Genomic DNA, 62,858 nt, shown 5'->3' with positions numbered 1-62,858 from the left:
TTTAACTTTTTAGTGAAAGTTATAATTTTATTTGAAATGATTTGATTTCATATCTTCTTGACAAAATGGCGAAGGAAATATTTGATGGATAGGTGGTGTAAAATAAAATAATATTTTTAAAATTAATTTTATTTATTATGTTTCATTATATTTTTACAATTATATTTGGTTAATTACTTTTATTTTTGGGTCAGTGGTTTAACAATGTATCCAGAAGATAACTAGATACTTTATGGTTACTATTGCATAAATAACTTATAATAACATGTAACATAATATATATTATAGTGACTAATCTGTGTATCATAATTAAATTTTCATTATAGAATCTATTATATATTTGTGCTGCAGTCAGATGGTATGAGAGTTTTACTCTACGCATTTCACTACCAACGCGCATCTTTTATTGATTGACATTGACTTATTAGGTTTGTTTTTTAGCTAACGTGGTGAATTTCACATTAGTAGTAGTATCATGTTCCGTTGAGTAACCTCATAGAGCAGATAGTAGAGCTTTATTTTGGAACTTTTGAAGGAATCTACAGGTCTGAAAATCGATTTATGTACTAATACTTAATTATTTATAGAGGAGCGCAAGCTTTTTACTTTTTAGTTTTTACTAAATAAGTGCTTCTTCCAGGTTAGGCGTCGATTCAAATATTTGTCGTCTTCTGCTTGGGCAGTTGGTTGTGCTATGTTCTCTTTTGTTTAGTTCATCGGTGTGTATGTCTTTTTCACAACTTAACCTAAATAAAACACTGTTAGAATTAACAATTTAGCAGAGTTATCTTGGCAAAGATGAGGTAAGGAATAAAGAGGCAGAGACAAGGACCTGTTAGGTTTAGACATGGAAATGAAGGTGTTCATTTTTCGCATTGAAAAGTAATAGTGTGACAGCTTTATGTCATCGTTCAGCATAAGAAGGTAGCAAAGAGTGCGATGGTGTAGAAGTTCAATTTGGGTTTGTCCATAGTTGAAGACTGTTGAAGTTCTAAAATGCTGAAGGGAATGGTGATATAACGGGCGGAAAACTGTCGAGGTTGCTATCTCTGAAGGTGTAGGAAGTAAGATGTATCTTCATTAATAGCTGATTGAAAATATGATGAAATTGTTCAGTATTTTCTTTTATAATTATCTTACATCTTCAGCGATAACAATCTTAGAATTTTCCTTAGATTATACAGAAAAAATGATGTAATTATTCTAGACTTGGTTTCAAGTAAAACCCTCACGGAGCTAATCGGAGAAGCAACTATAAAATCAGCATTTTCTAATAGCCTTTGAAAGTATGATTAGTGTTAGTTGTGTCTGTCATACTGGCACCTCATTTTTATATTAAGCATTATTTTATCTCTCAACTATAACTTAATTTTCTTAGAGCTTCAAATTTTTATTTAAAAAACACGATGATTTCATATTTTGGCATTAACAAGGCCTAAAATCTCGCCTGGAGATAAATTATAATTTCTTCCATTGTTCCATTCGTATGTCATCTCGTTTATTTTATTTTCTTAATTTCCAATTGTGTTTTCATAGTAAATTATCATAGCATAATCTCTCATCATTTACACATTTCATGAATAACCTCAAGTAACAGATTGATAAATATTAACCCAGGATTTACTAGCGTTGCGGTAATCAAACTACTCGGTGATGATATGCTCCTCTTCACCTGGACTAGTAGCTCCGAGGCCGAAAACAGAAGAGAAACTACAGGATTGCTTCCACTCACCCTTTGCTTGATCAATTTTGGTTACGGCAGTACGACATTAAGTTTAGATAAAATCTATCCCAATTTGGTCTCCATTTTCACCCAGAAGGATTAAGTCAGTATAACCGAAAACCTCATCAAGTTACGATTAGATCATTAGCTCGAAATAGGCTAGGCTGTAATTTAGCAGCTTTATTGCTCTTTTATTGGCTCTAAAATAGATTACGGCTGTTAATATCCGATTAAACTGGTGTGTCATCAGAGCCTCCTCAGTGTCTTGGAATCCAGCATCATTACATATAAGTGTAGAAAAACCGTAATCCTATAGGTGACCGAATTCCCCGTCCCGGCCTTCCTTGACACTTTTCCAAACAGTATTAATCTATTCCCAAAATCCCTGATCATCAATACTTTCTGCTCTCTGTTATTCAGAACCATTTCTTCTCCTGGTCATACGACTATGGAAACATTCTCTGCTCCATCTTGTTTGTTCATCAATTGCTCGTTTTGTTCGTAAAAGAGCGAGGATGCTCTTTCCTGAAGTATAGACGAAGGGAAGTATCAGTAGAAGAAGTAGTAAAAGTCTAGGGGTGAAATTTGGGGAAATTAACAGCTTGTAAATGAAGGGAGTTAAATGCAGCTTCGGATAGTAAGCCTGATATTATAGATGCGGTACTGAGTACACGTATAGAGGAGAAACGGTAGGAAGGACGAGGTGAAGAAGAGACTAGGTAGATAGAGGGAGCCAGTATAATCGACCTTAAATCAAATTTCACCGTGAGTTATTTTTGGCTTTAGGTGAGAAGAATGGTAGATATAAGGCTACACAAACTTATTATCGATGATCGATGATATATACCTTCGGCACCCCAAGATATTCTGAACACCGATTGTTTAATGATCTCAAGCGCCTTAAGGTAATTGTTGGAGGCAGTCTTGTAGAAGAGAGAACCATAGTCCATTTTTGATAGGTCATGATAAATAGCTTTGTGCTCAAGACGGAACTTTGAGGGACTCAAGGTTGTTGTGTAAGGGAGAGGCAGAGGAGAGGAAACCCCTCGAACAAAGTCGAGAGGATCATTTTTGATGAAGTCCCGGGCGAATATTAACACGTTGCCTCCGTATCCAAGGGAATGAAGCCTACTCGTGAGCAATTCTCTATTCATTTGATCAAAAGCATTTTGTAGATCCACAGATAGCATTATAAGATGTTGACTGTTTTATTGAACGGTCTATAGGGATAGGTGGAAAGAGTAGCGGTAATAATATAATAAAACACGTTCCTACAATTTGCTGCTATTTATTAAGACCAAACTAAACTACTTCGTTGTTGTTCTAACACTATTTCTTGTGATCGTGTTTTATTGATTCTGCTTTATGTTTTCCTATACATTTGTTAGATATATCATATAATATAGGAACATTTAAACTCGGTGCATGTAGATCAATAACTAATTAATCTTCGTTAGACGACTACATATTTTTATATATCATTTGTTTTCTGGCCATAATATTTTAGAATGTTGTTAAAAACATCATATAAGTGTAGGCTCCTTTCATTATCTAAAAAGATATATTAACGTTATTTTAATGACACTTAGAACAACTTCGGTATTAGATTTATATTATACATTTTATTATATATTATACAGTTATATTTATATGCAAATTTAACGAAAACTGTTGTTAATTTTTAAAATTTGGATTTAACTAAACAAAAACATCAAACCAACCAGTAAACCAGCACACCAAAACTTCTACGATTGGCAATGCTTATCGCTATGTAACCAACGAAGATGCACGATGGCCTCGAAATCAAATATATTCACGATTTTATCCAAGATTTTGCTATAAAACATGAAATAAGGTTGCCAAATCACAGTAACGTGGAATCAATAGAGCTGCTGGACAACACGCAGGAAATTAGAAGATTGAAGCGAACCACACTACACGAACTTGCTTGGTGTATAAGAGTATTCTTAACTTTAGCTAAAGTAGTTTAGTTTTATTTTAATTTGGAGAATACGTACTGATGTATTAATCCCGTACTCGCCTTGCTTGTGTATTAATGCAAGTACAGCAAAACTGTAGTAATAAATAAATTTGTAAATGAAGATTGTACTTAGCATATCTAATGTAAGATGTAATTAATAAAAAAAGATTCTTAATTTTTTTAGTTTCCACAATTAGGACAATATCTTATTAAAATTAAAACTATATCTGTTATTTAAAGCCTTACTTATTGGCGAAAATGCGAAAAAGTATTAGTGTAGGCAACTGTTAAATTCAATATTTTCCTACATAAAATAACCGTTATCCATTTAATATTATTGAGTTATTCCGTGTATATGAAAATCGACAGTTATTAACAGGTTAATTGAAAAGTCCCCGGCCTACCATAGTAAAACGCATTTTTTTGGCAAAATTAGTTTTTTTTATTCAACATAATTCCCTTCAAGGATGATATGCTGATTATAGCGACCTTCCAACTTTTCGGCAGTTTCGGCGATCACCTCTTCATTCGACGAAAGTTTCTTCCCAGCGAGCATTCTTTTGAGATATGAGAACAGGAAATAGTCGCTGGCTGCCAGATCTGGAGAATACGGTGGATGAGGAAGCAATTCGAAGCCAACTTAATGGATTTTTACCATTGTTCTCACTGACTTGTGACACGGTTCATTGTCTTGGTGAAGCAGACCTTTCTCTTTCTTCAAATGCGACCGTTTTTCGGCGATTTCATCCTTCAAACGGCTCAATAACGCTATGTAATAGTCGTTGGTGATGGTCCTTCCTTTTTCAAGGTAGTCAATGAAAATTATTCCAAGTACATCCCAAAATACAGACGCCATAACCTTGCCAGCCAACTGTTGCGTTTTCCCACGCTTTGGAGCGGGTTCATCGTGTGCAGTCCACTCTGGTGACTGTCGATTGGACTTCGCTGTGAAATGATGAAGCCATGTTTCATCCATTGAATCATCAACTCGTCGTTGTTTTTGGTGAAAAGTGAGCTTTCTCATACCCAAATATTCGTGAATGATACGATCAGCGTTCAGTTGATATCTTTAGAGTATCTGCTATTTCATTCAATTTCAATTTACGGTCATTCAAAATCATTTTGTGGATATTTTTAATGTTTTCGCCGGTAACAACCTCATTTGGGCGTCCACTGCGTTCACCGTCAATCCTTGATGGTTGATTTTCCTGGGGCGGTGTTCATCAAGCCAAGTATTTTTTCCCTTCAAAAAGCAATATTTTATGAGCACGCGTAATTTCTTTTTATCCATTTTTTCACAATAACAACAGTTGCTTCACTCAAAATGCTATAATTCACAAACTAATGATCCGACAGCTGTCAAATGTATACACTCATTTTTTGAGGGTTAGGGCTAATTAAAAAACATATTAAGTTTAATTCCAAAGCCAGTCAAGCGCTTTTAGAAACTTGTGGTAATGCTGCTTCGTCATTGCTATCCTAAATGCCAGTTTTGGTTTCAACGATTTAAATGCCAATGACAAAGAACGGTCTGGAGGACCGAAAGAGTTCGAAGATATTGTACTGCAAACTTGTATTGATACGAATTGACTGAAAATACCATTTGAATTATTTTAACATAGCGGTTTCAATGCTCCTGAGACAAGAAAGAAGAGTATTATGACTAGAAGTGAAAAGTAGATCTACTATGACGATCTCAAGCGCAGAAAGTTATGGATTAAGTGGAATATTCATGTCTTTAAAGTCTTGCGGTGCATATGGTAGCATCAGTAAAGTGTGGTGTATGCTGAGTAGTTAGAATTAAATGAAACTGTTACTGCCAATATATGCTGAGGTCAATTGAACAAAACGACGTATTGTTGGCAAAAAGACAATACAAAATAATAGTGAGTAACAGGCCCAAAGTCATCTTCTTGTTAGATGTAGAAAATACCCTTTTAAAGTGAAAAATGAAATCAGAGTACATACCAGCACTTAATATTAATTGATTAAATCTGACATGCAGCATTAAAGAAACGAATCAATCAAACCTCTTAAATAAATGTTTTAATTTATATCCCTAATTTTTGAATGATCCATGACTTAGCAATTTTAAAAGAAATGTAAAACAATCAATATAGCATCAGTTCTAAGATGTTGACAAACTCCCACTCTTCTCTTAAGTGAAGCTGGACAACCCCCCGATACATTAATAACGATATTCTCACTTCTATGAAAGACTAGGCATAGTAAAGCAACATTGTTTATCTTTTGCAGTAGCTGTCATTCTAGCTTTTATGGTCTATCGTTTATCATCAAAACAAATTGAAAAATACTTACGGATACGAAAGTTACCAATGATATGTCTTGGAAATCGCCCATGCTGATTGAAAGTGGTTTCTGAGTCCTGTTGACGCAAATAAAGATGTTCTTCTTTAGATCCTCCGGTAGTACGGTCCAGTCGATCTGGTACCATACCGTACCGATCATTTGGCTTTGTTCGTTGATTTTATTGGCATTCAAACAATATATAAAAAACCGTGCTGTCAGTGTTAGCAGGAATTCTCCGATCAATACCATTTGAATCATGTTAAGATTATTCTAAAAAAATAAGAAGGTTAACAAATTTCTTAAATGTATTAATACAATATTTTAATGTTTTCTAAGAGTTTCTCGGAAAAAACATATAGTGGCAAAACGCAAACATCTTGGGCTTAAACTAAACCAAATGTATTGGCTGATAGGGCGTAAATCAACATTATCATTAGATAACAAGGTTTTGCTGTATGACTGACACACTGATTCAGTGCGATGTACCCTTAGAAGTACCCACGTCCCATAACGAGTGTGATTCGAGGTGTTAGTGCTAAGTACTCTAAAAAGCCTATTAGTGCATCCCAATGCACTGGCTAAACAGTTAAATGTGCGCGATGACAGTGTAGCGATGACAAAATACCATACGAACTGATTAAATGACACATAGAGTGAGATTTAATAATCTTTAGAATACGTTAGAATAGTATCTAGAATAAGATTTAGGTTATAAGTGGTACTATAAGTATCACTTATTGAAGTTCTAAGATATTAATAAAAAAAAACATTTTCTTAAATGTATTAGTATAATATTTTTAAAATATTTGCTAAAAGTTTTGAGGAGTGAACCTCTGTATTTCCCTTTGAAGTCAGCAATACTCTAGCAGTGTGATTCATGAATTGAAAGTTTTATTTTAATAAAATTGAACAAATGAAATATATTTAAAATTGAATGTGAAAACGAAATATACGCTATAGATTTATTGTATCCACTATTCTAAGACAACTTAAACGTGTATTAACCTTGATTCTAATGAGATGGTGCAACGTGTCACACCAGCTTCGAAATAATTTATCTCTAACAGTAGTAAGGTTGGTAACTGTTTTATTAGTTTTAGTGAGAATGGACTACCAATTACCAAAGGCAGCCAATTAACTGACATTGTTTTCCATAAATAATTAATAATTGTTTTTCTCTGAATGACAATTATTTTATACCTATAAATAATTTTAGTGGCAACACTAAAATGAAACCAATAATTTACACATTTTTTATAGGCTTTATATTTTAAACTTATTTTTAACGTTAGTGGATCTGATTTCTCAAAAAGGATTTTCTTGTTAACATTCTTTATGTATATGATTTTGAACGAAGGTATTATTTTATGTCATTGGAACTAATCACTAACCCTTCGAAATAATATATAACGTGGGGCAAAAGTCCCACTACTATTTTGATTACCTATAACTTTACTCAAAGAAAAGATAAGTAAGTTTAGTTTTCATAAAAAGTCTATTTGGTCTTCACATATTTTTTTCGTTATAATTGAAAAATTATATCGGCTAAATGGTGACCACGATTCGCTATGCAATTTTCCGCTTTTTAAGGCATTTTTAATGACATCCTGCAACATCCGAGGCTGAATTTCTTCAATTTCGTGACGAATATTGTCTTTAAGACGTTGAATCGTTTGGTTCTGTTAAATCCGGAGATCTGGCTGGCCATGCTAACCCGCTAGTTCGCGAAATTAGTATACGTGGAAAAACGTCATTCAGTAATTGAATTGTTGAACGATCTGTGTGGGCTGTGGCCACATCTTGCTGACAACCACATGTCCTCTAGTCCTTCCTCTTCCATTTCAGGCACAAGAAAATTTCATATCATGTCTTGGTACCGTTTAGCAGTAACAGTAACCGCAACGCCTTGGTCATTTTCAAAAAAATAGGGACCAATGACATTTTCAGCATGAATACCACACCATACAGTTGTTTTTAGTGGATGCAATTATGTTTTATAAATTAATTGAGAATTCTGTGTTCTCCAAAACCGACTGCTCTGTTTATTGACATGGCCACTGAGAAGAAAATGGGCGTCATCGCTCATTATTAATTTAGACGAGAAATCTTCAATTTCACCAGACAGCTTTAGGATTGCATTACTGTACTCAATTCGTTGATCAGGATCTCTCGGTAGCAATTTTCGGACTAATTGAACTTTGTACGGGAATATTTTCAAATCAGTTTTTAAAATTCGCCTTAAAGTGTGTGCAGAGTTATATAACCGGGAACTATATCTTCCAGTTGATGTTTCTGGAGACTCTTCAACACCATCGGGCACCAGAGTCACATTTTCAGCGTTACGAGACGTCCATTGTCTTGTCATTGTCCAGAAAGAGGCCTGTCTGCTGTCGTGCTGTCGAAACTTCGCATGTAAAAGATAAATTGTGGTGGTTTTGTGAGGCACTGGACGATTAGAATATTTTTGAAGCAATTTCCGTTGAGTGGCAATAATGGAACGATTATTTTCAATAAATATTGTCACTATTTCTGCTCATTCTTGTTGTGTATATTTATCTATAATAAAATTTGGACGTCTACACAACACAATGGTTAAAGCGAAACTGAGCTTAAAATTGTAGCGGGACTTTTGCCCCGCCTGTTAGTAAGATGATCTGTGAAAACGGTGTTTTAAAAATATGTGGAGTGCACTAGTTGATGTACATCTATCAAATCTTGAAAAGATTTGCCTTTAAAGCTTATTTGTAAAATGTGGAATACATTACTATGAGTTGGTATAACAATGCTGCCAACTGTATTGAACCCGGGAGGAAATCCATAAGCATTATATATTTTATATGGGAGTTTAAACTATCCACAAAACTGTAACAAAAAAAAACAAAAAAAATGTTACATTTTTGTTATAACTATAGTTTGAATAAAAAATTTAACAGAATTGTTAATATAATTGACATAATGATATAAGATACTAAAACTAATTGGTTTACTTCTATTTTATCTCAATGTGTGTTTACGAATATTCAAAAGATTAGTTTCATCTTGAATTATGTAAAATTATTTTTATATTTTACATATTTGATTTTATTGTAAAGAGGAATGGAGTAATGATGGCTGAGTATTTGTATCGTATTTTCTCCAGCAATCTTAATCAATAATTTAACGTACATATCATACAACTTTTAAACAAAATAGTAATTTTATTTAATGTGTAAAAGCGAGTTTTATTTGTATATATTTTCTGGTTTTTTTTTCTTAAAACATACACAAAAGCACGGTACATTCAAGGAAATCATAAATCGTCCCGAATACCTACGGTACTTACCTATGGTAAGGGAGGGTGATACTTTTTCGTAGACCGTTATTGCCAGATGTGATATCTGAACATGCCCAAGGGACCTTAACACTTCAAGATGTTCAGAGTCTCTATTTTGTTCTTATTCAATTGATTTTACTGTATTTGGTGCTGCTCACCCTTTTATCAATTGGTGAGTTTGTTCACAGAATATTTCAGTTTTCTCGTTTTAATTCACATTGATTATTTATTAAATCTCCATTTATCTTTATGTATCTTATTATTTATTCGTATCTTCGTATTTTTCACATAATTCTTAAATTACAGTAAATTAAAAATAATAGTTTTATGGTTGCAACTATAAAGCATAAATTATAACTTAATCCAGAAACTTACGCCAAAGTGGCCAACATAACTGATGTATGGTTAAGATTTATTGATAATTTGAAGCCTACACAAATGCCACCGAAAGTGGTTTCTCCTGGCACATGGTGGTAGTGCATCTGGCGTGTGGCTTTTGACTTTTCCCTGGTGCGTATTGTACGTTCATCATGGTCAGAGTTAAGCGAATTTAGTGCTCTATAACTATTTAGTTTAATTTATTAATAATTTATTTAGTTTAGTTTTTTGCTAATCCAGTAGCAGGATCTCGTGCGACTGCTTTCCTTGATTTCGTTACATCCATTATTGTTAGCGCTAGGGTAGAAGCTGGTACGTCACGTGCTACATTTCCTTTGTACCGTGTGCCAATGTCATATTCTATCCTAGCATAGTCATAGTTTATCGTTGCTATTAGTTACCTTTATTGTCCCTTGTCTGTTATGGCTGTCCGTCATTGTTATTGACTACTATAGACTAAGATCGTTGTTAACCATCATAGTTATTCCTTCATTGCTATTGACTACCGTTGTCATTATCAGTAGCATTACTTGTCGGTACATTTATTTATCGGTATAATTATTTATTATTTATGATCCACCAGCCTAATTATACCTAGACTATTAGCTGTCAGTAAAATTAACAGCCAGTAATATTACCTGGCATTAGATGTGTCTGTCGTGATAATCACCAGTCCTTGATATATTTCATGTGCATTTATAATTTCGCCCTTGTTATTGCAAATTGGTTGCTTTTTGTGTTTAGTACCGAAGTGAAATTATATCAAGAATCCTCAACAATTCAACTCCTCAACAACCCTCTGCTATTCCTTTACTATTCCCCATTCCAAGACTAACAGTACTATATTATTTAAATATTAAATTGTGTTAACAATAATGGTGTGACAGTTACTCACCGGAAAATGTTAATTATATTTTGGTTTTCACTTTTTACCTAATTATTTCCTGGTGCATGATGATACATTCTCGTTGAAGTATTCGGTATGACTCGGTTTCATCGCAATTGAGCTGATGTCGAATTTCCTTGGCTTTCTCGAAAAAGCTCATAATAAAATACTTTAAAACTTTCAATCTGCATAAAGCGAAGATGCTGTAACTGAAGCTTACGATAAATGTAAATGTATTACTAAATTTTATGTTATATTACCCGAAACAAACTAGATCTCCAGCAACGAAGAAAAATGCCAGCTGAGCGCCGATTAGCACGCACCAAAGGTAGGTTAAAATAAATTGGGTATACTGGTTGAATGGTGACCATATTTGAAGCGGTACCTGATTAGTCTCGTATGTTATATTTGCTATCATGACGTACTGTTTAGCTGAAATATTAAATTATCAATGCTGACGGCTGAATAGTATTTGCTGACCATCTAGAAAAAACCTTCAAACAAAACGAAATTGATGTTGACTATAATTTGCCGGACATAAAATGTGAAAATCTAATTATTCAATTAGTCACAACCAAAGAAGTAACCAATGTTATCAAAGTTGACATTAATCCAAAGAAGTCACTAGGCTATGATTTAATAATATGACAATTGCTGCAAAAACTACCAAGAAAGGTAATTATAAAACTCACCTACTTGATAAATGCAGCATTTTGACTAAAACATGTCCAAGATGGGATTTCAGAAGATGGCTAAAATTATTACGACTCCAAAATCTATAAACCAAATTAAATAAAACCTATAAACCTATCTCACTGCTACTACTTATATATAATAAAAGATGTAATTCAGAAAGACTACGAAGGTAAAGAGATATGCTCAGCTATATACTTAGATGTAGCACAAGCCTTGGACAAGGTATAATATGACGGGCTTGTTCATAAGCTATAGAAAATATTACAGAAATAACACAATGAACTAGTAAAATTTTATATTACGGTACGAATGTTTAGAGTCAAACAAAAGGAAGCCTATTCTATAATAAAAGAAGCTAAAGCAGGTGTACCACATGGAAGTGTATTGGGGCTAATTCTATATCTACTCTATGCATGTGATATACTATAAATGCAAAATATCACGAAGGCTACATTTGTCGACACTGTGATACTTGCTTATGTGATGACACTGTGATACTTGTGCGGAGACAATACCGAAGAAGTCACACGAAAATTACAACAGACAAGTGACAATATAAATAATTGGACCCAGACTTTGAAATTAAGCATTTACAAAAGTAAATCTGTGCATATGCAGTTCACTTATAATCAGGCGGCTCAATCACCAATAACAATAATTAATATCATTCTATATAACAATATGTTGTATATAGTAACAACGCTAAGTATCTCAGAATGAACCTTGATGCAAAACTTCGTTGGAAGGAACATGTAAAAAAGAAAATGAAAGAACTGGAGTCAAAATATAGGAAAATGTATTGGTTAATTGAAAGAAAATCACAATTATCAATACATAATAAATTGATATTATATAAACAAATATCAAAATCTATGTAGACACACGGAATACAAATATAGGGATGTTCCGCGAAAACTAATATAGATAATACTTTTTATACTAATACTTTTCTAGAACAAAGTCCTGAGAAATATTATAAGTGTATTCAGATATTACAGGACTGATTACTTACTTCGAAATCTTCAGATACCGACTATCACAAAAGAAATCAAGAGAATTGCAAGGGACATGAGGAAAGACTCCATTCTCTTACTAATATTGAAATATTGCAACTTTTGGATAACACCAGAACAGGACACAGACTCAAAAGAATCAAACCATCCGATCTTATATAGTGTTGTGTAGTGAGGTGCACTTAACAGAAAAAGAGCAGTGTTAATAAATATTATTACACCAAAGACTAAGATAGGGCTCATGGATCCTTCATTATTAAATATTAACTTGCTGCGGTTTTATTGAAAATATATTTTAGCGTATTGCAGCTGAACTGAATATTAGTAAGAGCACTGCGACTAAAATTTTTGAAAAAGTGAAGAACAATGTAATGTTAGATTAGCCAAAGAAAAATTGTCAACGTACAAAGCCGGTGACGAATCAAGATCATCTTGAAGTTGACTCTATTCGTAATCAATTATATGAAGTGTATGGAAAAAGTGAGTAATTGTTTTCGATGTCATATTCTCGATATAATCATAGTTTAATATATTTATTTCAGAGGAATCGAGCTGGGAAATATTATCAGAAAACTCAAGAATATGACGTTTGACATTCACAGAATAAAGACGTGTTCGGAGAGACGGTCAGTGAAACGAAACAAAAGTGCAACATCTGTGTCACAAATGCGGCGTTAAAAAAAGTCTAACAATAACGTTCTACAGATTGGTGAAAAAGTGAAAGTGCGATCGGAAAAAAAGGTCAGTACCGTAGAAAATAAATGCAGAACGCCATAAAACTTTAAGGGTCGAAAACTCAACATCTGCACCACAAATGCGGCGTAGGATAATTTGAAACATAGAAATAACAGTATTATTTTAACAATATATAAAAAATATGGAGAAGAACACTGCACAAAAATCAGATAAAATGGAAACATAGGCATCAGGCGTATCACATATTGCAGTTTTGAATGTAGAGAACACAACTAGAACCCAGAACGAACAAGCACTCGACAATGCGTGGATGAACGAAAACTTGGCGCAGAAGAATCTTGAAATTGCATTAACCAATATGTAAAAACAAATAAATGCCCTCCGGCTAGAACTAAAGACACAAAGCTCTGAGGGCAAGGACAAAACTTCGATAAACCACCAAACCAACAAAAGCAGTCCAATTGTTACATACGAAACAGATGAAGCAGAATTGCAGAAAGAAGTAGGCTGGATAACGGTTAAAAATAAAAAAAGAAAAGCAAATAATTCTCCAGGATCTTCAACACAGCAAATAAAAATAAAACAAAATAATGAACAAAATAAAGAAATTAGAATGCCCAGGCCACCCCCAATTACCGTAAGTAATGTTACCGACTTTGACTTGTTATACGAAACACTGAGGTCCAACTATACAGTCCAGTATTCAAAGCAACGGTACTAAACAATGGACAAATAAAACTGAACGCCGAATGTCGTACAACATTCACAAAAATAATAAATTGTTTAGAGTTGCTGAAGCTGCAATGGCACTCTTATGAAGACAAACAAACCAAGAGACATCAAAGTTATGGCAAGAGGGCTTCCATCAACAGCTAAAAGTGAAAAAATTATCGCAGAACTAAACCAAAATGCTTAAATGCTTAAATGCGACAAATATTAAAAAAAAAGACCAAAAATAATAAAGGAGAAATTTTAGTCCACAAGAAGCCATTACCTCAATTTATGTTAGCCTTTGAACATGATACGGACATAAAAACCATTTTTGGTATTAAAAGAATTTTAGGGGTAGAAATAAAAATCCAACTTCTAAAAAAATCGAACTTAATACCGCAATGCAAAAGATGCCAATTGCATGGACACACACAGAAATTCTGCAGAAGAGAACCTAGATGTTTAAAATATTCAGGTAAACGTATCACCACAGAGTGTAGAAAACCCAAAGAAGCTAAGCCGAAATGTGCAAACTGCAATGAGGCGCATCTGGCAAGTTATAGAGGATGTGTGGTTACTAAAGCACTACAAGAGAGGAGAAATAAAGTAGCTCACATTAAACCTCAAGAAACAATGAGTGAAAAGAAACAACCGTAAAAATATAACAACGTTAATGGTGAAATGACTTATGCCTAAAGTATCAGTCAAAGTAACCAAAGAGACACCAAGGAAGATGAAGCAACAACCAACGAATTGCTACTTAAAGTAATAGGAAAGCTGAACAGACAAGAAAAAATGATCGAATCTTTTTCCGAAAGGATTGAAAAACTAGAAATGAAAAATATTAGGCCTGTGGCCCCAAAAACCGGAAATGGCAAATAAAGATATCCGAATAGCAATTTGGAATGCTAATGGAATCCAGCAACATCACGCTACCCTACAAGTATTCCTAGATATGCAAAAAATAGATATTTGCCTAATATCCGAAACCCATTTAACAAAAGAATCCTTTATAAAATTTAGAGGATATACATTCTATCATACCATACATCCAGCTAACACCGCAAGAGGAGGAAGTGCAATAATAATAAAAAAAGAACATTTCCCACCATCAAGAACCCAGGTTCAGTACAGCAGAAAATCACGTAACAGCAGTAACTATTAAATCAAGCAGATGCAAGGTTACAATAGCCGCAATTTATTGTCCTCCAAGATACAATCAAAAAAAGGAAAATTACTTGAATGTCCTAACCAACCTGGGAGAACAATTTATAATTGGAGGTGATTTTAATGCAAAAAATACGGGATGGGGATCCAGAATGACAACAACTAAAGGCAATGAACTGCATAAAGCAGCTACTGAACTAAGATGTAGTTACATGTCAACAGGAAAACCAACTTATTGGCCGACTTATCAAAAGAAAACCCCAGACCTGTTAGATTTCTTTATAGTAAGAAACATAACATCCAACTATATAAAAGTCGAAGAAAATTTTGAGTTAAGTTCAGATTATACGCCAGTGATTGTGACGTTGAGCGAAAATATAATAAGAAAAGAATGAAACCCAATGTTAGCAAACAAAAGAACAAACTGGGAAGGATTTGCTGAAGAATTGAACAAACGAATTCAACTAAATGTGCGCCTCAAGACAACTGAACAATTAAATCTTGAAGCAGAAAAATTCGTAGTAGATATTCAACAAGCTGCTTGGAATAATACTCCAGAAATTAAGAGTACAATTAAAGAATTAATTATCCAAAAGAAGTGAAGGAAATGGTAGCTGAAAAACGTAAATTACGAAAAAAATGGCAACAAAACAGGACACTTGAAAATAAAAATAGTTTAAACAATATAACCCAAAGACTGAAAAGAGAAATACTGGAAATAAAAAAACAAAACCATAAATGACTATCTCAGAAATTTAACAGATGATAAAGAAACTGATTACTCACTCTGGAAAGCCACAAAATATCTAAAGCGCTCATGTTTACACAGTCCACCAATAAGAGACCTATGTAGGAATTGGACACGTGATAATCGCCAAAAAGCAGAAGCATTTGCTGAATATCTAGAAAAAACTTTCAAACCAAACGAAACTAATATTGAACATAATTTACCGGACATAGAAGCTGAAAATTCGATAATTGAATTAGTCACGCCGAAAGAGTTAACCAAAGTTATTAAAACTGGCATTAACTCCAGGAAATCACTAGGCTACGATTTAATAACAGGAGAATTACTGCAAAAACTACCAAGAAACGGAATTATAAAACTCACCAACTTGATCAATACAGCATTTAGATTAAAACATGTCCCAGACATTTGGAAGATGGCGGAAATTATAATGATCCTAAAACCTAGAAAGACACCAAACGAAATAAAATCCTACAGACCTATATCACTGCTACCAATAATATTTAAGGTTTTTGAAAAACTCCTGTTGAAAAGAATAAAACCGGTCATAGAGAGAAAAAACCTAATACCAACACACCAGTTTGGGTTTATTAACAAACACTCAGCAATTGACCAGGTCCACAGAATAACAGATGTTATTGAAAAAGCCTACGAAAGTCAAAAAGTATGCTCAGCTATATTTTTAGATGTAGCACAAGCCTTTGATAAGGTTTGGCATGAAGGCCTTGTTCATAAACTACAGAAAATCAAAACAACACACCGAACTATTAAAATCATACACTACAACTAGAATGTTTAGAGTCAAGCAAGAAGAAGCTTACTCTACAATAAAAGAAGCTAAAGCAGGTGAACCATAAGGAAGTGTAATGGGACCAATGCTTTATCTACTTTACATTTGTGGTATACCACAAATGGAAAATATCACGATGGCTACATTTGCTGATGATACTGCGATTATAGCTGTCGGAGACAATGTATGAGAGAGTATGTGACAATGTATGAGACATGTATAAACATTATTTCACCAGAGACTGAGTTAGGGCCGATGGGTCCTCCTAGTTATATACCTAGATTTAAGTTAGCACAAGGACAAATTGTAGGTTAGACGGAAAGGACTAGTAACAATATATTAATTAAATAATAAAAAAAAATCGATAAATATAAAAATTTGCGTTTTATATCATTTCCTTTTTTATAAACACGAATGAATCTCGATGCAAAACTTCGCTGGAAGGAACATATAAAGAAGAAAAGAAAAGAACTGGAATTGAAATATAGGAAAATGTACTGGCTAATTGGAAGAAAATCACAATTATCAGTACATAATAAATTGCCTTTATGTAAGCAAATATTGAAACCTATATGGACATACGGAGTTCAATTATGGGGATGTTATGCAAAGAGTAACATTAATAAAATACAAATTTTTCAGAACAAAGTCCTGAGAGGTATTGTGGGGGCACCCAAATACTATAGGACTGATTACCTACATCGAGACCTTCAGATACCCACAGTCAGTTCAGAAATCAAGAGAATTGCAAGGGGGCATGAGGAAAGACTCCATTCTCATACTAATATTGAAATATTGCAACTTTTAGATAACACCAGAACAGGACACAGACTCAAAAGAATCAAACCATCTGATCTTGTATAGTGTTGTGTAGTGAGGTGCATATATTATTCAGCAGTGACATGTATAAACATTATTTCACCAGAGACTGAGTTAGGGCCGATGGGTCCTCCTAGTTATATACCTAGATTTAAGTTAGCACAAGGACAAATTGTAGGTTAGACGGAAAGGACTAGTAACAATATATTAATTAAATAATAAAAAAAAATCGATAAATATAAAAATTTGCGTTTTATATCATTTCCTTTTTTATAAACACACCTGAGAAAAGATACACTGAGGAATATACTGTAGATCAAATGGCAGAAAAATATGACCACAGAGTGTTACAACTTCTTCAAAGAATTATCATAATGATTAAAGGGATTCATAATGAAGAACTGTTTGGATTTGGAACGTGGAAAGAAGCATTGTCTACAATAACACCTTCGCTTTGGATGAAGTTCACCAGAGACACAGAAGAAGAGATTGTCAAATGGTGGAATCGTGAATATGTGTTTGATAGATTATAAATTAACAATTAGCTAATTCATTTGAAAGTGATTCTGGTGAAAGCGAGAGTGACTGAATGAAACTTTCCTGATGTGGACTTTTGCTGACAAATATCAAGACAGAGTGGTTTAATCAGGTCATAGAGAGGAAATCGGTAGAATTTTACAAGAAAAATGTACGCAGGTAGGAGCAGAAGAAAATAAGGAGAAATATACTCATATTAAAACCCCGACGAGGAAACCTGAGATGGAAGTATGTTATAGCAACGAAGAGAAAAAGAACTAGATGTAAAGAGGTAAATATGTTCTTCAATGAATATAAAATACATTACATGGATGCAAAATTGTTAATTATAATTCATAATGTAAATATATGTATTATAATGTTAATATGAATTATATTTGAGAACATTATTTTTATTTCATTGTTTTATTTACCTTAGAATTTTGTTATATGTCAAAGTCAAAGTTAATGCGGCAACATTACGACGTTGTGAGATCATACATTTTGATGACGTGAGCTCAATGTTATTTTGGAAGGACTATGTTTTTATCCTTGTTCCACTCACAACTACATAATACAATATCACATTGTTGAATTGTTTGTTGAACTGCTTGAACCTGGCCAATTCATTAAATCGACTATCTGTTATTAATAATTAATGTGATTGAAACAGGCGATTAAAGAAAACACTCAAAATTGAGCAATAATAATAGCGTCGATCTATTACGTCAATTCCAATCTGCATATATTTTTAGTTAGTTGGCAAAAATTGAGAGATTGGCTGGGAAGTTTTGGTGCATCCAACATATAGCGTTTTACCAGAATAGTGGCAAAAGACTATAGACCAAAACCAAAATTTATATCATAGGCACATAAATTAATTTTAAAGGATTTACAACAGATGGTGCTACTGTGTATTAAACGGCATCGGGTACATTTGTGACCAACTTCATGCCTCACTAACTCCACATTTCAGTATGTGTTATTTCGTCGAAGTGTGAACAAAACACTCTTTTAGTGCGTTGAAAATATCTGAATTTGTATTGAGTAAATTACATTTGCGAGAAGTTTTACTTGTATAAAATGAAAGAAGAATAATGTGTCGGTACATAAGAAACCATTTCTAATCGTTTGAAGAACGTGGGAATGATCCAAAAGCATTAAAAGGCGTTTAATCATGTGTGAAATGCTATTTCAATTGCAAAATCGTAAAGATCATTGTATTGTTATTGGTGATGAAATGATTCATGGGGATCACCTGGTAATGCGTCAACATCAACTACTAAGCCAAATATCCATGGTCCAGGCTAATGCTATGTAATTGATGGGATTAGCTTGGTGTGGTATACTATGAGTTACTAAAACCTAATGAAACCATCATTGGGGATCGACAGGATACATTACGTCAAAACATCTCCGAATTTGGCGCATGCGCATATTGGCGTATATACAGCTTTATTTTCTTATTTTTATCGTGATTATTATATTTAATGTCGAATATATTAAGCAGGTAAATAGGTTTAATAAAATTTTGGAAATAATACATTTTATTTAAAAAACTATTGAATAAAACTAAATGATAAAAATATAATTAATATATGTCCAGCTATTCTATTTTTATAAAAACATCATATTATACATCATCATTATTTTTTACAAATAAAAATACACAAATATGATAAATAATTGATTTAATGTTGTAACTATATATAAGGAGAGAAAGAATTTTTTTTGAAATAACACATTTTATTTAAAAAATTATTGAACAACATGAATAAAATAATATGAATATAATAAATATAATTTCTATATGCTTTCCTATTTTTATAAAAACACCATATTTAAATAAATTCATATATTTGAAAAATTAACAAGAACTCCAAGAACCATATAAATAAACATTATCATAAAAAAGAACAAAATCGTTTAGATCAAACACAGCCAATATAGTTAAAACCAAACGAAAAAGCCACCACTATATATGAAAGCAGTAAAATTTTCCTAAAAATCTCCAAATATTATCGTTACTATTCTTGATCCACAAACCCCATTAATAAATTGACTACCTCGAGCTTTCGATTAACATATTATACATTTACTAACCTACAACGAATAGATCGTAATTCACATTCTTCGACTTTTGCTCTCAACAAATTCTAGCTACATCTCAGCTATAAAATAAAATATTATGTTTAAAATAAATGTCTAATTATTACCAGATTCTACAGTTTTTGTTACTATTCTTGATGGACAAACGTCATTTTATAACTTTTAAAAATTTAACCTTACATTCTGCACTTATCCTTCTTCCATATTTTAAACCCAATGTATATTAGACCACCAAGAATAACACAACAATTTAATTATTATTACTATACAATTATTAATGTAACACAAAATCTTTTGATTTTTCTTTTGACAAAAAAAGATTTTTTTGTTGTTTTGATCTGATCGACTGTACCGATCGACTCGAAAAGAATAGACCGCCATTGGAAAAGGAAGACAATATAGTTTATTCTTTTCTATGGTTTATTCTATACAGTAGAAAGCGCATGCGCCAAAACCGGAGATGTTGTGAAACAATGTATCCTGGGATCGACTATGATTGACGCGCCTGAGCTGAGCACTGCGTGAAAAACCGTTGGGATACGAGCAAAGGCAGAGAGTGCTACCCTACCCGCCGTATTTTTCAGACCTTGCTCCTTCTGATTACAAGTAGTATTCCGACATATTAGTCGTGATCTGTCTGAGCAGAGCCTTACTTCACTTACGATGATACTAAAAAATGGTTCGATTCATGGTTACGCTGAGAAAATGGAAAGAGAAACATGGGAAATAGTAGCGGCTATCGATGGTCAATATTTGCATTACGAGTTTTCATAAAAAACTTCAAATTAAGAAAAATCTTTTAAAACTAATTTGTAGGCCAGTAAAAATTATAATTAATAATTCAATACTATAATTAATATTTTAGTATTATAATTCAAATACTTACACCTTATTAATGATGAAGAACCATAACAAACAATGACCATGAATACACCTATAAAATATCCGGCAGCGGTTTTACGAAAATCCTTGGAATTATTCTCGTATATAGTTATCAATTCTTTATTTTCGCTTACGTAGACTTTACGTTCAAAATTAACTACCTTCTGCATATATTTTGCTCCAATCTTACCTAAAATAAATATTGAGTGCTTTATTAGGTTCGACGAATCGTGTTTAAACTTATTTTATTAAAACTCCACCATAGTGATTGACCATTTAAAATTAGTGTTAGAATCTATTAACTTTATCACGTTAAAACGGAAGTTACAGAGAAAAATTGTCGCAATTGCTGGAAAAACAGTGTACCAGCCAATTCATGCTGCGGCTATCTTAATAAGTGGTAATTATGAGAGTCGAAAGAAACTGTTACTGCAGGTATGTTTCGACATCAAATGAACAAATTGGACATCTATACGATCGTATGCATTGAATATTTTATCTGCTTCGGTGTCGATGTGAATCTGATGACTAACTTTATTCTTCTGGCAAGCAATGAAATTATGATGTTAAAACGGTTTCCTATCGCAGTCTTGAAACAGTTGATTCGCCAACTGATAAGCTACTTAAAATTTATTTAAGAGTGTAACGGGTTAACCAAAACGGATAACTGGGAGCAGCAGTATGATGGATCAGCATCATCATAAGATACTAAAAAGGTTTTATGGGCATAGCATCTATATACTCCGAATAACTCGATAATCCTAAATACTTACTTATATTACTACCCTGAAAGAGTATAATCTTTCAAGAGGCTTGCTCTGTTAACATATACATAGACGACTTTAAAAAATTATTCTTCATCTTTCAGGAAGATGTTTTCCTTTTATGATAGACACATACATAAACGCAGAGTGCTATAGACTTAATACATACACTTTTAGAATTGGTTTGTAGTAACATAGAGTGCTCAGAACGCCATATTGCTGCGTTTAATTAGTTAGCTTAAATTAGAATTACAGGCATCTGTAAAGAAAATATTTTGTCATAGAGACATTTGATTGATTCAGGATACAATAGATAAATTCATAAATAAATAAATAGTTATTTTTAAAATTATATATATATATATATATATATATATATATATATATATATATATATATATATATATATATATACCAGATAAAACAATGCTGTCACATACACACGCTTAGTATAGCTAAAATCGGCATTGTGGTTTGATATTTGAAATAGAGCCGGAGAGAGCTTTCTTTTTCACTGAGATTTAAGATGCATAATAACCAAATAATGATGATTATATGATTAGTCACATAAAGAAATTGTGTGATTAAATTATTTAGTTATATATAACACAGAAAAATGCTAGACGTATTCTATGTTATAGAAATTACATGAACCAATCAAATGCCTTTCTAGGGACAGTTCAAACGCAAAAAACTGAGTGTTTGTGATGGTGATGAGACTACGCAAAACAATTCTCCGGATTTAATTATTAAGTTAGTCCTCTATATATTACTCTATGTACGTAAAAATATGTATAATATACCATATGAGCAAAACCAATTAACAATAAGCGTGACTGTTGCCCAAACAAATACTCACATTCATGCTCCAAGGGTATGTGAATACATAAATCTAAACTGTATCATTACGGCGATATTTTATTATTAGTCTTACCTTTGCTTAATGGACATTTTAATAAACCAGTTAAATGAAGCGACGCCAGCATATAATTTGTTATGGCCATCTCCAAGGTACCCTCTTTTTTACTCAGGAGGATCTGAAGTAGATTTACGAATTCGAACATATTGAACAGGCACCCGCTGTAGTACATTAAGAAGGAAAATATCTTGTAGAGCCAACCTGACTTGTTACTACCATCGGGAAGATCTGGCATGATTCCCATTAAACAGAACAGTTCCACGCATCGACCAAACAGATTGATTTTAGGACAGTTCTTAAAAAATAATTTAATTTACACAGATTATGTTATATGGTTAATTATGTGACAAGTATTGTGTGTAATGCAGACGTGATTTATTTGTACGTCACCTAGGGATTACTGTTTTGTTACAAATATAACGTATTGGAATTTTTATCATTCCATGAAATGTTATTTTTTATTATTTTTTCATTTACATTATATAACGACATTTTGGGTTAACTACTGTTATACAGGGGATGGACAAAACAATATGAACCCTGACAACATTTATTCATTAATAAGTTGTTGAGCTAGCACTTATTAAGTATTTAAAACAGCTTAAATTCTTTGCAGAATAGTGCCTGAATAGTTTTTAATGGAATGTTGTCACATTCTTGTATCAAAATATCCACTAACTGGTTCAATGCTGTTGGCGGTGGACATTAATTATGTTGAGGTCTGGTGATTGTATCAGATATGGACCAGGGAAGATATTTGAAGATATTCTGATGATACTCAAACGAATACTATATATTTTTGGTTTGGTATATTGTGTATGAGTGTATTATCATCTTGGAATATCACAGTGTTTGGCAGAAATATATTAGTTAGGAGTAAGAACTTCATCATTGAGGATGTCGCAGTAATCCGCATTCACACTAGTGTGAATGAACGGACCAGCTGAATACCATGATATTTTCACGCATTTATAACATAAAGGAACCTCCCTCATGCTTGACTCTAGGAAGCTGGCAGTTTGAATTGTATCCCTTTTTACAAAAAGTGACAGTGAATGAAACTTTCGGGATGAGAGATTATGATCTAGCTCTGACACTGGATTACGGAGAGCATATGATGAGAGTGGAAACAACTAAAAGTAAGTATATAATTAACAAAGGATAACTATATGATAACTGTCTGCAAAGATTTGTATGTAATTGTATACATGAACAATTCATTAGAATCTATGTGGAGAGAAGGAATACTAACTGTTTTGCGGATATGGCAAATGAATTGGGCCTACAATGCAGTGATTAAATCTAGTTTTATAAAGAAAAATGTATATGAGTAGTAACAGAAGAAACTAAGGAGAACTACAGCGATATCATAATGACTTGTTAAAGAAACTCTGTAACGAAAGAAACAAGAATTAAATATAAAAGGTAAATATTACCTTTAATGAAAGTAAAATATATCACTTGGATATATAATTGTTAATTAAGTGGTTTAGGCCTCCAAGGGATACCATTACATCAAAAAACGTTTACATCGAAAACCATTACATCGAAAAAAAAAAACGAACAAAAAATCACTAGAATGTAACTTTATAGGTGGCGTGGAAAAGAGTTCAATGAAAATATAAGAAAACACAACCTTAACAAGCATTGTGATTGTATAATTAACTGTAGTTTAGGTCCCCGGATAATATATGCATTAGATGTACTATAATGTTAAAATAAATTGTATTTAATAATATTATTTTTGTTTTATTATTCTATTTAGATTAGAATCTTTTTATATGTTAAAACCAAAATTAACTAAAACTCGAAGTTGATGCGGCAACATCGCGACGTTTTGATGTCATACATTTGGATAACGTGTACTATACTCTATATCCAACTCAAATAAAATTCCGATTTCCTTGAAAAACTATTCAACAATTTTGTGGATTTCAGGAAATTGGTTCTTAGTTGTTAGTAGTATATAATTCTCTAATTCTAATAAAGTGTGGATTGGTGGACTTGACGACATTTAATTAAAAAAAACATATTTCGGGGTTAGGATTACATTTATTACTATGCTTTTTGTAGACGTGTGGTGGTGAAACTTGGTATGCCACTTTAAATTATTCCGGATAATTAGAAACATCAAAGGATTAAGTTCTGATGATACTATTCAGCTATTTGTTATTCAACATCCTAAGTTTCCTTTCCTAAATTCCAAATTATTATAAATTGCTTTATATTATAGTTTCATTTATGAACACTATCCGTTTCTTGAGTTGTTTTATCAATTTTGCAGAAGTCTGGCTTCTATTCCTTTGTTATATGGCAGTAGTTATTTGAGCGACATGGGCTTGCTTTATTGACCACATTGCCACCGAAGTCCTGCATGCTGTCACGTCCAGCATCGTCTTTAAACGTGCTTTTTTTAACGTTAAATTTTCATGGGTGATTATTTGCGTCTCATTTTGTGGTAGAAAACAAGTTCAGTTAAAGGCGACTCTCGGAGGAAGGGATCTGAAGCAGAGATGGGTATGGGCATATGTTATGCCTACGTTATGATTGGTATGTTGCTTTTGTTTTGCTAAAAAAATGTTTCCAGAACAAGAAGTTGTGACTTGTACCTCCTCCCTCCTGAAGAAAATCTCCTAGGGGTTGTCCGTGGCCGTCATGATCTCGTGAACTGAAAAGTTTCTACTCAAATATCCATGGTCTTCAGCTATCGATTGGTTTCCTAAACTTTTACATTCTCAAATCTTAATAGTTCACAGTTCAGCATACGAGAACTGCAAAAACTTCAGCTTTAAGCTTCAGCAGACTAGGCTAACAAATTTTCCCGCAACTTAAGAATTTCCAAATTCGGAGTTCTTGAATCCACAGACTAGGGGTGTTCTTCAAAATTTTGATCTTTCCGGATTTCGAACGTTTGCAGGCTACGGGTGGTTTAAGTTAGTTCACAGTGATTATATTACTATAACTTCTTGCGTCGGTTCTCCGTTCGCAACTCAAATTTCAACAGATGTGAAGGGGTAATTCGCAACTTCGGAACGATTCGGTTTAACAATGGATTAAAACAACTGCCTTTTGATCTTCCCGGATAATCCTACTGACTGCACTGGCTTTGATTTATGTAGGGATGAAAACACATTTCTATTTAGAGAATAATATGGAGGATGTTGGACTCCCCTGGGCTGGGCCCACCTCTACTAAAGATCTGTCCATATTATAATCTAAACGAAATATTATAATATAAATATCTGCCGTCACCTAAAAATAAATACTTGAAATCGAACATCATCCTACTGGTTAGATGGAACGGTGTACTAGTGGTACCGCGTAGCATATTTGTAGGGAAGACAGGAAATTGTCGAAGGACAGCGGAGTGCTAGCGTTACTGGCGGTACTATCTACGCATTACGGTAGCAGTGATGAACCTCCTGCATACAGGTTTTCTTCACTGGCCAGACTATTTTTTATAATTAATTATTCGCTAAGTTCATGCCGCATGAAATATAATTAGTTGCTATAACAGAAGGAGAATTATTAATTTGAAACGTAAATTGATAAAGATTGATAATAAAAAGTAAGCAATTATTTGGAATTATATTGAAGGTGTTAAATATTTTTTAAGTTAACGCTTGTAAATTGCAACAAAAAGAAAGTATCAACATAGCATTTATTGAGGACGAAATTATACTTTTTCAATAGGATGACGCATGTTATTGATGGCACTACAAATACATAACTTTAGGAACTAATTCTAGATTCTAATCAGGATTCTATAACAGTCAAAATATTTTTTATTAATCAGGATAGTTTATAGTAAGATCAAATAATATTATCAATTAATAGTATTTCTCCTTTTAAACAAAAAATGCCTGTACATTTCTTGGAAAGTAGTACGATGCAAGATCTGGACGGTAGTAATTATAACATGACGAACATAGGAAATAAATAGCCTAATAAAAACTTTTGAAGAGATGAACAGACTTTTTCGATAATTTTCAAAAATTATAAAAAATCGCAAATTCACCAATTTGTCACATTTTAACATTTCAAGTTACAAACAAAAAGTGTTAATATCAAAATATGCGCTACTACATGACGAAACTTAATAAATAGAAAATCTTCAGATCATTTTATTACAATATGACAACTTTCTAAAATATATGATAAATTATAGAGAAACACTTAAACAAGTTCCTACCGTATGTATTTACCAGACATTGTGCATTCACCAGACAAAATCTCCATTTTCATGAAGATTGAAGACCGAAAATTAGTGTTAATGTGTAAATAAGTGTTAATATCAAAATGTACATTGCTACACGACGAAACTTAATAAAGAGAAAATCTTCAGATCATTTTATTGCAATATGACAACTTTCTAAAATATATGAAAAATTATAGAGAAACGCTTAAACAAGTTCCTACCGTATGTATTTACCAGACATTGTGCATTCACCAGACAAAATCTCCATTTTCATGAAGATTGAAGACCGAAAATTAGTGTTAATGTGTAAATAAGTGTTAATATCAAAATGTACATTGCTACACGACGAAACTTAATAAAGAGAAAATCTTCAGATCATTTTATTGCAATATGACAACTTTCTAAAATATATGCAAAATTATAGAGAAACGCTTAAACAAGCTCCTACCGTATGTATTTACCAGACATAGTGCATTCACCAGACGGAAACTCCATTTTAATGAAGATCGAAGACCGAAAATTAGTGTTAATGTGTAAATAACTGTTAATATCAAAATGTGCATTACTACATGACGAAACTTAATAAAGAGAAAATCTTCAGATCATTTTATTGCAATATGACAACTTTCTAAAATATATGAAACATTATAGAGAAACGCTTAAACAAGCTCCTAGCGTATGTATTTACCAGACATTGTGCATTCACCAGACAGAAACTCCATTTTAATGAAGATCGAAGACCGAAAATTAGTGTTAATGTGTAAATAACTGTTAATATCAAAATGTGCATTACTACATGACGAAACTTAATAAAGAGAAAATCTTCAGATCATTTTATTGCAATATGACAACTTTCTAAAATATATGAAAAATTATAGAGAAACGCTTAAACAAGTTCCTACCGTATGTATTTACCAGACATTGTGCATTCACCAGACAAAATCTCCATTTTCATGAAGATTGAAGACCGAAAATTAGTGTTAATGTGTAAATAAGTGTTAATATCAAAATGTACATTGCTACACGACGAAACTTAATAAAGAGAAAATCTTCAGATCATTATATTGCAATATGACAACTTTCTAAAATATATGAAAAATTATAGAGAAACACTTAAACAAGTTCCTACCGTATGTATTTACCAGACATTGTGCATTCACCAGACAAAATCTCCATTTTCATGAAGATTGAAGACCGAAAATTAGTGTTAATGTGTAAATAAGTGTTAATATCAAAATGTGCATTACTACATGACGAAACTTAATAAAGAGAAAATCTTCAGATCATTTTATTGCAATATGACAACTTTCTAAAATATATGAAAAATTATAGAGAAACGCTTAAACAAGTTCCTACCGTATGTATTTACCAGACATTGTGCATTCACCAGACAAAATCTCCATTTTCATGAAGATTGAAGACCGAAAATTAGTGTTAATGTGTAAATAAGTGTTAATATCAAAATGTACATTGCTACACGACGAAACTTAATAAAGAGAAAATCTTCAGATCATTATATTGCAATATGACAACTTTCTAAAATATATGAAAAATTATAGAGAAACACTTAAACAAGTTCCTACCGTATGTATTTACCAGACATTGTGCATTCACCAGACAAAATCTCCATTTTCATGAAGATTGAAGACCGAAAATTAGTGTTAATGTGTAAATAAGTGTTAATATCAAAATGTACATTGCTACACGACGAAACTTAATAAAGAGAAAATCTTCAGATCATTATATTACAATATGACAACTTTCTAAAATATATGATAAATTATAGAGAAACACTTAAACAAGTTCCTACCGTATGTATTTACCAGACATTGTGCATTCACCAGACAAAATCTCCATTTTCATGAAGATTGAAGACCGAAAATTAGTGTTAATGTGTAAATAAGTGTTAATATCAAAATGTACATTGCTACACGACATTGTGCATTCACCAGACAGAAACTCCATTTTAATGAAGATCGAAGACCGAAAATTAGTGTTAATGTGTAAATAAGTGTTAATATCAAAATGTGCATTACTACATGATGAAACTTAATAAAGAGAAAATCTTCAGATCATTTTATTGCAATATGACAACTTTCTAAAATATATGAAAAATTATAGAGAAACGCTTAAACAAGTTCCTACCGTATGTATTTACCAGACATTGTGCATTCACCAGACAGAATCTCCATTTTCATGAAGATTGAAGACCGAAAATTAGTGTTAATGTGTAAATAAGTGTTAATATCAAAATGTACATTGCTACACGACGAAACTTAATAAAGAGAAAATCTTCAGATCATTTTATTGCAATATGACAACTTTCTAAAATATATGCAAAATTATAGAGAAACGCTTAAACAAGCTCCTACCGTATGTATTTACCAGACATAGTGCATTCACCAGACGGAAACTCCATTTTAATGAAGATCGAAGACCGAAAATTAGTGTTAATGTGTAAATAACTGTTAATATCAAAATGTGCATTACTACATGACGAAACTTAATAAAGAGAAAATCTTCAGATCATTTTATTGCAATATGACAACTTTCTAAAATATATGAAAAATTATAGAGAAACGCTTAAACAAGTTCCTACCGTATGTATTTACCAGACATTGTGCATTCACCAGACAAAATCTCCATTTTCATGAAGATTGAAGACCGAAAATTAGTGTTAATGTGTAAATACGTGTTAATATCAAAATGTACATTGCTACACGACGAAACTTAATAAAGAGAAAATCTTCAGATCATTTTATTGCAATATGACAACTTTCTAAAATATATGAAAAATTATAGAGAAACGCTTAAACAAGTTCCTACCGTATGTATTTACCAGACATTGTGCATTCACCAGACAAAATCTCCATTTTCATGAAGATTGAAGACCGAAAATTAGTGTTAATGTGTAAATAAGTGTTAATATCAAAATGTACATTGCTACACGACGAAACTTAATAAAGAGAAAATCTTCAGATCATTTTATTGCAATATGACAACTTTCTAAAATATATGAAAAATTATAGAGAAACGCTTAAACAAGTTCCTACCGTATGTATTTACCAGACATTGTGCATTCACCAGACAAAATCTCCATTTTCATGAAGATTGAAGACCGAAAATTAGTGTTAATGTGTAAATAAGTGTTAATATCAAAATGTACATTGCTACACGACGAAACTTAATAAAGAGAAAATCTTCAGATCATTTTATTGCAATATGACAACTTTCTAAAATATATGCAAAATTATAGAGAAACGCTTAAACAAGCTCCTACCGTATGTATTTACCAGACATTGTGCATTCACCAGACAGAATCTCCATTTTAATGAAGATCGAAGACCCAAAATTAGTGTTAATGTGTAAATAAGTGTTAATATCAAAATGTACATTGCTACACGACGAAACTTAATAAAGAGAAAATCTTCAGATCATTTTATTGCAATATGACAACTTTCTAAAATATATGCAAAATTATAGAGGAACGCTTAAACAAGCTCCTACCGTATGTATTTACCAGACATAGTGCATTCACCAGACGGAAACTCCATTTTAATGAAGATCGAAGACCGAAAATTAGTGTTAATGTGTAAATAACTGTTAATATCAAAATGTGCATTACTACATGACGAAACTTAATAAAGAGAAAATCTTCAGATCATTATATTGCAATATGACAACTTTCTAAAATATATGCAAAATTATAGAGAAACGCTTAAACAAGCTCCTACCGTATGTATTTACCAGACATAGTGCATTCACCAGACGGAAACTCCATTTTAATGAAGATCGAAGACCGAAAATTAGTGTTAATGTGTAAATAACTGTTAATATCAAAATGTGCATTACTACATGACGAAACTTAATAAAGAGAAAATCTTCAGATCATTTTATTGCAATATGACAACTTTCTAAAATATATGAAAAATTATAGAGAAACGCTTAAACAAGTTCCTACCGTATGTATTTACCAGACATTGTGCATTCACCAGACAAAATCTCCATTTTCATGAGGATTGAAGACCGAAAATTAGTGTTAATGTGTAAATACGTGTTAATATCAAAATGTACATTGCTACACGACGAAACTTAATAAAGAGAAAATCTTCAGATCATTTTATTGCAATATGACAACTTTCTAAAATATATGAAAAATTATAGAGAAACGCTTAAACAAGTTCCTACCGTATGTATTTACCAGACATTGTGCATTCACCAGACAAAATCTCCATTTTCATGAAGATTGAAGACCGAAAATTAGTGTTAATGTGTAAATAAGTGTTAATATCAAAATGTACATTGCTACACGACGAAACTTAATAAAGAGAAAATCTTCAGATCACTTTATTGCAATATGACAACTTTCTAAAATATATGAAAAATTATAGAGAAACGCTTAAACAAGTTCCTACCGTATGTATTTACCAGACATTGTGCATTCACCAGACAAAATCTCCATTTTCATGAAGATTGAAGACCGAAAATTAGTGTTAATGTGTAAATAAGTGTTAATATCAAAATGTACATTGCTACACGACGAAACTTAATAAAGAGAAAATCTTCAGATCATTTTATTGCAATATGACAACTTTCTAAAATATATGCAAAATTATAGAGAAACGCTTAAACAAGCTCCTACCGTATGTATTTACCAGACATTGTGCATTCACCAGACAGAATCTCCATTTTAATGAAGATCGAAGACCCAAAATTAGTGTTAATGTGTAAATAAGTGTTAATATCAAAATGTACATTGCTACACGACGAAACTTAATAAAGAGAAAATCTTCAGATCATTTTATTGCAATATGACAACTTTCTAAAATATATGCAAAATTATAGAGAAACGCTTAAACAAGCTCCTACCGTATGTATTTACCAGACATAGTGCATTCACCAGACGGAAACTCCATTTTAATGAAGATCGAAGACCGAAAATTAGTGTTAATGTGTAAATAACTGTTAATATCAAAATGTGCATTACTACATGACGAAACTTAATAAAGAGAAAATCTTCAGATCATTTTATTGCAATATGACAACTTTCTAAAATATATGAAAAATTATAGAGAAACGCTTAAACAAGCTCCTAGCGTATGTATTTACCAGACATTGTGCATTCACCAGACAGAATCTCCATTTTAATGAAGATCGAAGACCCAAAATTAGTGTTAATGTGTAAATAAGTGTTAATATCAAAATGTGCATTACTACATGACGAAACTTAATAAAGAGAAAATCTTCAGATCATTTTAATGCAATATGACAACTTTCTAAAATATATGCAAAATTATAGAGAAACGCTTAAACAAGCTCCTACCGTATGTATTTACCAGACATTGTGCATTCACCAGACAGAATCTCCATTTTAATGAAGATCGAAGACCCAAAATTAGTGTTAATGTGTAAATAAGCGTTAATATCAAAATGTGCATTACTACATGACGAAACTTAATAAAGAGAAAATCTTCAGATCATTTTATTGCAATATGACAACTTTCTAAAATATATGCAAAATTATAGAGAAACGCTTAAACAAGCTCCTACCGTATGTATTTACCAGACATTGTGCATTCACCAGACAGAATCTCCATTTTAATGAAGATCGAAGACCCAAAATTAGTGTTAATGTGTAAATAAGTGTTAATATCAAAATGTGCATTACTACATGACGAAACTTAATAAAGAGAAAATCTTCAGATCATTTTATTGCAATATGACAACTTTCTAAAATATATGAAAAATTATAGAGAAACGCTTAAACAAGTTCCTACCGTATGTATTTACCAGACATTGTGCATTCACCAGACAAAATCTCCATTTTCATGAAGATTGAAGACCGAAAATTAGTGTTAATGTGTAAATAAGTGTTAATATCAAAATGTACATTGCTACACGACGAAACTTAATAAAGAGAAAATCTTCAGATCATTTTATTGCAATATGACAACTTTCTAAAATATATGCAAAATTATAGAGAAACGCTTAAACAAGCTCCTACCGTATGTATTTACCAGACATAGTGCATTCACCAGACAGAAACTCCATTTTAATGAAGATCGAAGACCGAAAATTAGTGTTAATGTGTAAATAACTGTTAATATCAAAATGTGCATTACTACATGACGAAACTTAATAAAGAGAAAATCTTCAGATCATTTTATTGCAATATGACAACTTTCTAAAATATATGAAAAATTATAGAGAAACGCTTAAACAAGCTCCTAGCGTATGTATTTACCAGACATTGTGCATTCACCAGACAGAATCTCCATTTTAATGAAGATCGAAGACCCAAAATTAGTGTTAATGTGTAAATAAGTGTTAATATCAAAATGTGCATTACTACATGACGAAACTTAATAAAGAGAAAATCTTCAGATCATTTTAATGCAATATGACAACTTTCTAAAATATATGCAAAATTATAGAGAAACGCTTAAACAAGCTCCTACCGTATGTATTTACCAGACATTGTGCATTCACCAGACAGAATCTCCATTTTAATGAAGATCGAAGACCCAAAATTAGTGTTAATGTGTAAATAAGTGTTAATATCAAAATGTGCATTACTACATGACGAAACATAATAAAGAGAAAATCTTCAGATCATTTTATTGCAATATGATAACTTTCTAAAATATATGCAAAATTATAGAGAAACGCTTAAACAAGCTCCTACCGTATGTATTTACCAGACATTGTGCATTCACCAGACAGAATCTCCATTTTAATGAAGATCGAAGACCCAAAATTAGTGTTAATGTGTAAATAAGTGTTAATATCAAAATGTACATTGCTACACGACGAAACTTAATAAAGAGAAAATCTTCAGATCATTTTATTGCAATATGACAACTTTCTAAAATATATGAAACATTATAGAGAAACGCTTAAACAAGCTCCTAGCGTATGTATTTACCAGACATTGTGCATTCACCAGACAGAAACTCCATTTTAATGAAGATCGAAGACCGAGAATTAGTGTTAATGTGTAAATAAGTGTTAATATCAAAATGTGCATTACTACATGACGAAACTTAATAAAGAGAAAATCTTCAGATCATTTTATTGCAATATGACAACTTTCTAAAATATATGCAAAATTATAGAGAAACGCTTAAACAAGCTCCTACCGTATGTATTTACCAGACATTGTGCATTCACCAGACAGAAACTCCATTTTAATGAAGATCGAAGACCGAAAATTAGTGTTAATGTGTAAATAAGTGTTAATATCAAAATGTGCATTACTACATGACGAAACTTAATAAAGAGAAAATCTTCAGATCATTTTATTGCAATATGACAACTTTCTAAAATATATGCAAAATTATAGAGAAACGCTTAAACAAGCTCCTACCGTATGTATTTACCAGACATTGTGCATTCACCAGACAGAATCTCCATTTTAATGAAGATCGAAGACCCAAAATTAGTGTTAATGTGTAAATAAGTGTTAATATCAAAATGTACATTGCTACACGACGAAACTTAATAAAGAGAAAATCTTCAGATCATTTTATTGCAATATGACAACTTTCTAAAATATATGCAAAATTATAGAGAAACGCTTAAACAGGCTCCTACCGTATGTATTTACCAGACATAGTGCATTCACCAGACAGAATCTCCATTTTAATGAAGATCGAAGACCCAAAATTAGTGTTAATGTGTAAATAAGTGTTAATATCAAAATGTACATTGCTACACGACGAAACTTAATAAAGAGAAAATCTTCAGATCATTTTATTGCAATATGACAACTTTCTAAAATATATGAAACATTATAGAGAAACGCTTAAACAAGCTCCTAGCGTATGTATTTACCAGACATTGTGCATTCACCAGACAGAAACTCCATTTTAATGAAGATCGAAGACCGAAAATTAGTGTTAATGTGTAAATAAGTGTTAATATCAAAATGTGCATTACTACATGACGAAACTTAATAAAGAGAAAATCTTCAGATCATTTTATTGCAATATGACAACTTTCTAAAATATATGCAAAATTATAGAGAAACGCTTAAACAAGCTCCTACCGTATGTATTTACCAGACATTGTGCATTCACCAGACAGAATCTCCATTTTAATGAAGATCGAAGACCCAAAATTAGTGTTAATGTGTAAATAAGTGTTAATATCAAAATGTACATTGCTACACGACGAAACTTAATAAAGAGAAAATCTTCAGATCATTTTATTGCAATATGACAACTTTCTAAAATATATGAAACATTATAGAGAAACGCTTAAACAAGCTCCTACCGTATGTATTTACCAGACATTGTGCATTCACCAGACAAAATCTCCATTTTCATGAAGATTGAAGACCGAAAATTAGTGTTAATGTGTAAATAAGTGTTAATATCAAAATGTGCATTACTACACGACGAAACTTAATAAAGAGAAAATCTTCAGATCATTTTATTGTAATATGACAACTTTCTAAAATATATGCAAAATTATAGAGAAACGCTTAAACAAGCTCCTACCGTATGTATTTACCAGACATTGTGCATTCACCAGACAGAATCTCCATTTTAATGAAGATCGAAGACCCAAAATTAGTGTTAATGTGTAAATAAGTGTTAATATCAAAATGTGCATTACTACACGACGAAACTTAATAAAGAGAAAATCTTCAGATCATTTTATTGCAATATGACAACTTTCTAAAATATATGCAAAATTATAGAGAAACGCTTAAACAAGCTCCTACCGTATGTATTTACCAGACATTGTGCATTCACCAGACAGAAACTCCATTTTAATGAAGATCGAAGACCGAAAATTAGTGTTAATGTGTTAATATCAAAATGTGCATTACTACATGACGAAACTTAATAAAGAGAAAATCTTCAGATCATTTTATTGCAATATGACAACTTTCTAAAATATATGCAAAATTATAGAGAAACGCTTAAACAAGCTCCTACCGTATGTATTTACCAGACATTGTGCATTCACCAGACAGAAACTCCATTTTAATGAAGATCGAAGACCGAAAATTAGTGTTAATGTGTAAATAAGTGTTAATATCAAAATGTGCATTACTACATGACGAAACTTAATAAAGAGAAAATCTTCAGATCATTTTATTGCAATATGACAACTTTCTAAAATATATGAAAAATTATAGAGAAACGCTTAAACAAGCTCCTACCGTATGTATTTACCAGACATTGTGCATTCACCAGACAGAAACTCCATTTTAATGACGATCGAAGACCGAAAATTAGTGTTAATGTGTAAATAAGTGTTAATATCAAAATGTGCATTACTACATGACGAAACTTAATAAAGAGAAAATCTTCAGATCATTATATTGCAATATGACAACTTTCTAAAATATATGCAAAATTATAGAGAAACGCTTAAACAAGCTCCTACCGTATGTATTTACCAGACATTGTGCATTCACCAGACAGAATCTCCATTTTAATGAAGATCGAAGACCCAAAATTAGTGTTAATGTGTAAATAAGTGTTAATATCAAAATGTGCATTACTACACGACGAAACTTAATAAAGAGAAAATCTTCAGATCATTTTATTGCAATATGACAACTTTCTAAAATATATGCAAAATTATAGAGAAACGCTTAAACAAGCTCCTACCGTATGTATTTACCAGACATTGTGCATTCACCAGACAGAAACTCCATTTTAATGAAGATCGAAGACCGAAAATTAGTGTTAATGTGTTAATATCAAAATGTGCATTACTACATGACGAAACTTAATAAAGAGAAAATCTTCAGATCATTTTAATGCAATATGACAACTTTCTAAAATATATGCAAAATTATAGAGAAACGCTTAAACAAGCTCCTACCGTATGTATTTACCAGACATTGTGCATTCACCAGACAGAAACTCCATTTTAATGAAGATCGAAGACCGAAAATTAGTGTTAATGTGTAAATAAGTGTTAATATCAAAATGTGCATTACTACATGACGAAACTTAATAAAGAGAAAATCTTCAGATCATTTTATTGCAATATGACAACTTTCTAAAATATATGAAAAATTATAGAGAAACGCTTAAACAAGCTCCTAGCGTATGTATTTACCAGACATTGTGCATTCACCGACAGAATCTCCATTTTCATGAAGATTAAAGACCCAAAATTCATACAAAAGTTTCTCAACGTGGAATTAAAAGAAAGTATGAGAAAAAGTAGATGGTCAATACTTTAAAAAATATTTCCCATAATAATAATTTCTTACAGAAAAACTTTGAATTAAAAAATGTCCGAACAGTGCGTTAAATTTAAAGTTTTTTTTTTAATGCATAGTTACTTAATATTAATAGTTGATAAGTAAAGTGATATTGAGTACATACCAACATGTTTTCTTATGTTTTCACAATCATTGTGTCTCTTCTTAGTTCTCTTAAGCTTTTTATTAATAAAGCCCCCACTACCACTGTATGGTAAGTGGGTGGATTAAGAGGGGGAGTGGATTAGCATAGCTTTATGATTGGTTGCTTTTATGTAAATCAATTGTGAATATATACAATGAGAAGTTTCAATTAGCAGTAACTATAAACTAGTTGTCTTTAGAATGTTTTTACTATATTGATTGAACTTTTTTAACACAGTTGATGCAATTTAGGAACAAGAAGAATTTCATAGAGTAACCTGGAATCCCTAATATACCTAATGAGTTTAAACCTGCACTATATAATAGCTATTATATAATAAATATATAGGTTGTGTGAGAACAACAACCAAAAAGAAAATTTTGGCTTGTTGAAAAATAATTGTTCTAGATGCTTAAATGTGTGATTACTTTTTCACTTATAAAGTCATGTATTGAGAAAAAATGTAACAGGTCAATTGAAAAGTCCTCGCTATGCCACAGAGATGGCGCTACTAGAATTAAATCCATATGTTTTAGTTAGCCCTAACCCTCAAAAGATGCGTGTATAAATGTGACAGCTGTTGGATCATTAGTTTGTGATTTATAGCATTTTGAGTGAAGAAACTTTTCTTATTATGAAAAAAATGGATAAAAAGGAATTTCGAGTGTTGATAAAATATTGCTTTTTGAAGGGAAAAAATACAGTTGAAGCACAAACTTGACTTGATGCCGAGTTTCCGGACACTCCCAAAATCAACCATCAGGGATAGGTTGCTAAATTTAGACGTGGTGAAATGAGCATCGAAGATTGTGAACGCAGTGGACGCCCAAAAGAGGTTGTTACCGACGAAAACATAAACAAATCAACAAAATGATTTTGAATGACCGTAAATTGAAAATGAATGAAATAGCAGACATTCTAAAGATTTAAACTGAACCATATCATTCACGAATATTTGGGTATGATAAAGCTCTGTGTAAAGTAGGGCTTACTTTTGACCAAAAACAACGACGACTTGATGATTCGGAGAAGTGTTTGAAGATGATTGAGCGTTATAAACCGGAGTTTTTGCGTTGATATGTGATAATGGATGAAACATGGCTTCATCATTTCACTCCGAAGTCCAATCGATAGACAGTTCATCAATTATTATACTCTCTGAAAGTTCCTTGGGAGTTTTAAGCTAAGTTTTTAAGGATTTTCTACCAATAAATCGTCTATTATGTATATAATACACCCATTAATTCAATAATGCTAAATGGAAAACAATTATTTTATGACGAGAAATATTAAAACCATGAAATTTAACTAGTAAAATACTTTAGGTTAGCTTTTCAGATACCTCATTAATTATAACAAATATATCAATAAAATTTTATACATTTATTTTTGTACATTATTGTTGTACTTGATCCATATTTCACTTGAAATATTGCCTAACAATAAATCACATTGTTTTCTTGTATAGTTTTCCAAATTGACTTGTTGTTGAGTTGTTAATCGTTGTAAAATCTAGGAAAGAGGGATACTCGTTAGGATATTTATAATTGCTTATTGCCGAAAATATAAGCACCAATTTAGCACGTCTCTCGTCATTTTCTCCAATATTTTGTAACGATGATTAGGTAACAAGATTAGCTCTTGTTTTAAAGCAAGCGTTTTGGTTGGTTTTTCAGATCAGGTTAAGATGTTCTGTCTTCAGTTAAAGGGAAAATGTTGAGAATTCTATATTTTATTACACATTTTTATTAAAGTGTTGAAGAACCAAATGTGGTAGATTGGAAATAAATAGGTAAGGGGCAAATAATAGGACCATCAGGACCTAGAATAGAGGATCTGGTTTTTGGTAAGGATTTTCTGCCAATCAAATAAGTAAAAGGGATTTAAGTGAGATAAGATATTTCCAAATTCTCTAATAGAGAACGCGATGTAATGATAATTATAGAGACAGCAAAGCAAACAGCAAATATCAGGCTGAAGATCGATAAGATATGAATCCACCGATTCGTGCACAAGAAAACAAGAGTTCCAGGTACATGTTGAGCGGTAGTTTTATCTTTTTGGAATATTTTTATATTTTTATATATTTTTTATATGTAAACTATTAGATAAATAATTTTGCAAATACCCCATTTGGAATACGAGTAGAACCCAAACCATCCCCTAAGACCTATAACTATGAAGTGAAAAATGAAAACGAAAAATTTTTGCAAATTATAATAATATATTTTATAGTATAATATATATAAATGCATAATTATAGTTTACAATAATTATATGCTTATATGTATAATAAATAATAAGAATGTATTATTTTAGATGATAAAAAATAATTTAAAAAACAACAACACTCAACATTTGTTTATATTTTTTTGCCTGCTATTACGATAGTAGTGGATTTGAATCTTGCTAGGGGTATGGTCGTAAATTTATGTTTGTGATTGTCTAATAATTGTGATTATCCTGAGTAAAAATGGCTGGGTAAGACCGGATGTCTTCTGAGATGTTCTCTAAGTTGGTCACTGACCAGTCGGTAGGCTTAGTGTCGAGAACCGTGGTTTGGACCTCTTGTTAAACTGTAGGTCCAGTCCAGATAAACCCTTGTTGGTAAAAAGGAAACTTTAAAATATACAAAAAAGAGAAATATTATATTCTCTATATTATAGTTTAAATCCTAAATAATATGGAATTGCTAGCTACTAATTTTCTTTCTATTAAAATTCACATGTATTTTTTCTTAATATTTATAGTATATTTTATTTACATGAATTTAGTATTTTCAAAAAATGTTTTTAAATTAAATTCAGTTTTTTAATTAATTTAATAAATCAATAATTAATTTACATTTTTTTATCAATTAAATCAAGAGCTTTTTACATGATTTTACATAATAAAAAGTTTTTGCGTTTTGTTGCTAATCTAGTAACCTATAATTTATAACCTATCAATAATCTTTTAGTTTCCGTATTTTTGCTAATATTTAAAATTCAAGACAACTAATGCTAATGATATGACATTAGCATAAGTAGTGAGTACAATTCTTTAGAATATCGGACACAAAAAAATACAGCTGGCTACATTTTTATCCGCATAATTGGATGTGTTGCTGAAATTTTTATTAAATTACCATTGCATTTGTTATATAGCCTGTTCTACCCATATAATCTGCGAATGGTTTCTCCGTTAATTTTTAATTAAAAAATGTCTTTATGCTTTATAGGTTGGTCAAGATCGGAACTCATCGTTGTTAATAAATGAAGAGGATTAAGAAATGTGAAAAGTTAAGTATACTGGAAAATTACCATTTTAATAAAGAACAATATGAAATAATATATTGCTTCGTACTTTAGATATATTATTTTAACGATCAAAAATTAATTAGCAGTGCCATTTCTGACTATTATTTTAATGTTACTGTAAAGTTATATGGTTTTGACACCTATTTATCAAGAATCATATTTACACTATTATATAGAATCTTGAAAACAATATCCACCAAAGGTGCTGATGTCAAGACAAATAGTTGTACGTTAAATTATAACTTCCGGGATTAGCTGATCTGAAGTTATGAAATGAGTGAATTGAATGAAGCCATAGTGTTAAAATAACATTTTTAATGGCTAAGATGTAGTTACATGTCAACTGTCATAGTTAGAAATATGACATTCAACTATATGAAAGTCGAAGAAAATTTTGACCGAAGTTCAGATCACACACCGGTTATTCAGACACTGAGTAAAAATATAATAAGAAAAGAATAAAATCCAACGTTGACAAAAAATAGAATAGACTAGAATAGATTTGCTGAAGAATTGAATAATCCAAGTCAGCTAAATGTAACCATTAAGACAGCCGAACTATTAAATATTGAAGAAAAATTAGTTGTAGATATTCAACAAGCTGCTTGGAATAATACTTCAGAAATGTAGAATACAAGAAATTAATTAGTCACGTTGAAAATAACCAACAAAGAACTACCAAGAACGGAAATTAAAAACTCACCAACTTGAGCAATGCAACACTTCGACTAAAACTTGTCGAATGATCATAAACAAAAGCCTATAGACGTATCCAGTAATATTTAACATATTTGAAAGACTCTTGACGAAAAGAATAAAAATATATAATGAAAAGATAACCCACGATATAGGTAATAGATATAAGAATACTAATAGATAATATAAGAAGACAAAGGAACTTCAAGACATTGCTTTTTAAAGAATACAGTTTTTAAAAGCATAAGAGATCAATTGAAAAGTTCCCGGTCTACCATAGTAAAACATATTTCTTTGGTAAAATTAGTTTTCTTTTATTCAACATAATTCCCTTCAAGGGTGATACACTGATCATAGCGACCATCCAAATTTTCGATACGATTTTTGTAGTACGATTTGTCCTTTGCTTCAAAATAGGCCTCAGTTTCGTCGATCACCTCTTCATTCGACAAAAATGTCTTCCCAGCGAGCATTTCTTTCAGATCTGAGAATAGGAAATAGTCGATGGCGGTCAGATCTGGAGAATACGGTGGATGAGGAAGCAACTCGAAACCCAATTCAGTCTTGGTGAAGCAGCACTCTCTTTTTCTTCAAATGCGGCCGTTTTTCGGCGATTTCGTCCTTCAAATAGCCCAATAACGCTATGTAATAGTCGCTGTTGATGATCCTTCCTTTTTCAAGGTAGCCAATGAAAATTATTCTATGCGCATCCCAAAATATAGATGCGATAACCTTGCCAGCTGACTGTTGTGCTGTGCGTTTTTTCACGCTTTGGAGCGGGTTCATCGTGTGCAGTCCACTCGGATGACTTTCAATTGGACTTTGGAGTGCAATGGTAGAGCCATGTTTTGTCCATTGTCACATATCGATGCAAAAACTGAGGTTTATTACGTTTGAACATCTTCAAACACTGCTCTGAATCATCAACTCGTCGTTGTTTTTGTCAAAAGTGGGCTCGCGCGGCATCCACTTTGCACAGAAAGCTCTCATATCCAAATATGCGTGAATGATATGATCTACACGTTCAGTTAGAGTGTCTGATATATCATTCAGTTTCAACTAATGTTCATTCAAAATCATTTTGTGGATTTTTTAAATGTTTTCTTCGATAGGAACCTCTTTTGGGCGTCCACTGCGTTCACCGTCTTCGGTGCTCATTTCAGCACGTCTAAACTTAGCATAGGAATCCTTGATGGTTGAGTTTTCTGGGGCAGTGTCCGGCTTCTTTTGATTCAACTGTATTTTTTCCCTTCAAAAAGTGATATTTTATCAACACGCGAAATTCCTTTTTATCTATTTTTTTCACAATAACAAAAGTTGCTTCACTCAAAATGTTATAATTCACAAACTAATGATCTGACAGCTATCAAATTTATACACGCATATTTTGAGGGTTAGGGCTAACTAAAAGATCTGTGGATTTAATTCTAGTAGCGCCATCTACGTGCCAGAGACTTTTCAATTGACCTGTTGTAATAAAATTAAGATAGATTTATTCCCGGAACTGATTCAGTACTTTGTTATTTGACAAATGGTGGAATAGTGAACAAGTGTTCGACGTATTAGAAATTAACAATTTGGTAATTGACTTGAGCTGTGATTTTAGTGGAGAAACTGACAGCGATTGAAGGAAACTTTGCCGACATTTTCCATTATGAAAGATTTGTGAGTAATTGTTTAGAATATATTAGGTTTATTTATTCATAGCACTAGGTTAGAATTTGTGAAGAGAGAATTAATATTATATCTATTAATACTATTTGCAAATATGGTAAATGCACTAGAGAGTATGCTAAGTGCTAGTAATTAAATCTAATTGTACGAAAGAAAATGTACACAGATATTAACAGAAGAAACTAAGGAGAATACTGCGACATCAAAATGATTTGAAACGGAAACGAAGGAACAAAAGTTAACAAGAAGTAAATGGAAAAGGTAAATAAGAACTCTAATAAAAGTAAAATACATTACTTGGATATACTCCACAGACGGTGTAGAAAAGAGTTCAATATAAATACAACAAAACAACTTTAACCTCCAAACTATGGTATCCGTATAATTTTTTATAACATCTTTATTAGATACGCTTAGTACAATCTTAATTATAAATTAATTTATTGCTATTTTTCATTTGTACTTGGATTAATTCACAAACAAGACGAGTGCGAGAAAATACATTAATATGTATTACTTAATAATAATTATAATAACTTATAGCTATAGTTCACACTAAAGGTATACACTTTATATAAGTTCGTATGGTTTGGTTCGCTTCAATGTCCTGACATCCTGTGCGCTGTCCAGCAGATGTATTGCTTCCACGTTAGTATGATTTAGTAATCATCTTTCGTGTTTCAAGGCGAAATCTTGGAGAACTTCGCAAATCCATTTGATTTTCAGGTCATTGTGCAACTATTCGTTGGTTACGTAGCGATATGCATTGGTTATCAATCGAAGAACCTTGTTTTGACAGTGTTGGATGACTAGTTAATTAAATTTTTTAGTGCAACCCCATATTTGTACCCCATAGACAGTTAGTTAGACCCATAGTCACTTCCGACTAACTAGTATAGTTTTTTATTTTGGTTCTAATGTGTTTTGCTTTTTGTCTAACATGATGTTTCCAATTTAATCTACCGTCAAGATAGATTCCGAGGTATTTAGCTGATTCTGCTTGAGGAATTGGGAATCCATTGAGTGATATAATTAAATTTATATTTTTTCGCCGCAACGCAAAATTAACGTGGAGAGATTTGGAGCTATTAAGTTGAATTTTCCAATCTTTCGTGCATTTGTAGATTTTGTTGACTGCCACTTGTGCTTTTCCTACTGACCTAGGCTAGCAGTGTTCTTTTGTTGTTGAAATGTTAGTAGTGCAGATATAGGAGAGGTCCTAAGACGCTACCTTGTGGAACTATGTTATTGGAAATATATTATTTGATTAAATAAAGAAACTAAATTTCAATAATGTATTTTTTCCACCAGTTATTGCACATTCCATTCATCAGAGGGCGCATAAGTTTGCTTAAGACTCCGAAAGGTCGAAAAATAATTAAAAAATACTTCGATTGGGTTTGACTTGTATGAATTTTTCTTAATAAATCTTACATATAAAATTCTCATGTCACAATGTTCGTTCCCACCCTCTACCGAAATGGCTTGACCGATTCTTAAGAAATTTTTTATTCATATTCAGTAGGTCTAAGAATCGGCTATTATTTATTTTTCAAAGTGATACCCCTAAGTGATAAGGTGTGTCCACCCAATTTTTTTAAAAATTTTTTGGATAATTTTTTTTATTAGGCGGAATTAAAAAATACATACAACCCCATCGCCATTATGGCGTAATATTGAAAAAGTACAGCTGAAAGTAAATATGCGCGTTCAAATGCTGCAAGATCCATCCGCTGAAATATTCTCAAACAACTCTTAGATATCGGCGATGGAAAAGTAACTATAGATGAAACTGGATCCGTAAAATTACCCACTGATTTCTACACAATCATTGAATCGCAAGATGCTCTTATTGAACAAATATTTCCCGATGTACACACGAATTACATACATTTAGAGTGGCTTGCAGAAACAGCAATTTTTATCGGCAAAAATATGAACGTTGATATTTTGAAGTTATTGTCAGGGGACTTGATATCATATAAATCTATTGATACAGTTTGCGATTCCACTGAAGCTGTAAATTTTCCAACAGAGTTTTTGAACTTACTGGATTTGCCAGGCATGCCACCCCATAACTTACAATTGAAGGTTAGATCTCCAATTATTTTGCTTCGTAATTTGAACTATCCACGGCTGTGCAACGGTACGCGATTAGTCATTAAAAAATTAATAAAAAATGTTATCGAAGCCACCATTTTAAATGGCAAGTTTCGAGATGAAAATATATTAATACCACGGATACCTATTATACCCACAGATGTGTCAATTCAATTTAAGCGTATTCAATTTCCAATTAGATTGATATTTGCAATGACTATAAGTAAATCTCCAGGCTAAACAATGTCCGTTTGTTTCTTAGATTTGAGCACACCATGTTTATAACACGGATAATTATATATAAGTTTCTTTGTATTAGCTAAAGACGGGCTAACAAAAAATATTGTACATGCTGTAGCATTAAGAGATTAATATTTTGTAATGAATTAATGATATAAAAATAATTATTACTTAAAATAAATTATAATAAATAAAAAAAAAACTGTTTGGTGTTTTGTTATTTTTATATTCCCTCATCGTTCACAGCGCTCCATGCTTTTTTTACTCATATACCACATCCTTACACACTTCCAATAGGTTAGTTTTTTTTCTACACTAGAAATTATTTACATGACAGGTCAGCTAGTATTCATGTAATGATACTTAAGTTATTTATTTTTATACTGTTAATAAGTTGTTTTAGTTCCACAATATAATCAATTCTCTACGGTGCAAGACATTTCTATGTTTTAAGTAGAATAATAATCGCTGGTTTATATAAGGTTAGAAAGTGGTTAGGAACATCATATAGGTATAAGTGCCTTTCACTATCTAAAAATCACTTAAAATTAATTTAGTTTCATTTAAGTAGTTTCTATAATTTACATTATGTGTAAAATGTATTCGGAATCTTTGAAATATACCCGTGAAAGATATTTTTCTTTCAATAAAAACTGGTTAAAAAAAATCACTGTAATTTTTAAACTGCACTTCAGATTTTAATGACATTTTGGCACGATTTGAAGGTTGCGCTAATAGATGATTTGAAGGTTAGGAAGTGGGGTCATCTATTGGTCAGGTACGATGGTTATTGAGTAATATATTGAAACGAAGTCTTGATCAGCGTATCTTGAAAATATTGTTCTTGATTAATTTTGCTTGAGATTGTTGGTTATGTTAATTTATTTAATATTACTGGAAGACTAAATTTTATTTGTAAAACTATTCTTTTGATTGAGAGGAATTATCTCTTAACCCGGGTCTTAAAATTGACGAAACTATTACTATTGAAATGTTGGGACAAAAGGACGTTTAACAGCAACTTAAAACGGCCAATCTTCTTAGCGACAGAGATATATCGGTGCCCTAGAAACCACATGTGGTTTCTCATCAGTACCAAACATTGGGATTTATTGCAAAGTTCACTAGTACGAAACCAAAAATGGTGAGTCCAAAGTTCAAGACAAAAAAACATTTAACAGCTCAATAAAAAAGCCCCCGGCCTATCATAGTAAAACACAATGCAAAATTAGTCTTTTTTATTCAACATAATTCCCTTCAAGGGTGATACACTGATTATAGCGACCCTCCAACTTTTCGATACCATTTTTGTAGTACGATTTGTCGTTTGCTTCAAAATAGGCCTCAGTTTCGGCGACCTCACTTCACGTTTAACCTATTCATTCGACAAAAATTTCTTCTTAGCGAGCATTCTTTTGAGATCTGAGAACAGGAAATAGTCGCTGGGGGCCAGATCTGGAGAATACGGTGGATGAGGAAGCAATTAGATTGTCTTGGTGAAGCAGTACTTTCTTTTTCTTCAAATGCGGCCGTATTTCGGCGATTTCGTCCTTCAAAACACCTTTCTTTTTCAAGGTAGTCAATGAAATTTATTCCATGCGCATCCAAAAATACAGGCGCGATAACCTTGCCAGCCGACTGTTGAGTATTCCAACACTTTGGAGCGGGTTCATCATGTGCAGTCTACTCGGATGACTGTTGATTGGACTTCGGAGTGCAATGATGGAGCCATGTTTTATCCATTGTCACATATCGACGCAAAAACTTGGGTTTATTACGCTTGATCATCTTCAAACACTGCTCCGAAATCAACTCGTCGTTGTTTTTGGTCAAAAGTGAGCTCGTGCGGCCCTCACTTTGCACAAAGCTTTCTTTTACCAGAGATACCCAAATATTAGTGAATGATATGATGTACACATGAATTGAATGACAGGCAACTAGAAAATCTAAAAACCGTATGTGAAATTCGACTCCAAAGGTATAAAATGAAGTTGTTTCTGCGTCGAATAGTAACATAGTAAAAAATCATGGTTATGCAGTTTACTTTTATTAAGGTCTTCTTAATGAATATATTTAAAATATCATCATCTAAGCGTTGAAATGCTCTAAAATGCTTCGCATGCCTTTCCTCTATTCTCGATTTACTGCTAGAATGAAGTATTTTTGAACCAAGGTCGTAAAATATTAAGTGATGCCTTAGCGCATTTATAAAAATTAATGAATGTATGAATGATTAACATTATAGTAATCTAAAAGCTACAGTTAAATATACAGCCACAATAATTTATAGGTAAGAGTTAAAACCTCGTATCACTATTGCTTTCAAGAATTTTGCATACGTTTGACAGCTAGTCGCCGTCCGGTTGTCAGATATACGCTAAATTATTCAAAATATTAATAATAATTACTACAAGTTATAAACTGGCAAACATTATTTTGGCCCTTTGGTTATTTTGATAAATTTTAAGTCATTCAGTAATATATCATATAACTTTGTCTGAAAATGCCGAAAACAATAGATATTCAGGGTCACAAATTGATTGCGGCTCTAACAGGTTATTTCGAAAAGGAACGAGATAATGGAGGCCCCCTTTTACCGGTAAATTCCGTTAGAGAGGTAATTATTGATGATATTAAATAATATAAGTCCCTTAAATTTTATTGAAAATGTTTTTAGCGGGTTGCTGCTGCGCTAAATATTAGTGTGAGTACTGCGAATAACATCGTTGTGAAAACCTGTCTACATACAAAGTGGGTGACGAATTTTTTTCTATTTGAAACCAAATATACGAAATGTATAAGAACACTAAGTACACAAACTATTTTATCGATATAAATATAATTTAATAAAATTATTTTAGAGAAAATTGTCTGTATGGAAAGTATAAATAAAAGAGTTAGGTTTTGCTTTTTAAGGGATGTAAGACATCCTTTCATATACTCTTACAGGACATAGGTTTTAAATGGTGTAAAGATAACCCTCGGAGAGGTTTAATGGACCTTCCAGACATTGCCTTAAAATAATTCAATTTTTAGAGGCATAAAATAAGGCAAAGGAAGATAAAATATTTGAATTTGTGTATCTTGACGAAACTGAATATTTCAAAATGGTTCATTAATGGCACTCTTGGCACGACAGTAACAAAAAAAGTGTAAAGACAACAAAAATTAATGGAAAAAGTTAAAAGTTACAATAACATTCGATTAGGTTTTGTTGGTCATTATATTTATTAATAATTAATTGCAGATATATTGCTGGTCGAGAAGGTATTCCATCAAAAACTGTTTGGATGTGTGAAAGGAAGCATTGTCAACCATAACATCTTCGGTTTGAATGAACTCGATAAGACATACCGAGGAAGTAACTGATAAATGGTGGGATCGTGAACATGTTTAAGACAGATTGGAAATTAACAGTTTAGTGATTGAAATGGACAGTGAGGCAGAAAGTGAAAGTGACTGAAGGAAACTTTCAGGATATGTGATAATGCTGTGCAATGCTGGAAATTCCTGAGACGGAGTGATGAGAGTGGAAACAACTAAAGATATGCACATAATTAATTGAATATAACTGTAGAAAATGGTACTGTGGGCGTGAAAGATTTGTGTGCACAGATATGATTGTAATTGTTCAAAATTAAACATGAGCATTAGGTTAGAACGTATGAGAAGAGAGTGAATACTAACTGTTTTGTAGATATGGTAAATGCATTAGACAGAATTCACTGATTAGTTTTATGAAGAATGGTATACACAGATAGTAGCAGAAGGAATAAAATATTCAGTGATACCAAAATGACTTGACAAGTTAACACACCATCGAAGGAAACAAGAACTAAACGTAAAATACTTTTCTCAGATATACAATTGTTAATTAGGTGGATTAGGCATCTGCCTTACCTATTACTATTAGAAACACTACCTCATGGGTGGTGTGGAAAAGAGTACAATGTAAACAAAACAAATCTAACCTACAAACTATTATACCTGTATCCTTAATTGTAGCTTTAAGTCCTACGATAATATATGTATTAGATGTACTATGTTAAGGTGTGATGAAAACTTCAAGTTAGTATTCAGAGGGTATCTAAGAAAATGTTCGCGTCAGTTTATCAGGATTTAGAAGGAATTTTGGGCGCCGATTACCTTCGAATGGGTAAAACAATGCATTCAAATGATTGTTGCAATCGGTGGATAAAAGTACAAACTTGTTTCAGTATCCAACTTATTTGCTAGATTTAGCTCTGATGCCATCATGTTCTACATTTGAAAAAAAAAATTAAAAAAGGATTTTCATCAAACAAGAAAGAAATAGTTGTAGAGGATTATTTTGCAATTATTCTCGAGAACCATAACCAGTTGAACTTATTGACCCCTCTAGTAACTGTCGTTAATTTTTCCGTATATTGTTTCACAACTCCGGATACTTTTTACACATATACTATATAATTTATTCACAATAACATACAGTGGATAGACAAAATAATATGAACGTTATATAATATGGTAAATTTTGATGCATGTTAGCATTACTACATCGTGTAAATAGTGCAATGCGTATGTATTTCTCAGTTTACATGCAAAGTTTTGTAGGTCATATTTCAGTGTATTATATACTTTCTTCTGCGATGGTTAAACCAAGCCATCGGTGTAATGTGTGATATTTTAGATGTTATTCAATTTTTCACCAGAGACATTATCTACGCTAATAACAGATAATAACAGGCAAAGAGGAGTAGTGGTGAAACCCAAAGTTAACTGACAGAGACCGACGAACATTAAAAATGATTATTGTCAGTTAACATAAAACTACTGCGGCAAAAGTGACAGCCGAACTCAATACTCATTTGAGTAATTCTACTATAAAAACGCCGAGATCTTAACAAGGCTAAGTATTGTTCTAAGTTCACAAGGGCTGCGATTACGTAACGCCGATCGATTACGTAATGACGATCAATCATAAAACAAATGATCAAATGGTTTTATGATCGACGATCATAAAACCTGAATACTTCATGATTGGAAGAATATGGTATCATCCGATGAATAGTCGTTCTTTCCTACAAAATGGATTTATGTACATCCTCTTCTTCAGACCTCTGGCCCGATTAGTTATTCAGTGACGAAGTTCTTGTTATGACTAGCATATTGCTGCCAAACGCTGCCATATTTCGCGATGATAATGCTCCCATACACACAGCCAAAAAGTTCAGTATTGGTTTGAGAAGAATGAGAATATCTTCAAGCGTTCACTGGTCAACACAATCGCCAAATCACAATATAATTGAATAGCGGATTTGCATCTCCAACATCATAGAAGTAATTGGAGGATGTTTTTTGGTACAAGAATGGAACAACATTCCGTAAACTATTCAGATACTATTCTGCAAAAAATTTTGTAAAATAAGAAGCAGTTTTAAAAGCTAAAGGTAACTTGAAACTTTATCAATAAATGACCATAGTGTATATGTCAGGTAATCATAATATTTTGTCCATCCCCTATTGTTATTTGTAATGCGATAATATGGGAATTTCATCACAAGAAATCAATAAAATACTTACAGCTACGAAAGTTACTAATGATATATTTTGAAAATCACCAATCGTGATTGAAAGCGGTTTGTGGCTTCTGTTAATACAAATGATCATATTTTTCTTTACGTCCTCTGGTAGTACCGTCCAATCTATCTGGTACCAGATTGTACCGATTAATTGGCTTTGCTCGTGGATCTTGTTGGCGTTTAAGCAATAAATCAGGAAACGCGTAACCAAGGTCAGCAGGAATTCACCGATCAGTACTACTTGAACTAGATTCAAATTTTTCTAAAATAGATAAGGAGAGTGTTAATATCTGCAAAAAAACTGGTTATTTACCATATTACCATTACTTGATACATCAATGCTGCCATTTGTATAGATCCGGGAAGAAAATCCATGAACATGATGTATTTTATGTGCGAATTCAAAATCTTCATATAACTGAAACACAAAGTTAGTTTAGTTTAATTGTTTCAATTTTTTAAAACTTGCATCGTTAACATATATTCCTGAAAAATTTATGTAAACTTGTATGTTTTGACGAATGCTTTGAGTTAATTCGGCCAGTATTTTTGGATTACTGTTGAAAACTCTATTTTTCAGATAGCCCAAGAAAAAGGAAATGCAGGAGACAGGCTCTGTTCATTCGGTCTAGGCTACGTTATTGAGCTATAATTTCAATGATGTTTTTAATGTTTTGTACCTCAAAAAACTTTTAGCGTTCAAGTGTAACGTTTCCAAAGTATAAGTGAGCTCTATAAGATAGGGAGCTGTGTTCAATACTTGATCTTCTATATACAAATTGCTAGTTAAGATAAAAACAAAAAACCAAATTCATTTTAATGGAATAGTGAAATTAATCCATGTATTTTGATTACTGATGAAAATGAGAAGTATCAATGTAAATAATTGTTAAATAATCTAGCTTAACTATTAGATTCGATAGTTTAATATTTTTCTACATAAAACGACAGTTATTCATTTAGTACTGTTAAGTTATTTAGTGACGGTAATTATGGAACGCTTAAAAAACATTTCCAATATTTATTCCTTTTTTTGTTCGATTTTAAGAAATCTGTTTGGAATCTGGAGTCATCAACATTTGAGAACCCATTCCGCAGAGGAATATCATTAAAATTTGGGTAGAAACAGTGCCATTTTGAAGATCTACCAACAATTTTACAACAACTATGAACTGTCAAGATAGGATAACGACAACGTTACCTGAAAGGTGAAAGAGTGAAATGAGTTTAGTTTGTTTTCGAATCGATAAAAATCGTCAGTGTTGTTTTATATCGCCGTTCAATTAGTCGCCTCTTCTTTCCTTGAATAAAACAATTTTTAAATCAGATTAATAGTTTTTCTGTGTTCTAGACCATTTCTCATTTTATAAGATATATTGTACCAATTTTTGTTATTTTCGAGATGAAGGCATTATCCTAATTAAGTGACTTACTAAAAATGTGAATTTTGAACCACTGTTCTCGGAATTAGTCGGTAGTCAGATTGACATGTGACTAACTTTAAGACCATCAACAGTAGAAGGACCGTCTTGGCATCTACACCACTGTAGTTGCACTTCTAGCTTACTTGTAGTACATACAATTTCGGCTATGAAATTTTCTTTATAATTATGTAAGCTTTTTGACCATGCTGTTTTCTACTGTTATCTTTCTTGTTCCATTTGATATACATTTTCACAGGGGACTACTTATAGTACATTGGAGAACCGGTATGGAGAAATATTTTGTTTCCTTAACCAGAAACAATGGTCAAAATTGGATGGAGAGACAAAGATAAAACTTATTTTAAAGTAATTTTACTCTATTTCAGATGATCCTGCTATATTTTATATTCTACTTTTATATATATATCTTAATTAGCATACGTCAAAATTCTTTATAATACCACCGTTATTTTAAAAGCGTTTCTGTTTGAATTTAATATTTGTTCGTGTTTCTTACCTAATTATGTCCTGATGCAAGATTATACATTCGCGCTGTAAAATTCGGTATGACTCAGCTTCGTCGCACTTTAAATGATTTCGAATCTCCTCAGCCTTTTTGAAAAAGTTTTCTATAAAGTGCTTCAGCATGTCTATTTTACACAAAGCAAATATAGTATACCTGAAACATTTATAACGATAGAGACAAAGTGAAAATAAGAAGTTCTTTCTTTTGATACCCAAATATTACTAGATCTCCGGCAACAAAATAAAATGCCAGTTGTGCTCCAATTGAGATTGCCCAGAGATAAGCCAACCCAAATTGGGTGAATGGATTGAACGGTGACCATATTTGAATTGGCAGTTGTTTGGCCTCGTACGTGATGTTTCCGACAGTGACATATTGTTTAGCTGCAACAAAAAATTCAGTTATTATGGTAAGTTAGTTTATAGGGGAGGCTCGGTAAGAAATTGTATCTTCATTGATATGTTGTAGTTCCAATTTAACCTACAAATGACACAGCGAGGAAAATCTTGAGGAAGTTCTTGTAATATGTGCGGTGCAATTTTCTTTAATTATTAATTAATTTAGTAATTTTCTTGTGTAAGTGTTTAATGTTGTTTATTACATCTTACATTAGATGTAAAATAGTAAATTTACTAAAAATTAATTTATTACTTTTGTTATGTGGGAGTTTAAGACGAATGTGGGATAACTACATTAGTTTGTAGTGTAAAGTTAACAATAACACTTATATACTATAAAATTTCGGACGATTTGGTTCGCTTAAGTCTTAATTATCTGCGCGTTGTACACTAGTTGTATTTCGTTCATGTTGCTGCGACTTAATAACCTTGTTTCATGTTTGTTGAACCATTTGATATCGAGATCATCGTGCAGCTCCTCGTTGATTGCGTTAGCGTTAAGGATCGGTAATTAAACGAAGAGGTTTGTTTTGGATCTTCTAGTAAAACATTATTATAGCATGGTATGTTTACATGTTACATGTTTTGGAGCTATTAATCTGTACTTTCCAGCGTGAAGTCTATTTGTAGATCTTGTTGACTGCTACTTGTACTTTTTCTACATACAGTCTGAGGCAGATATATATCTTTTGCCGTGATAAATGGCGTCAGAAAATATTACAAGTATTATTCCTTTTGTTGTTGGGATATTAGCAATGTAAAATAGAAACAGAAGTGGCCAACAAAATAAGTTTGAGTGTTGAGAATGCATCTTAATACAGCACCCCAAACCTTCTTTCAAGAAGATATGATTCGAATAGTTGACAATAGTTTCGCGGTAGTAATTTGCTCATCTTGTAGATTAGTCTCAAAGGCTTGTAAAACATCTACGAATATTGCAAGCCAGCATTTATTTTCTTCAATTTTCTTTTCAACAACCGCTATTACTTTGTGCACTTGGTCGATTGTTGACTGCTAATTTCGAAATCCAAACCGGTATATGGTATTTCTATATTTCTAATGGTTTAATATGTTTTAACGGCAGTTCCTCAAATAATTTTAATATTGCAGATAGCGGGGAAATAGGCTTGTAAGCTCCGACTTGTTCTGCGGTTTTCAAGCACAATTATTTGAGCAACCTTAAAACATTCCGGAACATGCTTTAGTCTCAAACAGGTATTAAATGTGTATGTCAACATGATGGTTGCTTTTCATGGCAGCCCTTTCAATAACCCAGGTGAAATATCATCAATTCCAGGAACCTTTTTAGGATGGACGTTGTTATCAATTTCCGTGACAATTTTCGTTGAAGAAATTAGGTTTACAACTACATTGGGCTGATAAATAGGAGTTGTATCCATTGCAGATTCTATCGGTTGAAATAATATCATTTGGTTGCTAAATGCTGTTTAAATAATTGAGCTTTGATAAGCAATATTGACATTATATTTTCTTTTTCTGTTTTTATTTGTTACTAGTGTAATTTATTCCCTTCCGCATAAACAATTACAAATTAAAAATTCATTAAAAGAGAGATTCAAATCCTAAACCATAAGAACTTGCTCGCATCACCAATAATGAAGTTATAGTAGTGGGGTTTTGAAGATGTTATAGTTTATATTATACATATAAATTTGTATATACTTACGCCTCAACAATGACGATGAACCATAACAAACAACAATCATAAAAACACATACAAAGTATCCAGCAGCTGTCGTTCTGAAAGCACTACAGTTACGTTTGTATAACACCATCAGTTTTTTGTCGTCACTTTCTTGTATTTTCTTCTCAAAATCAATAATTTTTTTCATATATTTGGCCCCTTTTTTGCCTAAAAGTGATAATTAATTTAATAATGATTAGGTGGTTTAATATACTTGATGTTCCTTCCAGTAATAATTAAACGTCAATTTAAGTTATTAAATAATATGGCGGTTTCAAAATGCTCTGAGTTGAATTTTTGATAATAAAATCGAGAAAAACTAATGCCGTGTACGAAGTTTCTTATTATCGTGATGAAAAAATTAGAGTTATTGGTCAAAATTTCGGTCTCTTGAGACGTAAACTTCACGCAAGCAACACATGACACTCAGATAATATATACTTATATTTGATAGCATTATTTTTGTTTTATTATTTTATTTACACTAGAATTTTGATATAACTCGAGTAACCGTTCTCTAGTTTTTAAACTGGAGAACGGCTACACCAATTTGGCTGATTTTTAGAAAATATGAAATGTGAGAAAATAAAATACATAGATTCGATGACGTAAAAATAAAGTGAAAATAATGACATGCATGTCAAATATGATATAACTATATTCATATGATAATCGTATTCTAATTCTTGTGGTCTAGTCAACATTTACCAAAAATAGAGTTGAACTATATAGTGATTGTTTATGGTAAAGTTTATGTATAAATGTATTTTACATTTGTTATTATTTAGTCATAAATTTAGTGCGTGAAAACTTTCTTTATATTTAGTACTGGCAAGGCCAAGGAGAAGGAGAAGACAACCTGATTTAGGTCGTCAGAGTCAATTAAATGTGTGACGAACTACCTAACACCAGCGAGAGATGGAAGATGATAATAACAGGTTAATTGAAAAGTCCCCGGCCTGACACTTAGTTGGCGCTACTAGAATTAAATCCATATGTTTTTTAGTTAGCACTAACCCTCAAACGATGCCTGTATAAATTTGACAGTTGTCGGATCATTAGTTTGTGAATTATAGCATTTTGAGTGAAGCAACTTTTGACATTGTGGAAAAATGGATAAAAAGGAATTTCGCGTGTGGATAAAATGTTACTTTTTGAAGGGAAAAAATAAAGTTGAAGCAAAAACTTGGCTTGATGCCAAGTTTCTGGACACTGCCCCAGGAAAATCAATCATCAAGGATTGGTATGCTAAGTTTAGACGTGGTGAAATGAGCACCGAAGACGGTGAACGTAGTGGACGCCCAAAAGACGTTGTTACCGATGAAAAAATTAAAAAATATCCACAAAATGATTTCGAATGACCGTAAATTGAAATTGAATGAAATAGCAGACACTATAGATATCAACTGAACGTGTACATCATATCATTCACGAATATTTGGGTATGAGAAAGCTCTGTGCAAAGTGCACTTTTGACCAAAAATAACGGATTCCTAGTGTTTGAAGATGATCAAGTGTAATAAACCCGAGTTTTTGCATCGATATGTGACAATGGATAAAACATGGTTACATTATTTCACTCCAAAGTCCAATCGACAGTCACCTGAGTGGATTGCACAACGATGAACCCGCTCCAAAGCGTGGAAAAACGCAACAGTCGGCTGGGAAGGTTATGGCATCTGTATTTTGAGATGCACATGAAATCATTTTCATTGACTACCTTGAAAAAGGAAGGACTATCAACAGCGACTACTACATAGCGTTATTGGACCGTTTGAAGGGCGAAATCGCCGAAAAACGACCGCATCTGAAGAAAAAGAAAGTGCTGCTTCACCAAGACAATGCACCGTGTCCCAGTTCAGTGAAAACGGTGACAAAAATTTATGAATTGGGTTTGGAATTGCTTCCTTATCCACCGTATTCTCCAGATCTGCCCCCCCAGCGACTATTTCCTGTTCATAGTATACGGATAAATTCACTGGGATATGTTATGACGGTGGAGACGTAAAATAAATACAATTGGTCCAACAGCAATTGGAATTTTTGATAACATTAAAATTTATATCAGAACTGTTTTTACAACATCTGAAACAATTGCAGATGAACGGACACATTTATCACTTTCTTACAAATGTATTTTATGACTGATCCCAATGAGGAAATTGATCAGCATTGTGCATATTTCAACAGTGAATCATTTCTTCATTACGACAAAGCTTTAGTCAAATTGCTCACAATTGCATGGATACGATCGTACAGAAATAATAAAGTCTTCAGGTCTGGTAAAACACCTGTCGGTGAACATGTGAGGAGGTTCAATTCACCGACAATCGACGAAGTAGCTATTGTTCTTGTCGGATTTTCTCTGATAATAACAATACCAAATTTTGCAAGATAGATGTAGAAGATAGTTGATGTGAAGTTCACAGAGTGATTTAGTCGATCACACAAATACCGTATAAAAACAAAATTTTGAATGTGATTTAAAAATTGTAAAAGAGTAAATACAGTTTAAGCAGTAACATTCTATTATAAAGTTTCTGCAGTATTTCTAATATAAAACATTATGTTTTACTTACTTTTGCATAAACCAGATTTTAGTAGGCCACTGAGATGCAGAGATGCTAACATGTAATTTGTTATCATTATCTCCAAGCTGCGTTCGTGTTTGATGATGGTTTGAATCAGATTCATGAATTCAAACATGTTAAATAAGAGGCCGCTGTAGTACATTAAAAATGCATATAGTTTGTAAATTAGGCTGGATTTGTTGCTGCCGTCAGGTAATTCTGGTATAACACCCATAACATAAAACAGTTCCATGCAGTTGCCGTACAGATCCACCTTGGGGTAATTCTTTGAATTGAAAGATGAAAAATATGCTTCATGTATACATAATTATATAAATATTTTATTTTTATTATTAAACACTGATAGACGGTTTTTGTTTTTGTTTATAAATTATAGATTTTCTGGGGAATTGTATGATATTTTTTTAAAATATATTTTAAAATCTCCTTTTATCAACCATAGGTTTATCTGGACTGGGCCTAAAGTTTAACGTGGGCTCCGAACCACGGTCCTCAGCATTAAGCCTACCGACTGGCGAGTGACCAACTTTAGAAATCATCCCAGAAGACATCCGGCCTTACCCAGCCTGGTTACTGGCGTGACTGAGATCATTTCCCTTGTAGGATTTTACAATCTTGCCTAGAACAATCACACATTTTAAACAATCACAAACATAAATTTACGACCATGCCCCAGCAGGATTCGAACCCGCGGCTATCGCAACCGTAGGAGGACCGTCCCATCGCCTTTACCACTGCCCCACCAAGCCGGCTATATGATATTTTTGATAGTATCAATATTCATAATTTTTAATAAGAAAAGTGATATCAAAATAGCCGAATTACAAAAAGTGCATTGAGATTACTCAAAAATGAAAAAGCACCGGGTTAAGATAAAATTAAAATATTGAAAAAGGAAGGACAGTGACTACTACGTAACGTTATTGGACCGTTTGAAGGACGAAATTGCCGAAAAACGGCCGCATTTGAAGAAAAAGAAAGTGCTGCTTCACCAAGATAATGCACCGTGTTACAAAGTCAGTGAAAACAATGGCAAAAATCCATGAATTGGGCTTCGAATTGCTTCCTCATCCACCGTATTCTCCATATATGGCGCCCAGTCACTATTTCCTGTTCTCGGATCTCAAAATAATGCTCGCTGGGAAGCAATTTTCATCGAATGAAGAGGTGATTGCCGAAACTGAGGCCTATTTTGAAGCAAAGAACAAATCTTACTACAAAAATGAGACAGCTCAGTCGGCGTGGACACTTATAGAATACGGAGGACACAAACAGGTAAAGAAAATCTGGGAAGGAAGAGCAAGGATTAGCAAATTTCCTTTTGCCAAATAATACGTCCGAAAATAATTAAATCTGATAAGATAAAATCCGAGTTATCCAGGTTTGCTCGATAATAGGCGACGTCATCAATAAATCTATCAAAATTAATTTACAGTTTTTTATATTATTATTGATTATTATTTAAAATTGATTAGACTTTTATATATAATAAAATAAAACTAATTAATGATATAAGGCGTTATATACTTACAAAGAGTACCATTATGTTACAAAATTGGCTGTTGTTATTAGCGCAACTGGAATTCTATTGAAGTTTCAGATTTTATTAGTTTTATATATATGAAATAAGGTCTTTTCAAATTTTTATTTCTAATGGGATGATAATAGTTTAATAACAACTCAGTGCGTATATAATTTGGTAAAGTACTTTCTCAATCGGTGTTTAATATTTCTATTCACTTAACGGTAAAATAAAAATATACAATTACCCAATTAAGAATACATTTAGCCGGACTGAGTCAATTTATCTATTTGAATAAAGAAGGTGTAAAATTATTGAATATAAATTTTCTATATATCCCAATTCAATAAAAAATACGATTATTCCGACCCTTAACTAAAGTGTTGGTTCACCGAACCTTTCTTAGTACTGGAAACATGTAGGTGAAAGAGTTCTATGTGAGGTAAGAGGATGCTTGGTAATTTTTTCTGATTTTTCGATTATATTTAAAGTATCACTGATGAGGCCTTTGGCAAAAAAGCAGACTACGCCAAAACTCTACAAGAATATCGCCTATATTGATTCGGATAAAGATACGGATTGGTATTCGTATTGGATTATCTTAATATTATTTGGCGTAGTTTCGCATTAGAAAAGTGACTACTACTTTTTTAACTATTAATTTTTTTTGGAACATGATACTAAATTTTTGGAAAATGATAATTTATTTTTTTATTTGTCGTCATTTTAATAGTGCGTTGTTTCCTGATACCATTTTTTTATATTTAAATGGGTATAATTAGTTATTTCACGTAACTGTTATCATTTATATTCATTCCAATAACTTCTTTTCCAGTAAATATTACGAGGGTAACGAGGGTAAGACGAAAAATGACACTTTATGAGATGACAGTTCAACAGGAAAGTATATGTTTGTTCAAATTTATTTACGACAAGTTTCAATTTGTCAGATGGATAAACTTGAATATCATGCAATCATGAAAATTTCCCTTTTGTAGGAAATGTATCCGAAGATGGCAAAAGTTTAACAGTTAAAAAGTCGACAGCTGAATTTAAACTTGGTTCCATATTCTTTGACCCAAGTAATAGACGACCAAAAACCTTAACTATATCGGAAACTATGATATCATGTCGCTCGATAGGTGAGCGAAGGTGAGTGTGTATGCCTGAGGCTAGGGGTTATTGGAGAAAAGGGAAACCACAAAAGCAAATAGCATATGGTTATCGCAGCAATTTTTGGAAGAATAGACTAGATGAGTATTTTTGAAAAACTACTTTATGATGTAAATTCTACATATTTATTTTACATGGAATAAAAGTTATTTCCGCAAAAAATGCATTCAGAAAAAAAATTGACGTTTGAAAAGTGATTAAAAAAATATTTTAAAGTCTCCTTTTACCAACTATGGGCTTATCTGGACTGGACTTACAGTTTAACGTGGGCTACGAACCACGGTCCTCAGCATTAAGCCTACCGACTGGCAAGTGACCAACTTTAGAAATCATCCCAGAAGACATCCGGTCTTACCCAGCCTGGTTACTGGCGTGACTGGGATCATTTTCCTTGTCGGATTTTACACTCTTGCCTAGAACAATCACAAATTTTAAACAATCACAAACATAAATTTAGGACCATGCTCTAGCAGGATTCGAACCTGCGGCTATAGCAACAGTAGGAGGACCGTCTTATCACCTTTACCATTGCGCCATCAAGCCGGCTAAACATGCGCTTGGATCACTGGACGGTTTACATGGGTACAGTCCTTATTTATACATTATTTTAACAATTTTCTGTTATAATTAGGCATTCTAATGTGTATCAACGATCAAGTTGTGTATTTTCGTTCCAAGGCAGAATAATGTGATTAAGTTTTACAAGGCTGGAGCCAGCCAGTATAGTTTGAACATCGGTAATTTATTCACTGCAACGATTGCATTGTAACGTAATTTTTTGCTATTATAAGTTCCTTTAATTAAAGTAATTGTTATTAATGTAATATCGAGGTAAATAACGCTCTTAACATTTAAAGTTAGGCCTCATTTGTTTTATTTCTTTTCCGTTAGAAAATAATATGGAAAATTATATTTAATATAATGTGACTTGTTTAGTGGTACATGAAGTCGAATGCCAACTACACAGAAGGAAATGGGCTTCCCACTGAACTTACTGAAGATTCACTGCCGTTCACGACTATATATTCTCAAAACACAAAGAAAATATTAATTATATCCAAGCCTTCAACAAGCGTCAGTCAAATCCTATCATCCTATCGATGATATATGATAAAAAAATAAACAAAAACTTTATTTAACCTATCTATTACATGTATTTTATATTCTACCATTTGCACACAATTTAGCTTAATACTGATCAGTTTGAAGTCAGTACAAATTAAATTTGTTTTCTTCGTTATTTATATTTGTGTACATGTTACAAAATCATATTATTACATTTGTATTATTTGGGCTCGGTACCGACTTCAGAGTTGATCACGCGCCAATGGGTAGGCTTAATGCCGAGAACCGTGGTTCGGAGACCACGGTAAATAGTAGTTCCAGTCCATATAAACTCTCGTTGGTAAAAAGGAGACTTTAAAATATATGCAAAAAAACATATGAACCTCCAAAATCCAATTTGCACATTTTGTGCACCCAAATATTACAAGATAATTTGATACAATACCGAATATATCTTTCTACAAAGCTGCCAAAAGTTTAAGAAAAAGAAATATTCATCGTTAAATGTTTATAATTTAAACCTTTTTTTTGTTGTAGTTACTATCAACTTTGTAAAATGAATATTTTGGTAGCCTTGAATGCATTGGATTATTCTCATAATTCCCAAGTGGGGATTGTGCTATTTTTGGGTACACTAGAGTTATTACCTACATTTATTGTAATACTGCATAATTGCATAATTGTCTTACCAAGCGTTATACCGATAGTATTTTTATTTAATGTTAGTTTAATTCAGACTGTTTTAGGTTATTTGCCTTGATTATCTTAATTTTTTGTTTTTTCTTTTCGTTGGTTGCTGAAAACCGATTTTTAACTGTGAAATAAAAGATAAATAATCAAAATAAAGACCAAACGCGCTAAAAAGTTCAAACCAATACGAATGTGATCGTTAGGAAACGGCAAGTGACGTCAATGTTTCTTAAAATCTTAATAATCCTCCTTTAATTTTAAAATATTATTAAAATAATATTATTATAAGTGAATACTTTTGTGACTCTTTATTGCTGTCATCTAATCTATTCAATAGGAATCCGACCGATTTTGTCCATGTCACATTTGTTACATTGTCATCATGGGTGAGACATGGATCCAAAGAAAGCCATAAAGACATCTGCCGGAAAGATGAGTCACATTCAGAGTGTTTTGGTATACGAAAGAGATTATGTTAATTGATTATCTTGAAAAAAAATTATAGGCGAATATCGAATCGAATATATATAAGAGGCCTGACTTGAAAAAGAAAAATCGCAGGACAGCGCATCTGTATGTGATATATGGGTTGGCGATCGGAAAACAGGATCTTTTGGGCGAACATAGAGAATAGATCTGAAAAGGACATGGATCAACACTTTAGTGAAGTTTTGAGGCAAATGTACTTATTTTACAACATTATTAAGAATTAATGGAAGCTATTTATATGTTTTCAAAGTTTTTTAGTTTAAGGCTGTCAGTACTGGTAAATAATTCGAATGGTTATCTTGGTCATTATTTACATCCAAACTCTTCAATAATACTTAAATATGAATATAAAATATCATAAATCATAATATTTATTCATGGTGTTCGTAAAATATAGCAACGTATCGGTTAAAACGAACGATTTACGACTTCAGCAGCGGATTAAACTGTTCGGTAAACTGTCTTGTGCCTCGCTGAATTCCAAATCAATTTATCTTTACTCTTCGATAAATCCTCCTAATATTCTAAAGTTGTATAATTGAAACGTATAATGCCTTTTAGACTGACCTGAAATAGTTTCGCATCGAGTTAGCGAAACGCCGAAGTCGGTTATCGTTTTAGCGTCGATAGAAAATCTGATTTTCGCGTGGGATTTGTTTTGTGTTTTCGTTGTCGGAGCTAATGTTAATCCCCTGAAGTTATCGGCGATG

General features: G+C 32.3%; 1 protein-coding gene and 1 long non-coding RNA gene across 2 annotated transcripts; one reads left to right on the top strand and one right to left on the bottom strand.

The window, feature by feature from the left end:
• Nucleotides 1–2,995: 2,995 nt before the first annotated feature.
• LOC143196460 (uncharacterized) lies at nucleotides 2,996–58,062 on the bottom strand. Its single transcript, XM_076404143.1, has 13 exons — nucleotides 57,198–58,062; nucleotides 54,601–54,786; nucleotides 52,727–52,898; nucleotides 52,507–52,668; nucleotides 50,887–50,983; nucleotides 50,567–50,827; nucleotides 22,437–22,716; nucleotides 20,743–20,928; nucleotides 10,852–11,023; nucleotides 10,639–10,800; nucleotides 8,780–8,876; nucleotides 6,024–6,284; nucleotides 2,996–3,274 (listed from the first exon to the last, which is right to left on the bottom strand). The coding sequence occupies exons 1-13, from the start codon at nucleotides 57,439–57,441 to the stop codon at nucleotides 3,227–3,229; spliced, it is 2,328 nt and encodes a 775-aa protein (XP_076260258.1). The 5' UTR covers nucleotides 57,442–58,062; the 3' UTR covers nucleotides 2,996–3,226.
• On the top strand, nucleotides 23,250–23,772 carry LOC143196461 (uncharacterized). The gene is made up of 2 exons (XR_013005748.1): nucleotides 23,250–23,560; nucleotides 23,646–23,772. It is a non-coding gene; the product is annotated as an uncharacterized LOC143196461 (long non-coding RNA).
• Nucleotides 58,063–62,858: the final 4,796 nt, after the last annotated feature.

This window comes from Rhynchophorus ferrugineus, unplaced genomic scaffold (genome assembly GCF_030347505.1).
Source record: "Rhynchophorus ferrugineus isolate W39M unplaced genomic scaffold, kcgeb_rfMv2 rfM4, whole genome shotgun sequence".
NCBI lineage: Eukaryota > Metazoa > Arthropoda > Insecta > Coleoptera > Curculionidae > Rhynchophorus > Rhynchophorus ferrugineus.
Note: the sequence above shows the minus strand (reverse complement) of the source record. Positions and strands in the feature narration are given on the sequence as shown.

Coding starts and splice junctions, on each gene's coding strand:
- LOC143196460 (XM_076404143.1), bottom strand. CDS start 57,441: ATGGAACTGTTTTATGTTATGGGTGTTATACCAGAATTACCTGACGGC. Junction 11,024..20,742: donor TTCTTCATCATTAATAAGGT/GTAAGTATTTGA, acceptor TTAATATTTCAG/CTAAACAGTACGTCATGATA. Junction 3,275..6,023: donor CATTGGTAACTTTCGTATCC/GTAAGTATTTTT, acceptor ATATCTTTTTAG/ATAATGAAAGGAGCCTACAC.